The sequence below is a fragment of the Falco punctatus genome (genome assembly GCF_963210335.1).
Source record: "Falco punctatus genome assembly, chromosome: 2".
Taxonomy (NCBI): Eukaryota; Metazoa; Chordata; class Aves; order Falconiformes; family Falconidae; genus Falco; species Falco punctatus.
The window spans coordinates 82,837,569-82,909,657 of record NC_137581.1 but is presented as its reverse complement, the minus strand read 5'-3'; the positions used below and the strand labels follow the sequence as shown (position 1 = coordinate 82,909,657).

At 42.9% G+C, this 72,089-nt stretch overlaps 1 long non-coding RNA gene across 3 annotated transcripts; it reads right to left on the bottom strand.

Annotated features, from left to right (window-relative positions):
* Positions 1 to 22,382: 22,382 nt before the first annotated feature.
* On the bottom strand, positions 22,383 to 67,055 carry LOC308058487. 3 transcript variants are annotated; one of them, XR_013925845.1, is made up of 6 exons: positions 51,951 to 67,055; positions 35,752 to 51,549; positions 27,429 to 27,483; positions 26,696 to 26,982; positions 25,680 to 26,011; positions 22,383 to 22,760 (listed from the first exon to the last, which is right to left on the bottom strand). It is a non-coding gene; the product is annotated as an uncharacterized lncRNA (long non-coding RNA). The 3 variants fall into 3 exon arrangements; XR_013925844.1 differs by having other exon boundaries at positions 25,680 to 26,982; XR_013925846.1 differs by lacking the exons at positions 26,696 to 26,982; positions 27,429 to 27,483.
* Between the last annotated feature and the right edge of the window lie 5,034 nt (positions 67,056 to 72,089).

Genomic DNA, 72,089 nt, shown 5'->3' with positions numbered 1-72,089 from the left:
TACCCCAAGGATGTGACACTGCTGCTGGTTGCTGTGGAAGCTAGACTTGCACTAAATCAACATCTCCAGGTTTCCCATATGCCGTGTGCTATCCAGCCTGACTTTCTGTTCAGATATGGTGAGGCTGACATGTCCTGTGGCTTCTGCTTGTGCAAGGTTTTATTCTAGAAGACATCAAAGCCGGTTACCACCTTCTCATCATGGCCCTTTGTGGGATACAAATGGGAAACCCAACTTGTCATCAGATGTGCTTTGGAGACTGATCTTGAGTAAGCACTGGACAGGAATACAGAGATATCGTCGAGCCAACACTGTTGAGAATGTAAACAAAATTGAATGGAAGTGAGTATGATGTAGAGCTTGTGTCCTTGAAAGCTAATTTAGGCTCTCTTGGTTCTGGTTTAGTTTTAAACATTTCTGGTGGGATGAGGGAGACAAGCATCTGCAATATAAAAGATAAGGGCTGGAGCCTGACTAATATTGGTGTTTTGAAGGAAGAATTTTCACAGCCCATCTGAAAGTGATTTATCCCTACTTGGAGATACTCCCAAGCACAGACCCGTTCCAGAAATGAGCAGCCCCAAAAACAATAGGCCTCAAACTGGAGTGAAGAGTGGGACAAGTGCTAAGGATATTCTGAAATAATCACTCCAATCAGCAGGTGAATAACAAAAATTGCCAGTTAATAAAAGGCATCAGGAACTGCAATTCTGACCGTACTCTTAAAAATAAATAACAATAAAAGGGAGTTAAAAAGAGGTAAACAGCATTTGAGTGCTAGGCAGAAGGCCTGGCACACTCCAAAACATTGTAAAGCACCTTTCAGTCCCAAGGGAGATTGCAGGTTTGAACATGTGAAGAACTTAACTGCTCGGTAAGAAATTATCAGGTGCCTGCTGATCCATGGCAACTGTCCCTGCTAATTTACATGGTGGCATATGTGGGATAATTTGAGATCTCTGCAGCCTCTGTGGAAGACAAGAGAGAGGTCTACGTCAACATGAATGACCTCACGTTTGTTGCAGCCTAAGAGTGGTTGTGAAGACAATTGTCTTCTGCAAGTTGACTGGTGGCAACTGGTTCTCCTGTGGTTTCTTCTTGCTGTGGCTGAGCATGGATGAGTGTGTCGTTGCCTGTATATTGGCCATATAGGCTTTTCTTACTGTGATGTAATTCTTTCCTCCCTCCTCAGGTAACCAAGTTAGGGAGCCCAGTGTTGCTCCCCAATAACAGGACTGTTTCTGTACAGATGGTGAAGGGATAAGCAGATTGTCCTGTGGTGAAAAGTGATTTGGGGACCTTCTAATAAATAACCACCATGGTTTTGACACTACTATGGCATCTTTCTAAAATGTAGGTCTCATGTGGCCACATTTATCTTCTAAGGCCCTGTACCCTAAGGTCTGTAGGCCCCGAACACATTTTTTTATTGAAAATAAGGCAGTGAAGAACATTTGTTATAAAAATGCGATCTGCACAAAACTAACATGAATTTAGATTTCATTACAAACATGGAACCTGGCAAAGGTTAATTGAAACATTTGCTGAGGGCCAATCTAAAGTTTGATGAAATCAAAGGGGGACTTTAAACTGACTTTAATGGTCTTGAGGTCAGGTTGTAAGGCAAATTGGACAAGTTTCAAGGTCCCTAGGTCAATGGATTTATTTTTTTTTTTAAATCAAAACCATGCCATGCTATTAGTTTAGAAAGACATTTCAGCCATCAGCCATAGAAATCATTTGGTACCAGTTCAACAGGAACCAGATCAGGTCATGCTGTCCACAACGCCTGGCTCCTTGGGTGTTAAATCACCCTGGTGGAAAATGCCTGCCTCGCTGGCAAGGGGTAAGGGAGAAGCCAGGCATCAGGCACTGCTGGGTCTGAGAGTCCCAGGCCTTACCTGGGGTGACCCATGGCACGGCACTCTCAGGACACAGTCCTCACCAATGGACCTCTCCTCAGCAGAAGGCAGCAGCCTGAAGACCTACAGGGCACAATGCAAAGCCAGTCATCTCTTCCCCTGCGTATTTGCTTGCGGGAATGGGTGGGTGGGTTGTTTATCTTGTGGGGAGGAGACTTTTCCTTTTGACCCTTGGGAAAAAAGGAATTGCACTGTGTATGTTTACTGAAAGTCCGATGTGTTCCCTGAGACATGGAGATAGGGCACATCCTTATAAATCAGGATGGAGAAAAAATAGAAACAGAAAAGAAATGGGCTGGGAGAGCTGCATGACAGTGTGCGTGCATGTGTGCACCCAGCCAGCAAGGGGAATGACACTGACACTGTTTCAAAGGAAGGTCATCGTGTAGACCATAAATCTCCAACAGTTAGAATTTGCTTCTATCGTCATCATTAACTCTTTTTTACAAGAAGTTCAGCAACTATCAGAAAAATTTGAAATTATTATTGATTTATGTGGCCCTGCAGCTGTTCACGGCTAGTGATTTAAAGTTTGATGCGGCTAAACACAGCACGAGCAGCCTGAGCCTGCCTGTGGGGGTCCTGTCCTTAGGAGGGTTGCCAGTGCCTGCAGCGATCGTGTGAGTAAGGGCCGGGGTGCGCAGGAGAATGGTACAGGCACATGCAATATGGGTGCCCAGGGGCAGCACCGCTGTGAGTGTTCTCTTTGCCTGGGCACAGCCAGGCACCAGCAGCAGGCAGAGGAGGAGGAGGAGGACAGCCTTCTGGGATGGAGCAGACCTTTGCCACGGACTTGCACCCTGGCCTTTACTTTTGGGTGCTCTGGGGGAAACAGACTGCTGCTTTGAGGTGGTGGAGCCATTCTTACATCTGCAGCTGGTCTAGTTTTGCTACTTGGTTTCTTCCAGTTAGCTTCGGGCCCATGAGGTTTTGCTGAGCACCAGGCATGGTTCATGAGTCAAGTTCTCCAAGACTCTTTCGCTCAGAGAAGAGGGGGAGGGGAAAGTTTTCTCTAATTGATCACAACTAATGTAATTAGTACTTTGCAGGTTTTCTATCCATGTACTTTTGAGACCTTCATTAATCTTAACACCCATTGTCATTCTAATTACTTTCAGTGAGCCTACAGCAAAGAACAGATGTCATTCTCTTCTGTGACTGCTGCATGAAAATATTAGAAAGACACAAACTGACCAGATGAATGTTTAGTTAAATTCCAGTTCTGCCATTAACTTGCATGGCGGCCACGGCAAGTCATTTCATTTTACTCTGGGCTGTTTTTTTATTCATATAGAAAATGGAAATAGCAAACTGATCCATATTAAAGGTCTACTCCAGTCCCAACTAAGATAATAGAAACTTGGCTTTGCTTAGCTTTGCTTGGCTTGGTAAATCTTTTTGGAAACGTAAGCCTTACTGTTTTGAAAAAAACCCACCATTAATCACTGGGAAAATCTATTGCGTTGTTTAAATAAGCAAAATCAACTGAGGAAAATAACTGCAGCCTTCTCAACAATTGAGAAGCAAATTCTGTAGGCCCATGTTTATAACACGCAGGGCATCCTGATCTCAACACGCTTTCCACCACTGCCTCTGCTTCCACTGGAGCACTAGGCTGCTTCCTTTAGAAAGTCCAAGTCCACCAGAGGTCAGAGAGGACCTTTATTTATAAGCAGTTTAGTTTGCGGTCCAAGAGCTCCTTCCCAAGCAGTTGGACACTTTTTATCAGCCCTTGCTTGCTAACTAGAAGGATTAACGACCACTTTCCAATTCCATCTTCTGCTACCAACGACCAGCTGTCACGCTTGACTGCCTGCGTTTCCAAGACCAAGGGGCTAGGGACATCTAATGGCAACTGCATGCATAGCAGATCATCATCTCCCCCTGGAGCCGGCTGTCCTGTAAGGTAGGGCTTCCAATATTTAACTCTTACAGTACCTCAGAAGCGTATCTGTGCAAGACCAGCGAAATGACAACGGCCGTGTTGGCATATGACATCCCGGCATCCTACTAGAAGAAAAAATAAGTGACGCAGATGACTCTGAGGCAGAAAATGGACAGTGGTCAGTGTATGCATTCAAAATTTGTTCAGGTGCCTGAATGTTGCTGAGCCATCTTGGCTCTGTTCTCCTCTTCCTTGATGAGTGGAAGAAGGATTTAGGACAGGAGAGTTGCATGAATGAGTTACTACAGTATTCTTGACAGCATCCTCACACTGGAAAAACATCACGCTGAAAAAACCATATGATCTTCCATGGAAGAGGAGGGGAATAAAAGAACAAATCCCTGGAGATTAAGGAAGGGAAAATAGACTGGATCGAATGGACAAATGCCCTTTGTTCTGCCTCCAGGGTGCCCTGTGCCCTAAGCGAAATGGGGCCATGACATGAAAACTGCAAATTCCTGAGCGTATGCTCAGAATATGTAGTATTTCCTAACTGTCTCTGCTGAATGGAGAGAAATAGATGCTGTTGAGCAATTCATGTGAAATGCACAATAACAAATATACCTTCAAGAAGGTGCTCAGCAGCTGGGTGGTTTACTGCCCTGCCTGGGAAGATCCCTCAGGGGTGACACAGCTGATGACTCAGGCAGCATGAGAGATTCAGCACGGGATTGAGGGGAGAGTCTTCGCTTAGCAAAGCCAGTGACTTATATACTGGCGTAATCTATATGTCCAGAAACCTCCTTTTTGTGCAGCCCCCACCCCCCCTTCAAAACAGGCTAGATAAATAAGCAGAGATCAGACAGGGACGCAATTCTGCAGTGCTGAAGGCCCCTACCTTTTACAAAGGAGTCCCTGTTATTTCTATAGACCTAAGTCCTGACGTGCAGTGGGCATGTGAAATGCCTGGGGATTCCAGGCATGCTCCAAGTGCTCATGTCTTCTCTGGAGATGGCCCCTTGCTAGCAGAGGTGGGACAGGAGCTGGAACAAGGCACTGCAGAGTCTGGGCCTGATCGTGATACTGGTCCCTTTTGCTGCAACATTCTTTTTCATTAAGACCAGAACAGCAATGCTCCATGTATTCCCCAAGGGTGGTGTGAGACTCAGCATTGACAGGCGAGTCATGGGGGACCTCACTCAGCACTAGAAATTATCCCCATCTGTCCCTTCCCCTCCCAGGGTCATTCATCTCAGAAACTTCATTGTGGACAGAGACAACTCAACTCCTTCCATGAAACAGCCAAAGACTTAAACTGACTGCCACAGTGGAAAGCTGTGGGCAGTTACTTCATAACTGCTGTACCAGGAGTCACTGAGGATGGCCTGTCAGCCTCCCAAGTGATTAGTGTCCTGTATGATATGCAACTGAAAGGTGGAGAAGCAAAGTGCAGGAGCAGCTGTAGAGTACACTACAATTAAAAAACCCCAAAGCAATGAAAAAAACACCCCAAATCCTGAAGCTTCTTAACTACAACTAAGGCCTCCATAATCCCTGTCTGGCAGAAGTATCCAGCCATGCCTTCCACCAAGGGTGGCTAAGGGGGTGCCCAGGGAGCAGAGCAGGAGGGCAGTCTCTCTGCTTGGTGGAAGGTTGCCCTCAGCCCTTCCTTACCAGCTGTGCTCCTCTGACTGTTGTGAGGTACTGTCCTTTCCCTCCCTGTGTGTCTAGTGGTGGTATCTTTGCTTGCTGAGAAGTACTGTACGTGCAGTTTCCTCCACAGAAGGTATTTAAGAAAGTTGTAACTGTCACAACTAGCCGTGACAGTTAAATAACTGCTGCCTAGCACATCTGTATCAGCAGTGGAGTTACAGCCCAGCTCTTCCTGACACCTAACACAGAGTCTGTTCCTCTAAGGCTGGTCAGAAGATAAGTGACAAAACAGTAGTGTGACAAAACACAAGAACATATTTGGTTTTAATTTTATCATTTGCAATGATAAAACATTGGCTACATTCTGTTTCTGATACCCAGTTGTATGCTATCTGCAGGGAGTTTCATGGCTTGTCCAAGGCCCATTTAATTCAGTGGCTTTGTGTCAACTTCATTGAGTGCTGTATCCTACTTGGGCTGTAAATGCGTCCTTTAATAGGTACAGCTGTAAAAACATACCTAGCTACTTCTCTGTAGGCCTGTTTTTTTCTGTAAAAAAAAGTGTATTTGCAGAACAATGGAGTTTCAGATCAAAGGAAGCCATTTTCCATTTCAAGTTGAATTTGAGAAATAGTTATGACCTAATTAAAAAGAATGAAGAGGGAATGTTGAAATTTTGACATATTCAAGCCATCTTGTTATTTTTTTGGGAGTAGCCTTTGATCCATGGTGGTTCAAGGGATAAAGCACAATCCAAGAGGCGGGACACTTAGGTATACAAGCCTTATCTGCATATTTTGGAATAAAAATTATAACCAGGCTCTTCTCCATGCCAGGTGCAGCTCCTACCCACCAAGCAGTCCAGAGGGATGGGCTCTCCATGTCCTGACAGAGCTATTGCACTCAGCAGAGCCACTTGAATATCCATTTTAACTGAAGAAAGAAAAGGACTTTATAAGTCAGTAATTAGGACACTCACTTGTTGGTCCGAGTGCTGGAGAGCTCTAACATGGACTCAGTACTCTGTAGGCTGATATGGATAGTGCTCATGGGGTTTGAATCAGAAACAGTCAGATGAATGGCTTTCTGCAGTGCGGATGATCAGACTAAGCTGAAGAGAGAAGGACAGCTTTTCCTCTATAGTTTTATGAGCAGTGCCTAAGCTGATGTCTAAGACTCGTGATCTAGTCTTTTGTTTTTAATCTCCATTCTTATTTAAAACACCCCAAAGAAATCTTTTGTTTGCTCAAAAAATGACTAGGTCAATCCTGAGTATTTTTCCTTCGATTTTTGAGCTCTGACGCTGCACTGAAAAAGTGACTTTTATTGCAAGCTGAGTCCCACATTTTTCTGCTCGAAGAGGTTTTCACTGTGCTTCAATGCTAAGCTGTCAAATTCCATGGGACCCTACCACCCTCTGCTTACCTCCTGTTGATTCTGAAGCTGGGAAGTGCTGTATGAAACTGATAGCCTGACTGGGTGTTAGCTTGGGTCTTGAGGCAATTCAAGGGTAAAATAATCTAATGCAACAATATGTCAGAACTCAGCATTCAAGGTATCATCATTCTTGACTAATTGCCAGTGCCATGGAACTAGGCTTCTGTTGATCACAGCCAAGGAGAAGGCTGACATGGTGTATCTCAATACACACAACTACCTAATCTGTAGCTTGCAGTAGACTTATTGACCATAAAGAAGATTTCAGAAAGGAAAAACAAGGCAGCATCCATGAAAAAGGATAGATAATAGCTGATTCAACCAGGCTTCATTAGTGGAGAAAGATGGCTAGCTGTGGGATGAAAAGCAACTCTGATATTTTCTTGAGCCAGAGTCCTTTTGATCTTAAGCATGTCTTGAAATTTTGGGTTGCTTTCTTAATCATAAAATTATTTTTAAAAAATCCTTTTTAGAAAAGGCTGTCCCAGTCTGTTCTGTACTTCCTGCACCTGGACACCGGGTGACAAAGGTGTTACAGCTTTCAGGAAATAGCGCATTTGTCAGCGTGGAGCCCCCAGCTGAACAAAGGGCTGGATTCATGAATGCAATATCAACCATGGAAATGTTCCACCCCTGTCCCTCCCCGGCTTCTGACTCAATCTGTTGAAACAAAAAATGAATTGTCATTGGATTTTGCAGCCTTTGAGGTTCTGCAGCAGATCAATACATCTTGGACATGCTGACGGACCCTCATTTGAATGAAGCTGTGCAAGAAGTGCAAGAATTTGAGCTTAGATTGTGTGCTACTCTTTTGGGTTTTGTTTCTAGTAAGGAGAAGTAATACAAAGCTGCTACCAAAGAAGAGATGAGAGGCAGTCTCTACAGCAAGGAAAAGTAAATGTGCAGTGAATTACAGTCAGATCTGACTTCACTCCCACACAGCAGCACCACTTCAAAATTTCCCTCGCCCTGGAGGAGCAGGGTACCCTTTTGACAGGAACCTGGTGTTCGTTAATGGTGTTTGCTCTGCCTGACATGACATTTAAAAGCTCTAGACCAGTACCACATTTATTCAGTGTTGTCATATTCAGCAAAACCTTTAAGCAGTTATTCAGCTTGAAGCACCTAAGTAGTCCCACTGTCAACAACAGGACTTCTCAAATGCTTAAATTTCTGCATGTGTTGAAGGACCTTGCTGAATCAGGGCTTCAAAGCCTAATAGTCTGCTGAACCAGAGTGATCATTCCAGTCTTTATCCCCAAAACCTTACAAACACCCCTGGCATGCAATGTACAAAACTAGTTTTAGTTAATTGGATAAAACTGTATATGTACACTCCATGACCTCTGAGAGTTTTGAAAACTAATTATGCCGGTGTCACCCTGCATACCTAGTTCTATGATTCGTCACACCTACCCATAAGGAATGTGGCACTGGCATCAGATATGCTCTGTGATTTGTCCTAAAGGCTGGCACATCCCTAGCTCTGGGTGGGTTTCCTCCACAGCTGTCACAGAGCGCGGTGTTAGCTACCTGTGATAACCGATGAGCAGACAGATGCCTTTTGTGCTGCCATTTTTAATGTGTTTCTCTACATACCCCTTTCAAAGACTAATAATTTCCGCCAGGCAGGAATACTGTCAGCCTGCCATCAGATAAGTTCTCAGGCAGAGAACTGTACCCCGCATTGCCTATTTTATCTAATAAAGATTTTTCCATCTCTGGTCTACTGCTTATAATTTAGCCTTCATAAATTGACTTACCAACACAGTTGGCTGGACAGAAAAAAAGTAAGATGCTGACGTATCTTCAGACTCCTTTCAGCTGACATAATCCACCCATTGTCAAAACAGGTAAGTAGAAGGGAAAACATTTAGTAATCAGAAACTGATTTTCACTTTACCATCCTCCTGCCTTTCTGGTACTGTGACAAGAAGTAAAGCTTTGGTCATTCACATGCTGCCATAGGACAACATTTTGAGGCTAGAGCTGAAATGAAGTTTGAGATTAACCTTTTTGTTTTTTCAGGAGGGGAGTAGCTACTCAACTTACGTAGCCAAAAACTTCAAACAAAACCAAGGCTGTGAATAGCACAGGTAGCATCAGAAGTATTGTATCTGTTTCCTCACAGGTAAGAATAGCCTTTTAAGGGTGTATATTCCCCTTTCCCTTTGCTCCTTTTTTCAGCTAAGTTTGGTGACACATGGCTTGGTCCCTACTCTCAACGGAGACACCAGTGCCCTGCCAAGCAGGCTGCAGCAGCTTCTGCGCATGCTACGTCCACGGACATGCATGGAGGCCTCCCACTGCACAGCTGGCAGGATAAAACAGTCCCTAGATATCTGAAGAGTAGACAGTGAACATCCCTTGCAGATGATATCAGCAGCAAGTATCAGGAGGTAACTGGGCATTTCTGAAACTCCCAGGGGCCCCGGTCCACCGGGTGCAGGCAGGGAGGGCAGGAGCAGAGCTTTTATCTGTGTGTTTGGCAGCCTGGTGCCCACATGAAGTTTGTGTTTTCCACGTTGCCTTCGTTCAAAGGAGCATTAATATGTGTGTTACTAATGAGATAAAGTGGCTGACTGCCTGCTATGCTGGTTTAGGGAACAAGCACAACTTTTACTGCTCTGGGTCCCCTAGTGCTGAGCTAAGAGGACATCTGCCTCGACCCACACAGCCCCACGGAGAGGTTTGCTCCTCTTCTGCCTGTTGTCCTCACCTGCCAGTGCACCTGAGGCAAGTGGTGCTTTCCCTCTGCCACACCATTATGTACCACAGCCCAAATTCTGCAGACACTTAGGCATACACAAGAGACCCCACAGAGGAAAGCCAGCAGGTTCCTGGGAATGAAGGTGTTCAGGAACACATCTGCATGACTGACACCCAGAGTCCTTGTAATCTGGGAAAAACAAGCAATGGCTTCTAGCTGTCCAATAAAAGCACACTAGACCCTCACCCTGCTATATGTGTTAATCACGCTTTGATAATTGTCTCTAAAATTAAGTTTAATAGCAACTGAAATGTTTTAAGAGTTTCCTTGGCAGCAGAGTTTACAGAAGGTGCTACCTAGGCATGCTGGAAAATAAAATAAAATTATACTATCTAACCTCTGGGAGAAATAACAGCTTGGATTTGTTAATTTTGGACAACATCTAAATTCTTCTGCTGGCACATTTTTAAACTACAGTCCTTAAATGCATCTCCTCATACTTTTACAGCAGCGATAAGCAAATTGGCTAAAGAATGGTAATGCCCCTTTTGGATCCTAGTATATCTTTTGGGTCTCATTTGTTTAGTTTAATGAAAAACTAAAGTTAGCATAGCCATATTCCAGTCCCAGTAAGAATAGCCTGTGTTGGGATAATAAACTAATCGTGGCAGGGGCAGGCAGAGTGCCTCCACCGCAGGGCAGAACCAGCAGCCACTCAACAGCCCTCAGCAATGTGCAACTCTTCCCAGCTTCTCCACATTTAGGATAAAACAAACATGCAAACAAGGCAGAGCCCAGTCCTGAGGACCTCCCCAGGTGGCCTGAGGGGTGCCAGATCACAGAACAGGTGTGCAGGCTGGTACCTGAGAGACCAGCACATGCACAGATAGCTGTTCCCACTTCATAACTCTTGCCACGCTGGAAAGCCAAAGGCTGAATAAATACCATTGTACAGAAATTTGTAGCCACTGAAAAAACAGCTTTTAACACTAAAATTCGAGGGGTTAAATTGATAACTGAGTTGGAATTTCTTCAGCACGTAAAACAGGCAGCAGAGAAAGTAGAGGCGTTCAGATGGAAGTAAACAAATATTTTTTGTTTCTTAATCATAGCATGTTCACCAGGTGTTTGACAACTGGATCGAGCCTTTAAAGTCATAACATGTTACCTGAAGATGTGGCTTGATTACAGCCTAGACATGAATGTATATCAGTTTTCCAGAGGCCAATTACATTATTTCATGTAGCTGTTCCATGAAGAGTGAAATTATTCCAGTGTGTATTGATCATTTTGGTTTTCAAAAGCTGTGTCTTAGTCCGATGACAGTAGCTTTCAGAGGTACAAATGCTCTCTGCAGAGAGTGCCCCTCAACTTGGGGTACAGCTAAAATCCTGAAAGCTGTGCTGATTTAATTACAACTATTCAAAGAGAATGAAATATTTTATTTAGAATTCCCTGAGATGGAAAAGAAGGGGGTAATGGAAATTCTTTTATCATCCCAACTGCAGGGGTTGTGACTGAGAGTACACTCTCATTTGCTGTCTATACAGCTGTAATTAAATCACTCCAGCTTTCAGAGTTTTAGCCATACCCCTAAGCCGGGGAAAAAAATTCACAGTGAAAGAGATGAGATAACACTACATGAAAACAGTCAAAACAAATAACTAGATGCAGTGGCAAGAGTTTACTTTCTTCCAGAGAATTCAAGAGCCAAGCAGGACACAAGGCATGCTGCACTGTGCCAGTACTGCTGGCAAGGATCCGGCTGCACCTTACAGTCACCCACAGCAACACTACCTAGAGGATCATGGTGCTACTGATGTGTCCCACTAGCCACTTCTGCTGGCTAATGTAACAGAAGCCCAATCCAATCCATGACCAAAATTTAAGAATAAGGGTTTGGAAAAGCTCCATCTTCCCAGGGATTCTAGAAATCTTTCTTGCTGAGTGCCCCAAAGAACATAAGCTCATTTTAATTGGAAAAAAACCCACCCCCCCCAAAACCCCCCACTCCACAATGACAGGAAATCAGCACACTAGTTATGGAAATTAAAAAAAATAAAATAGAGTGAAGCTCAACCTCAGAGCAGGGCTTTGTTATAAATGGATAAACTGATCAAGTCCTCTATGTGTTTGGAGACAGATACATTGCAGCTGTTACCTGCTGTGATCCCGGCCAAAAGCGCAGCCAGGCTGCAGGGGAATTGGGTGAGGTTTTGGGCAGGATGGCAATGATAGAGGGGGCATGAGAGGTGGCTGCCTCCTGATGCAGCAGCACCCAGCCAAGCAGGCTTTGTGCATCCCAGAGGGCAGTGACATACCCAGGTTAGGATGTCAGAACAGGCAAGTGCAGGGTTGTGGCCCCACTGCAATGAATCATCAGCCCAGCTCCTGCCCCACCAGGTAGGCTCAGCTTTGGGTGTGAGTACAGCTTGTTTCTCAGCCTGTGAGCCTTGGGCACCCTCAGTTTCCCAGCCTTACACAGCGGCAGGCTGCTGCAGCTTTGGTCCTTAGTGGATGATCAAGGCTTGAGGGCAGAAAACGCTGTTGTTGCTGCCACCATCCCATAAAAGCACCAAATATGATGTCTCAGCATGTGGCAAAGCAGAGTGAACAGATGATGTGGGTGTTCAGAGACAGGGGGAACATCCTTAGGGATACAGAGTATGGATAGCAGTGAAATTGGTTCCATGGGCCAAGGACAAGTGGAAGACAAGAGCAGTTAGCCTAGGAAAGGATCTGACTCAGGACGCTGAGACATTTTGCCTTGCTTGAGGCTAACCAGTGTTTGGTAAATAGGTTGAACCCTGCCCTCCCACCTCATCCTGTGCACCTCCATGATTGCAGGTACCATGCAATCCTGCACATGTCCTGTTACTGCTTTGCAGTAAATCCATCAATAGACTTAGGCAAGGAGAAAAGCACTCAAACACAATCTGTGATAATAACAGAGAGAGTAAATGGTCCCAGCATTATCGCATCCTTAAAGCTCCACTTGGGGAGCTCCTCCCTGGGCATTCATGTTTACTGTAAATTGTTAGGGGCTGACTCTTTCAACACAAGGAGAAACACCATATAAAGCTACTGCATCATGTATAAGATATAGGATATAGCAGGGTTATGAAGCATAGGTATATGATAATAAATATCCACAGCATGTGGCCTCAGGGGTAAAGGTAGCCCTACCTATCTCTCTTTACAGGGCAACATCTTAGCTGTAGTGTCTGGCCCCTGTTAGAACTGGACATACCTCTGAATCCTGGGTAGCATTGGCTTGCAGCATTTCAGATGCTTGATCCTGCCATTCTTGAGCAAATCTCCCGTTCAACTGCATGGGCATTTTGCCCAATTCTCTGCTGCTTGGTTGGACCTTTTGGAGGTCAGGTTAAGAAACAGCGGGGAAGAAAGTGAGTGTAGCACTCTGTACCTGCTAACACACCAGACCATCTCAGTTCTACAGCCGAGCGGAGCTCAATATCTCCTTTTCAGGACAAATATCAGTCAAATCCCTGTGATAGATCATATAATTATTAATTCTGTTCTCAGGCGATACACATCAGAAGATGGAAGTCTTCTGAATGCAAGGTGGTAAGATAACACTTCAGGGAAAAAACCAACACCAACACACCTATACTCACACCCCCACACCCCCCATTTAAGTTCCCAGTTCACTAAAATTTCAGAGGTAAACAATAAAAGTTACAGCAAAAAGATTCAGGTCACTGTAAAGACCAAAAGATGCCTCACTGTAGATGAGATGATGGCCTGTTGTACAGAAACCAAATACAAACTGACCTGGACAAAGACTGATTAAAAAGTGTTGCATCTGTTTGCATCCTCTGTAACTAGTTTGGCTTGTAACTGTTGGAGCTGAAACTGGAAATTGATTTCTCTCTGTACAAAAATCTCCCAGCTATTCAGAGGTTCAGCTTGCTGGCTGAGATTACCCATTCTCAGAAGATAAGTGATTTTTAAGGAGTTCTCCAGAGACATGTCACTCGGGAGACTTTCTCCTGGTTAACTATTCTCCAGCTAAACCAAAAAGCACAACACTTTTCTCACCATCATGAAAGTGGTCTAATGACCTGTTTCCAACTTGGTTTCTGAAGTCTCAGTGAACTTTAACAGAAACTTGTCATGAAGGCGTAGGACTAGTCATATGCTGCAGTCTGGGAGGTGGTGAGAATTCAGAGATACGTGATAGGAAGAAATCCCCTGCCGAGCGTGTTTGCTGAGGATCAATTTCTAACCATGCTATGGCAAAAGCAGCCAAAGATATCAGGGGAAGGAAGAAAACTCCTCCGTGAACTTGTGTGCAGACGCTTTCACAAAAGCCCTTGCAGAGCTTGTGTTTTCCACCAATGTTCTGGCAAATGCAGTGGTATCACTTGTGCAAATGCTGGTGAAAAACAACTATAGGCATATCTTAAGGTTTTCTCTGAATGAATGTTCACAAATAATGCTTTGGAGAGCTCTTGGCTGGAACAAAACCTATCTAGTCAGAATTTCCAGCACAGCTAGGGACACTAGACTAAAACAGCAGATGAGTTGGAAAAAATACACCCTATGTACAGAAATGTCATGGGGACCTTCCATGACCCTCCCAGTGATAACACAGCAGAAATGACTAAGCACATAAAACCGTAAACTTCCGCACTGGGAACTGTCTCTCCTCGAGCTCTTAAAAGTTTGTGCGTAGGATATTGCTGTAAACTGGGCAGCACCAGTGCCTTCATTGATCAGGCAGGATGTATCCACTTCATACTGCACTGCGGGCTTTCCATTTGTGTACTCTTTCCTACGTTTCAGCTGAATTTTCATTTTAAGCAAATTTCAGCATAATCGCTGTATTTGCTTAAACCTGCACATGTGCGACAAAGCTGTTCCTAGCCCATCTGCTCTGGCAGCCTCTGTCCTGTAAAATGGACACTCGTCTGAGGTGTTGGAAGCAGAAGGAGGGATCCCCTGTCACATGTGCAACTGAGGGCAGAGGCACTAGGGAACTGTTATCACCAGACACTAAGAGGCACGTGATTCAGGGCCAAAGTTTTACACTCCTCACACATGCATATGTATTTTACCTCATTATTGGCTTCAGCTGTACTTATTATTACCAATTTGTGTCCTGATGCTATTTTTCTAGGCAGCCTCAGTGGGAGACACTTGTGTGCAGAGCAATATTTGCATTTCTGCAAGCCTTTACGGCTATACATATTGTTAATACGCACATAAACAGGATGCCATTCATATTTAAACAGTGCTTTTGGAGTCGGATGGCATCACAGCTGAGGGAATGGAAATGCTCTGATTTGTATCACTTATTTCAGTGGAGGCTGCTTCCTTCACATATTCTGACTTCTGCAGAGCTGCTGTAATAAGGTAGTTATATTCACATAGGATGAGACACTAGGCGTTTAATAACCCCCGCTTCCTCCCCCAGAAGCCTAATAAGCTTGCTTTGCCAGTTGATCTTTACAGTCACTCGCCCCTCCGTTTTTTCCAGACTACTGTGCTTCCTTTATACTTCAGCTCTTTTCTTCAATTTCATTTGCATATATTCAAGGCCCTAAAGAAAAACAGCTCTGCATTAAAAGACTATTACAGAAATATATGCTATTTAAGTAACAATAGAACGTGTTTTTCATTGGGAGGGAAAAAAAAAAAAGGATATTTTAGTTCCAAATAAGATTTAAAAGGATGTCACATGATGTTCAGTGTACTTTGGCTCACAGAATTTGTCCTGCAGTTTGTTGCAGCTTCTGCTTTAGTCAGTTCATCTCTTTTGCAGAAATAGGTTTGTAACAAGACTCTGTGTGTTCAGACATGCCACCTCCCTCTTCGTCCGAGGCTTTTCCCAAGTGCAGATGACCAGATGCTTCACTGCACTGCACCCTCTACTGCGATTTGCTAAGGGGGTGTAAAGCAGTGCCGCTTGTGCTGGGCAGCATTTCACACAGCCTTCAGCAGGCTGCAGGGAGCCCAGCTCAGCAGGGCTCATCCAGGCATCACTTCCAAAAGCTTTTAATTCCTAGGAGTCACGGCTGTGTCAGGCGGGAAGCTTTTCCACTGCCTTTATGAGATAAAGTGCCAAAAGGGGATGCATTTGCAAAAACATCAGGTGAAAAAATTCATGTTAAACAAATCCCCACCAACTTCGTGGGTGTTTATGTTATGTGCCTGGGGGTTTGTCTCATCACCCCCGACAGGTTTAATGGCCAGGGCTGAAGCAGTTCTTGTCCCGCTGTCTGCCATGGCCTTTGGCTGGCAGTCACCGTCACTCAGGAGAACTTGGTGACTGGGCTGGGTGTCCTCTCCACAACTTTCTCAAGGCACAGTCCTGCAACTGGATTAAACTGACCTAAAACCACATTGCTTCACAAAGGGATGGTCCTGCCTTCCTCCAACCTGGCTGCATGCTCCTGGTGCCCCCATGCTGGTGCTGCTGATCCTGCAGCCACACAGGGAGTGGGAGCCAGGCGCCGACAGAGCTGAAAGCTCACCCAGCAAAAGGAGAAAAAGATCCTTTTTCACCAGGTCAACAAGATGAGCTGTCCCACCCTGCAATGAGGTGGCAGGAGCACATGGCTGGGAGAAGTGGGATCTCTCCCTTGCAGTAGTCCATTCCTCATAGTTCAGCTAAGCTGATGGCAAAGTCACATTTTGAGTTTACTGCTTGAGCGCTAATTTAAGCTGCTGTCAGCTTTTGGTTCTCCTTGGCATCTGGGGCTGGCTGGCAGTGCTGCAGCCACAGAGACTCACCAGTGCCTCTGCTAGGGGACTAGACACTCCACCAGAGAGAGAGAAGGGCAGAGGATGGCAGCAGTACCTGCACCTGCTGCAAATCCATCTTCTTGCTTCCTTCTTTGGGAGGGCTGTTTTTAACTGGATCATCTCAGTGACCCAACATGTCGAAGTGCAGCTTCACAAACAGTTGCATCAGTGCAAACAAGGTGGAAGCAAGCTGGAAGAACATGGGGACAGGGGAGTAAGTCCCTTGGGCCAGCCTCGCCACGGAGCCACCATGCTGTGAGGGCCACCACCACCAACATAGGGCTCTGGAAAGGTTCAGGAGGGAAGAGGCTTCCCTCTTGCATTTGAGTGTATGAATGTGTTACCCATTCCCTTCAAGGAGCTTTGCCCTTGCCTAGGCTTTGTGAAGGACTAAGCAGAATGCATGAAACATCCTAATGTCTTCCCCGGTGGCAGAAGAACTAATACTCTAAGAGGAAGGACAGTTTGGCTGTATTTTCAGCATATATTTTTTTGCCAGTGAGTGAGGAGGTGGCCGCTTTATAAGTGTGAAAACAAGAGGCAAATGACAACAGACTATTGCTTCCATCCCTGTGTTTTAGAAAGCAGCAGACAAACCAGGCGGTTTTTGAAGGCAGGACAAAAGGTCCTCCAAACAGAAATCCGCAGGGTCATGACTCTTCAGTGCTATTCTCATGAGAGAACAGAGAGGATTAAAAAAAGAAATCCTAAAACCTCAGTGACATATTTACCAATTTTAGATGTGAAATAAAAACAACTAATTTCTCCACCTTTATCCGAGGATTTCCATCGCCTATTTTTACTGGGCATCCAGGGCAGACTCACAGATAACTGCACTTGATCATTCCACCAGGAAGCTCATTCAGACTGCAACTTGGACTATTGGTTTTTAATTTTAATGCAGTTTTTCATTGTGATAGCTCTTCCATCTGACACAGAATTGCCACGTTGCAAATTGAATACAATAAAATTGCTAATCAGCCCATTAGAATATGTTGATGGTATAACATCTATTAGTTATTGAATAATGTCTTCCTCCAATGTATTTTGAATTAAGTCTGCATGATAACAAAATTAATCCAGATAAGTATACCTACCCATAAATGCAACATGTACATGCACGTGCAGACAATCCCATACAAATACCAGGGAAAGAAAGTGTGTCTTCAAGTAGTGAAATAAAGAATTAAAACAAAGAAATTATCCACGAAGTAAGACAGGCTAGAGCAGTTTGCTCTGATCATGTGTCTTTCATGGGAACACAAGACCTATTACAGTCTCCAATCTCACATCACACAGAATTTCTTTGACTTCAGGGGCTTCTTATCCCGGGAATACTTCCCACATTTTACTTTCCCAACAGTTAAACCAAACCACTCTCCTGCACTGACATCTTCTTACCCCATTTTCTCGTGCTTTTTCTAAGCTCTTGCCTGACAGTTTCTTAGGTCCTTAATTCTGATATGCAGAGGCTACAATTTTTCTTAGCACCCCAAGAAGAAAAGCCCTTAGTTCTTTTAAGGTCTCATTCAATTTCTCTACCCCAGTGCAAGTCTTCCCTTGCTTTACTATTGCAAAGACGCAAAACGTGAACTTCTTTTCTTGGCTTCCCTTCCTTGGGGAAAGATAATTTCCTACACCGGCAATTTCCCCTGTCAGCATCCTCTGGTGCTACATCCTGCGTGGCTGAGAGCTGCCACCCCAAGAATGCCTTTGTGTGAAGCTGAAAATAGATAGAAAGTAGCAGTGAATCCAAAATTTATCTTCCTTGTTTAGTATGCTCTGTTAAAAGCTCCTAATCATTATAAAGGAAGAATTGTTGAAGCTGTTAAGGGGAAATTTGTCCCTGTCCCCAAACATATGTTCTTTATATTCAGCAGAATCAACCTTTATGGTAATCTTCTAAAAGAAACACAGCAGTCCTATTGTAAAGCCCTATAATTTGGAGGAGTTTATTTTCTGATAGGAATCTTGGGATTTTAAATGGGTCAAAATCCAGAATTAGCCAGTAATGCATAATAAGAATATAATATTATAGAAACTTTCTCATAAAATAGTACAGCCTGCTATAAGAGCAACTGTGGTCAGAATCTTACTGACAGTTTGATTTTCATATATTTGAAATGATAGTCCAGGTGGATTTGTAACCTTGGGCATTTGAGAAAAATGTCACTAGGCATCTCTGCATCTTTATGTACCTAAATACCTTCAAGGATCAGGTTCTCAATGTGCCTAAAGCCCATACAAACCAGCATCTGTGTCACTTAAGGCACATGTCTGAGAGTAATCTACTTGCAAGAATCATTAGGACTCTTACCATACGCAGATAAGAAAAGGAACAATACACTTGAAATGTGCAAAGATGATTCAGTTCAATCTGAGGAGAGTTGCTTTGTATTCCCCGTCAGTTTAACAATCGTTTCATCTTTCAAGGAAATTATAACTGTGATTCATTTGGACAAAGTTACCAACTTCTCTTTTTATCTAAGTCCTATTATTGGTGCTTGTCACAGCCATTCAAGGACCTCCTGGGAACCAAAATGGACAATTGCATCCTCCTCTCTCTGCCAGCAAGAGACTAGGTATCATTAACAATGCTTACATTAATAGCAAATTTTGGAGGGAGTAAATGTGCCCCTGCAGGACACCACGGATGAAGAGACAGGATACACATTTCAGTTCAAAGTCCTGTCTGTGAGTGGAGGTCTGTGACATTTTCCCATTCAAAATTAGACATTCATAAGTTCACTGCAGCAAGGTGCACATTATTGTTTTGGTCTATGGAATCAATAGCTGTGAGAGAGGGAGTGTGAGGTGGCTCTTTGAAAAAGGGAGTGTTTTTCACAATGGAAAGATCCATAATGTGTAATAAGTGGCTGTAGGTGGTTCCCTGCCCTTGCTCTTTTTTGTGCCGTATAGGTCTCAGGGTTCTGAAAGGAACTGGAACACAGGGTGAGGTCTTTTATCAAACTTTGTGTTACTGTGGATAATGTGGCATCCATATTTTGCCATATTATGTGAGCAGAGGAGACTTGTAGAAGCGAAATAGCTTGAGCTTTGTCTAGGTGAGGTCAAAGTGGGGCTGGAAAGCAGAGGGGAAGCCTGGCTTGTGGCCAGCTGCAGCCCACCAAACCTTTGTGTGCTGCCAGGCAAACGGATTTCACATCTACAGCCGAAAGCCAGCTGATCTTGGAGGCTGTAGTGATTTTGCCTGGCAGCAGCAGGCAAGGGGCTACACTGGGCTGAGTGTCCTGGCACTCCAGGGTTGGAGCAATAAGCTAGTTTGAGCAGAATGCAGCCTGCACCCCTGGAGTTACCACAGCTCAGGACACCCTGCAGCAGCGTGTTCCTGCTCCTCGCTGCTCCTCCATCATTCTGGGTGCATTTTACCTGGCAATGAGAAACCATTGCAGGGCCTGCTTCATGGGTGCCATGCCACTGAGGCTTAGAGGACACTGCTCTCAGGGGATGGAGGGTGTCGGAGATGTACAGCTTGACACTCCCTTCTCAGGGGGGGTACGAGGGGGCTGAATTATCTAGCGGCCAGGGCTTTTCCTGCAAGTTGCAGCCCATGTCAGACTGAGGCAGTGCTCACCCCCAGGCTGAACTCTGATCCAGAATAAACAGAAAAATTCTGAATTTATGCTGTTGCCAGCTGTGTCAGATGGAAGTACTTACTGCACTGCAAATAACTTTTGTTATATGATGCCCCACTGCAATGCTCCATCCACTAAAGAAACAAAGCTCTGAGAACCACTGGACTTCGGGCAAATGCCAGGGTTATCCCTGCACCTCTTATAAAAGATTTACGTCCAGTCTGGAGTAGGATGGTGGCATCAAAAAACCCCACCATTGCTATGAGACTGAAGGTAGCAGTGGCAGTATTTAATGCCTTATCTCACTTAGGTATGGTCAAAGTTGCTATATTCATTCCTTTCTAAAGTGGACCAGACTGGTATAAGTACATCTATGTACTTATAGATGTTCAAGACATTATCTTGAAACTTAGCAGGACTTTCCAGAGGGAATTTTTTTGTTGTTGTTGCTAGTTAGTCTTACATTTTGCCTCCTTAGAATTAACTCCACAGTTCCTGTTTCACCCTGTTGTGGTTTAACCCCAGCCAGAAACTAAGTACCATGTTGCCTCTTGCTCACTCCCCACCAACCCCACCCTGAGGGATGGGGAGGAGAACTGGAAAGGAATGTAAAACTCGATGGTTGAGATAAGAACATTGTAATAAATAAAATAAAAGTAGGAGACACGCACCCCAAACCAATAATGGTAATAACAACAATAATAACAATTATAATGAAAAGGAGGGAGAAGGGGAGAGGACTAAAATCCAAAGGAAAGGGAGAAAAAGACAAGTGATGCACAATACGGTGGCTCACCACCTGTTGACTCATGACCAGGCAGTCCTGGAGCAGTGGTCAGTGGACCCTGGACAACCCCCCCCCCCCCCCCCCCCCCCCCCGGTTTATATACTGAGCATGACTTTCTATAGTATGGAATGACCTTTTGGCTAGCTCAGGTCAGCTGTCCTGGCTCTGCTCTCTCCCAGTTTCTTGTTCCCCTCCAGCCTTCTTGCTGGCAAGGCCTGAGGAACTGAAAAGTCCTTGACTTAGTATAAACATTACCTAGCAACAGCTAACAACATCTGTTATCAACATTATTCTCACACCAAATCCAAAACACAGCGCTGCACCAGCTACTAAGAAAAAAATTAACTCTATCCCAGCTGAAACAAGGACACATCCTAAAATATATTATATTTTGATCTTGGTTCCTTTCACAAGAACCAATGAATTCTTATTAGCATCTTCAGAAGAAGCTGAGAGTGATCTCAGCCAAGATAAGTCTAAGGAGGGAGTGCAGGAATGTACACCGCTGTAAGGAACAGCCCCATCCCTTCTTGCTCCATCCAGCTTCTAGATGCTAGAAAGCATCTAGCACAGCCTGCTGCTGCTGCAAGCAAGCAAGCTGGCTGGACATTAGAAATACTGGTGAAATCCTGGCAAATTATGTCAGGCTCTCTTTTTAAGTAAACTCACAATGAATGCTTTGAGCACGTACCTGAAAAAAACTGATTGCCAGGCTTCAGAATCTGGAATAGCAACAATACATCTAGTTTGTGACTAGTTGAGCAGCAGCAAACCCCTGCCCGCACGCCCCACTTGTTTGTCACCTCAGTGGTACCAGCAGGAAGCACCTACTAGTAAACCAGTGCTTTTCTAGTGCCTCTGTTATCCTTCCCTATAGCATCTTGCCCCACGCCGCATTCACCTCTTTCCAGTGGTATTTACATATGTCAGAAGTGTGTTGTTGGTTATTTTGTCACCTTTCTAGCTGTCACTTTGTTGAAATTTACATTTCTCTCTTGTCTCCTAAGTCAGAGCTCAGTCTCACTGACCTTCAGCAGATACCACTGCAATTATAGCCTTTTTCTCCTGACCCTCTTTACGCACATTTTATTGCAGACTAGCAATGTTTACCCTTTCTTTAGCAGCTGAACAAGCTGATGAGCTCCAAGTGTAAAAACAGGGGGTCTTCTCAGTGTACCTCAGTGAGTGGGGGTCCTGGAGGTAATAAGAAGAATGTAGCGTAAGGCTTTGGCCCCTCTGAAGAAAAAGCTAATTTAAAACCAGTGCTTTTCATGTTGTCAAAGAAAATCAGTAACAGGCAAGAAATAATCCTCTTATATAACAGGTCAAATAATAGTATGTCATCAAGGTGCTTTTAACTTCATTAAAATTTGTCCCTTGATAGGTGACATTTTAATTATGTGACCAGGTAATAAAATAATACATGCCTGAAAACTTATGTCCAGCCCACACATAATTAATGGTCCTAAATTAACCCTGGATGATAGGGTAGAACTTAATCTTAGATAGAAAATGATCTACTGGACATTTTTCACATGCCTGTTTTGGAGTTTTGAACTGACAGTTCAATTTGGCAAAGTAAGTGACATAGTGACATTAATCTAGCCCATAAGATAAACAATAAAGGTAACAAATGCTTTTTAATCTACACCGTAATGGTGCCATAATCCAACAAAATGTCAGGAATGTGAGGATTAGACTTCTACATTGCTTTAGCATAAGTGTTTCCCCAAGGGTCTTGGCAAGATCTTGAGCTGGGAGGTGGGTTCCCAAATGGTGTATGGAGAGAAGCCTGGGTGTTGGCTGGAGAGGGCTTTGTTTCACTTCCACCAAGCCTGCTGCAGCACTGACTGGACAGCTTTCCAGCCCCATAGGAGAAAAGGTGCAAGATTTCCTCAAGGAGGTAGCAAACACCATTTTAATCTTGGGTACTTGGATGAAAGTTGGCCGGAAGAGCATGTTTCAAAGGTCTGGATTTCAGTATAAGCTTGCTGCTGATCTGTGAAAAAACAAATCTGAAGTGTTTTTTTCAAGCATTGCTATGAAACAGAGATGTAGTTGGTATAGGTTTAGGCGTGAAAAGGGTGATTGATCTAAAGGCAGTGTACTTTGACTTATGCATCAAATATTTGAATATGCCTGTCTGATAGGAAAGTGATCTTAGATAACATGAATTTTTATATAGTGACCTTTAGAAATAAATGATTTAAGAAATAAAACCAATCTGTGCCAGAAAATCTTAATCTGTGAACCTTAAGTCTGCTTGCCTTTAGTGCTATTTGTTGGACTAAAATCCCTGAAAAAAAGAATAAACTATGTTGGTCAGAAAACTTGGTGCAAGTCATAAACTCCAAAGGCATAGCTCCAGGATTCAACCACTGTGTCCTAAACAACACAAGTCTCATCTAATGTATAAATGTCTCCAAAGCATTTATTGCTGTAGTATCTGGGCCGATCACATAGATTTTGGGATACAGTGGGATCTGTCCAGAAGAGATGATCAATTTCCCACGCAGCTGCTGTGCTGCCCTTTGGCTTCACCATTACATTTAAAAGAATGGAAGTAACTCTGACCACAAGCATGTAATTCACAAATGTGGTGTCCTGATGTGACTTTAATGCTGACATTCAGGTAGGATTTATTGGGGTTTAGATTTGCTTTGCTGCAGTTCCCCAAACATTTTCTGAGAGTAGAACCTCTGGCTATGCTGCTCCATTCATGTCCTGCTGCTCCCAAACATCAAATTTGGGTATCAGCAACTCCAGCAGTAAAAATGAACTGGAAAGACAAAGGTATGCTGTTTCAAAGATGCCCACGTGTATCTATCACTTCTATCCTGGAGAATGGGAAGCTATTGGGGAGCTTTGATGGTCTACGGGGAGACAGACCAGACAGGGATGGGACTGACCTAGCCTGGCCTGGAGGTTGTTCTATTTTATGCCTGAAGGGAGTATAAAAATCCCCATGCCACCCAGGAACCAGCGGAATCTGCACCTTCCACCTTCCCCAACCCCTGGTATTTCCACTAATGGCCTGTCTCTGATACTGGGTGTAAGCAAATGCAATGTCCAAATGCTGAAAGATATGGAAGTTACCCTCAAAATGCACTGTTCACCCCTAACTGCCAATCTGCAGGTACAAGAAGACAAGGGTAAGTTTACATGTTAGAGAGACGGGTGCCCAAGTGCCCAAATGCCACTCTGGTGGTGGTGTTCCTTCAAAAATAAAGCAAGCAAGCAGTGACCATCAGAATGTTTCTGAAGTGCAAAGCATGTAAGAGAAATTGTTATTTATTGATAGTGCGCTGGAAACTCCCTGGGAAGCATATCTGCCAGCAGTGATATCTGCATGTCAATCTAACTCCCTTTCTCTATTCTGTAGCAAAACAAGAGCTGCATTATTGCTCTTGCTGCTGTGATCTCCTCTCAGGCTGCTCTAATACATCTCTCCTTTTGGGATAAACCCCCTAGCATGCCATCTGTCTTAAGTTCCAGTTCCTCCTCAGTGCCCACCACTGCTTCCCACACACAGCCTGAACCAGAGGCTCCTTAGTACCCTGCCCAAGCCTGCACTGATAAACCATGGGCTGAGGGAGGTTTTGGAGGTCACTGACACTTCTGTTGGCCCAGAGGACCTAAGTGAAGCGGCTGAGATAGCAAGGGACACTGATGCAGCATGTCCACGTCATCCCTTGTGGGCTCAAGCTTTGCAAGTGTGTTTCCTCTTCCCTGTGCAGAGCTTGCCCGGCCAGGACAGTGTGCTCATGAATGCTGGCATGGGATGCATCAGGAGAGCATCAGGCAATGGCAGGACCTGGTGTTTACTTCCCACCATTTGCCCTCTGCTGGGTTTGAGGCTGCTGCCCAGCGGTGAGCTAATGAGACCACTCCGACCTCAGAGGACTGGCAGAAAAAGATTTCATTACAGAGAGTGGCTGCGGAGCACTGGCATGCTTGGCAGGACAAAGGAACGTGGTACTGTCTCCAGAACCATTTGGATGCCCAACAGCTGAAGCAACCAAGGTTATGGGGTAGCATCTTGTCAAAACCCTTACAGGAGGGCAGGTAGAGTAGGATTTTCTGTGTTTCCAAACAGCATCATTTAGGTGGTGGGAGGCCAACTTGGTGTCCAGCTTATTCCCTGGGCCTGAAGTTTTTTACTAGACAGCCTCTTCCAGGTGCTGTGATCCAGACACTGGTTTTGGATGCATTTTCCCAAATCAGGTTTCACACTTGGCTCTTGCCAGATATTAACTAGCAATCTGTTGTGCTCCCGTGGCCAATGGACAGTGCAGGGGAAAAGGAGTTTTTATCTGAGTCTGTGTGATGAGAGCTGGATGCTGTGGAAAAGGAGCAGCCTTCATGGAAAACACGCTCAGGGAACCTCCAACGTACAAAAGCCAGAAGGTAGCTCCCAGCACACTGGATGCAGGTAAGGAATGGAATGGAGTGGGAAGTATGAGCCTGGGCCAGTGCGATACGACATCAGAGAACAGTGATAACTGGAAATGCTGCCCAGGTTTGGGTAGCAGGATCCTGTGGGTGAGGAGCACAATGCAAATGAAAGTGTGTTTGATCTGGTTTCCTTTCAGGCTGCAGCTCTTTGTAAAAATCTGCCTATACTGGGGCTGTTTGGCAGGGTGTCCTGCAGGGAGCCAGCACCGCATCACACACTCTGCATTGGCAGGACGTAGCCAGGCAGACGGCACAGTTACCAATTAATAGCAGACAGCAATATTTAAACTAATCATTAAGGGGATCAGCATAAAACAAAACTCTTATTAAAATTAACAACATAGTCACTAAAACTGATGCTGTTTCAAGCTATTCATTATAGCTAACAACAGAATCTAGCCAACAGCACTTGATCAGGGCTGGTGCTGGTTTTAGTTTTATGTCTTCTGGAGACAGGGCTTACCTGATTTCAATGCTCCGTGGACACATCGACGTAACCAACTGGAGTTGACGCCAAGTGGGAAGGACTCTAGTTCATTTTGCTGCCTCCCATTATGGTTCCAAAACCACACATGCACACCACATCTTTACCAGCCATGAGGTTCGTGCCAGTGCAGTCTATGGTGCAACGCACCACACAAATTCAGAGCGCTAACAGCTGGCAGATCTCCTGTCTACTCTGCAAGTGGAGCGTCCTGGGTGGCACGGCACTGCATGACTCCAGCCTTGGGTCCAATAGGTGGGAAATGGCCCTGAGCTATTCACTGCTGTGATCGAGTGAATGCCTTAGTGCAACTGCAAGAGACAAAGTAAAGACACAAAGAGTATTTATAGCAAGAACCCTTCCAGCACACTAAATTGCTAAGGTAGATGCCTGTTGCAAATAACTTTTGAACATTTTGACAAGGTATGAAAGTCTTTAAAGTTAATCAGCCTCCAAACTGTGCTTGCAAAGGGGCAGGCAGACAGGGCTGTATTAATGTTCCCACTGAAGGGAAGGCTGCAGTATGAATTTGCACCTCCTCTGAGAGAAGTGAATCCACACATGACAGGATCCTCCAAATGAAGCTGCCCTGAGTGATCAAATTATCACAGCATAAGAAATATTTGACCCCTAAAATAGGGGGTTCCTGCCCCTCAGCTGATGTGATACAAATCTGTGATGCATCCTCTCCTGGTCCACTGCAAATACACAGTAAAACATTTGCTTGAAATGCTTTTATACTTCACCCTGCATTTGAAATGGTCTAGAAGTGCATGCAGCATTGTTTACCATGTCTCTTAAGGGGAAAAACTGCTCAAATGTGATTTCCAAGAGACTGAGTTGGTACAACAGCAGATGCTAAACTGGCAAAGAAAACTGCCATCAGACTTTTCCTTCAGCTTTTTATCTGTCTGCCTATATCCTTCATTAGACCTCCCACTCTCCCTCCTGTATCCCTTTGAACTCTCCACTTTTTAATCCTAACAAGGTCACACTTTTGCTTGGTGGCTTCAGATCCAGCACTCTTCCTGCCAAACTCCAGCCAGCTAATTGTTCAACTCCTTAATGTTTTCAAGGTCGAAGGACGTGGCACCTCCCCCTGACCTCCAGGGCACTTTCAATCTCTTATGAGCTGAAGCGAGCAGCCACCTCGGTCTAAAACCTCCTCATCAGCTGCACTGCAGTAGCATCAGAAGGACCCAGGGAGGATCAAGCCCCCCTTGCGCTCCGATCTGCATAAACAGCCAGTGAGAGACAGGTCCTGTCCTCCTGAGGTTATGGGCTGAAAGGGAAAGCAGGCAGAGTGAAGGCGAGTGGGATACACGTAAGCGGAGTAATCATGATGATGCTAGTCACATTGCTTGTTAGTCTCTCTTTTTTTTTTTCCCTCCCCCCTGATATGAAAATAAAATAAGTTGGCTTGTTTCTGGGAGTGTTGTAAATTAGTATTTGCAAAAGTGATCATCTGTTTCCATCCAGCTTGGTTCTGTGCCAGTGCTGCTCCAGGCTGCGCTTCCTGAGGAGGTCCTGTGGCTCTTCAGGAATAGCACAGCACGGAAGCACCAGAAGATGAAGGAAAAACACTTGTTTGCCCACCCACCCCATCAGAGACGGCTGCAGTCTAGTAATAAGCCCGCCACCAGCAAGCTGAATGCCATGTAGCCCAATGTGTCCTGTCAGCCACCAGCTTAGGGCTGGAGAGACGGGAGGGACTGTCCCCTCGCTTACCCTCATTACAACACAAAAGGGAGGGAACATCCCAGCTGGTTCACAGAGCGTACACCTGCCAGGGGAGAAGGAAAGTTTTGAGAACTAGAAAAATTGCCCTGAAGTAGGGTACAATATCGCTTCAGACTAACCCTAAGGAGAATAATTTATTCTGCTCTTCCTTGGGCAGCGGAAGCGCACCAGCATCACAGAACTGCAAGGACAAAGGACAACCTGTCCTGTCCTGATGCAAAAAAGTCCTACCTTAAAAGTGAGGCTTCAGAACAATGTGTGAGAGTTTGATTTGCATCCAGAGTGGAATCGTGCTTGCCAGCCATCAGGCTGATGTGATTTGAAGCAGCTGAGATATTAAATGCACTAAACCAGAATGTATAATAGCCATGCTGGCAGACCTTTAATTATTGTCGTGCTTGTGGGCACTGATATCATTCAAATTAAAAGCTTTCCCCACTACTTGCATTTTTTTAATACGTTGATGTACTCTGCACTGATGGATTGTCCTCTCTTGTCCTTCTCTCACAAAATGTTTGGCACAATTTGTTCCAGTGCAGAAATAAAAATTACTGGCACTCACCTGCTGTATTTCTGGTGCTCTTTTTGTTTTGTTTTAAAGCATCGACCCCCTAACTAGAAGAAAAGTTTGGTGAGTTTGGAGGGGTAGTGTTAATTCCTCAGTCACCAATCCTTTCTCAGAAAAAGCAGGAATGCTCATTATTAATAGCAAGACTGAAGTGCTGGTGCAAGCTTCCCCAGAGCAGTGCCTTTGACAGTGCTGGCTGGTGACACGGAGAAGTTTCCTTGCTGTGTGCTGCACAGATGCCCTGATTTTCCTCTCTCAGCTGGTCCAAACAGAGGTATTTTCAGCTAGTGCAGTGCTCAGATACAGCAGCAGAAAGCTTAAGCAGCTCCTCCGAAACTGAAGCAGCTTCTCTGTTTGCACCATTGTCACTGATACCAGAATGTAGTTCCTTGTCTAGTGCCGTGATAAGGCTGCTCACTTGCTCAGTGTAATTCTGGAACAAGTGGAACTGTTTTAAGCAGAATAAGCACAGTAGCAGCACAAAATACGTATCAGAAAAGTTGTCCATGCCCTCTCCTGAGATGGAGAACTGATAAACTAGGCAGATTAATATTCTTATTTATTACCCTGGATGACAGGCATGGCACATCCTATCTCCATCATATGGAGACTCATTTGTAGGACATGCAGCACTCATGTCTTCCACACAGCTTCCAAATTACAGTCCCTGGTTTGCCACAGCTGGTGCAAAATTTCTTTCAACTCTTGCTACATTCTGTGGTTCTGCTTGCTGTACTTGTTACGCAGCTCGTTTTACCTGTGGGGCAGTGATGGAGCACAGTTAGAAAGGGGCTGAGGCTCAAACCAGGACAGCGCTTGCCCCTACCTCATCTCTCCCTAGCTCTGAGCCTCGGCCTCTCTGCAGACCCCAGAGCAATGCTACTGCTTCACAGGGAAGGTCACGCCTTGTAGCCTGCTTTGGCCATTGGAGACTTGGTCTAATCGCCTGCATGCAGAACCAGGAGGCAGAAAACTCCTGTGTTTATAAACTTGACTGCAGCACTAAATCTTTCACTAGCTTTGAGCAATTCACCTTTCTGCCTTAGTTTCCCCATGTGTAAAAGTGAGATAACGTTTACTTTCCTCCCAGGGATATTGCAAGGATTAATTAGTTAACTGAATTTGCTTGAAAGGTGAAAAGCGTTTTACACACGTTAAGTATTGTTGTTTCTCTGGGACAAAACCCCCTCCCTCCGCTTTATACAAGTGATTTTAAAAGCTTAAAACCAGAGAAAAGAAAAGCTGAGGATACTGTCTAACTCAAAACCAGCAGGATGTGGGAATGCTGATGAAGGGAGATCATCCTAAGATGGAAAGGGCTGCAAACATGAAACCTTTCAGACCTTTGGAAGCCAGATGAGGTGAAAATGAGCAGCATTTTAGTGAACAAGTGGACAAGATCTCTTCCTTGGTTCTTGGCTCAAGCCCAATGGAGTCAGCAGCCAGCTGTCCTGACTGTCTGGTGGCCTCTGAATCCAGTCAATCTGGCAGCAGGCATGGCATGGACCTTACTGGAAAACATACTATCCCAGTTGGGCTTCCAGAAGAGCAAACAAGTTCACACTGCAAGTTCACCATGGCAAGGTGAGGAAATCTGCACTTTCCCTGCCCAGGCTAGGTCCAGCCTTTGGAATTAAATGCTGGATCACACAGCTATTCCTCCTGCTTCTCACCAGCATTAAATTAAATGAATTCAAAAGTAAATATCCAGGACACAAAAGGAGCTACTGCCACTGAGAAGACAAGAATCTGCCTAGGAGTTTAGGATGAACAGCAGCACTAGCTCACAAAAAGAAAAAAGGAAGGAAGTAAATGAAAAGCAACAGCTCTCCTAAGGTGCCATTTAAAGTGGTAAACAGGACGACCCCAATTACACTAGTTACCCTTGGAAGTGCTGTTCTGCAGCTTCTCAAGACGCTATAGCTTAGGCATAAAGGCAGCATTAACAGGGTGTCCACAGTGACAACAGCCAGTCTCTTCTGCATGTATTAAAGTCCCTGGGAGGCATCATTACCCTCAGGTTCGCCTCCTCACCAGAGTGTGGTCTTTCCAGATGTGCTGAAGGAGTACCCCATGTGTATACTTTCTATCACACAGCAGGAAAGGTCAGGCATAATTAGGCTGAGCTGCCTACTTATTTTGCCTACAGTAAAATGGGGGGGAGTTTACGCAAGCTGTTTTCTTACCAGACCTGTCAGTCAAGAAGAGATTTAAAGTTTATCAGTGAGATGCTAAAGAGTACTTGCTCACTGACACAACTGGGTCCAAAAGATGATGTCTGCTTATAGCCTGAGTGATGTGAGAGCTAGCAAAGGCGAGGCTATATAATCAACAACTGGCAAAAGAGGAGGTGTGGGTGTTGCAGTACCGTTCTGTAAATGGCACAGCCCCTTGCATAGCTGCCACTCAGCTTGCTCGTGTCTGCCCCATCTCCCTTCTCTCCTTTCCTGTATTTGTACCCAATGTGCCGAGATGTATTTGCACCTAAATTGATACACACATTTTGGCTGTAAATGCACTTAGTGGTCCTCTATCTTCTCATTCTTATACCAGTATAAGACAGGAGTAATCCTAAAGGAAATTCATAAGGGCAAAACCAGTGAAAAACAAGTGGAATCGAAAGGAGGTCCAATTTATAGAGGCTAAAAGCTGATTTTCTTCTGAAATGGAGGCTAACCTAATCAAAACTAAGAAGCTTCCAGATTTCAGGACTTCTACGAAAGAAATTTTTTAGACATAAAGAACTGATCATTCCTGGCTGTCACAGGCAGTGCAGACGATGAAAGCAATGGATGTATCGATTGGCTCCAGCTGAGGATATGGCCAGGTGGAATTAACATTGTTCTAAAGAGCAGCACTGCATGAGTTTACAAGCAGAGAAAATTCCACTTGACAGGTCTTGGTGTAACCTTCCAAGGTAAGTGTGGGCCTGAGATACGTTCTGTATTGACAGATAAGAAAGGCAGACTGCGAGGCATCTGCACAACGTTCTCTCCAGTCCGGATTAGCCTAACAAATGTGTTTGTGGACTCCTGTTTCACTGGTATTAGCAAACAGTTCTTACTATTGCTTAGCATGAGAGAAGGGGGAGAAGTTAAGAAAAAACCCCAAAACATAGTATTAAGACACTGCTGGAGCCTGAGGTCAGTATTGCCTGCTGTTCAGAGTTGCTGCTTCTGTTTGAAGGACCCTTTGCCTCTCTTCCTTTATCACATTTTCAATTAGCTTTCCATACACATCTGCTCCTGACCTTAAAATAATCTCCCCTCCACCCCCAAAGGAAAACGATTTTGTAAAGAAATTGCTTCCAGAATCACAGTTCTTTCCTCAACCTTCAGTGGCTTTGGTAGGCAGTCTCGTACATTCCAGCTTACTCCAGAAAGAATCTGTGCCTTGCTGAGCATCACATTTTGTGGCCAAGATTTTGAAGAAAGCAAATGGGACCAAAACTTCCAGCACCAAGCCCATATTTAGGTATGTGTGTTGAGCGCCCTTTTTTTTCAGCAGTGCATAGCGTGTTGTAGCTCTAGCTGACTTCTTTTCCTTCTGCTACTCTTTTTCACACAAAGTCCCAACATGACCATGGTGTTTTGATACAATGGCAGGAGTATTTACTGCCTGGTAGACTCAGATCTGTATTTCTGAATCCTGTGATGGTACTTTCTGGAAAGGCTGAAGGGTAGAAAAGTGAATATCCCTGGATCTCATGGCCATTTAGCACAAACAGAAAGCCACAGCTGAACCAGAATTTTCCATGGCATTGAAAAATTTGCTTTGCTCCCTCCAGAGACATTTTCATTCACTCCTATTTTTGGCCTATGTGCTAATTACATTCACTGAAATTCTCAAAAATGGGCTGTACAGGGGACTCACGTAACGCAAAGGGCTCTTGCTTGTGTAGAGGAGTATTTCACCAAGTAACAGTTGGGTCTTGGTTAGTCCTAGTGTAGATAGTTGAGGTTTTAGTCTTGTTTACTGGATTTTTGTCACTTTGGTTTGTTCATCACCTACTCTGGTGCCTGGGTGTCCTTGGTGGCTGCTGGGGAACACCTTCTGCCCCTGCATTGTCCCACCAAGAAAGCCAGAGCTGCTGGAGGCAGCAAGGAACATGCAGCCAAGAGGGAGCTCCTCAATACGGGCACAGAGGGAGACAACTCAGAAAGAAAGGCTGGGAAGATGGAAAATATGGATTTAGGTTATCTAAAGGAAAGAGGTACCACAAAACACTGACAGCAGAAGACACACTGGGCTACAGAAATTCATCCCTGCCATAACTTTTATTTCAGTTGGTTACCCAAGAGCTGGATTTGGTGTGCCTGGCAGAAATTGTTTGGCTTAGCCAGTAACGTTAATTGGGAAAAGTGAGCAGTATTACTTTAATTGCACAAAAGAGAGGGAGGACAGATCCCATTTCAAATTTCAGAGTAAAGCTTTTTTTAAGGGGGGGATAAATATTAATACCAAGGCTGTGCTGATGAGCTTTAGGGGGGTTGCTAAGCAACACAGCCCTTTGTCTATAGCCCAGGCAATGCCTGGGAAGGGACCGTGTAGGAATAACATTCATATGGCTTCTATAGAAATGTATTTTTGTAGCTTTTCAAAAATAAACAGAAACCCAAATCTGTCTCCTTGACTTTTTTCTTTTTTTCACATGAAAGACTATCTGCTGAAAATGTAGTTAGAGCTGCAATCTGCGAGCACCTATTTCGAAGATATTGTGAGCCTGATAGCAAAGTCGGGGCAACATGCACGTGTTTTTAACACATCAATATTCACTTAATGTATCTCTAAAGAGCGTAGTTTATTTTAAACTCTCAAATTCATATCTGTGTACTAATTTGCTGTTTATGGCACCAATCATTACATTTTTGTCCATTATATTTTGTTTTTTCCAGGTCACCTTTAGGAATTTCATAAATACATCCCAGTCTAGCATATAAATGAAATAGCTAATAACATGCCATTACATAACTGGTAGAATAAATCCACACATTCCAGATATTAAAATCATGTATGTGTTGGTCTAAGCCTTGTAGTAAAATTCAGCTTTACAATCGTTCAAATTCAATATGTTCATTTTTACTTAAATCTTAGAACCTAGGAGTACAGGGCAAAGGAACAGCTTTTGATTTGAGACTCACAGAGAGAAAATTATATTTTATTAAGTTAGTGAAAATGCTGACTGCAGAGAAATTTTAAATAATTTATTTTTGAAAAAATGAAAGTACTCTTGTGTTCTGATATGACAGAAAAGCTAAAGCTTTGCTGTTTATATAAGGGAGCAGAGGTGAAAAGTGGTAAACTCAGTGAACTGCTAACAGTCGGTGCCTTTCTTCTATCATTTGTCCTGGAATTGCCTCCTCAAAGTGCATACAAAACACATTTTAAACTACTAAAGACATACTATTGCAGAAAAATAGAAGGTGGACCAGAAAAACCCACTGTGCTGGCAGACAGGCTGTGGATTTGATATTTACTCCATATAGTACATGTCATCCTGAGATCCTCTACACATGCACAGAGGGTCTGGAGCAAGATGTTCCTACCCAGAGCAATAGGCTTGGGAAAACAATGCTGCTCTACTTTTACCTGCACTTTGTGAAGAAATGATGACCTTGAAAGAAAGGGAGCTCATGCCATTAGTTACAATTGCCTGTCCCAAGGAGCCAGCAGGGGAGCTTACCAAAAGCCCAACTGGAGCCAGTGACAGATCCCAGCTTCTTCCCTTACATCCTGGGTCCCCAAACTCCCAGGCATCCATGCTGCCTTGAAGGAGACAGGGACCAAAGAGACAACCGGGAGCTGTTACTTTGCTGGCCATTGAGTGCTCCAGCTCCTTCCTTATCTACAGGTCAAGTTCTGGTCTATATCACAGCTGTACACTTGCCCCTAAGGATTCTCCTGTGGTGTAGGCAAAGCAAGCAGCTCCTCTAGGCTTATTAGGGTGGCATGCAAAGAATACTCTTCCTTTCCAAAACCACAGAGGCTTGTAAGATCCTGGTGCATTTACAAGTGAAAGATGACAGCAACAGAGCAAGAGGTGCAAACCTCAAAAAAAAAAAAAAAAGGTAAAGAGAAGTTGTTACTTCTTAGTTACTAAAACACACAGTGAAATACTGGAAAAGAAACCATTTCTCTGTTGATGTGGAATCTACATGAGATCCAAAGGCAACCATAAGGAGGATCTTCAGAGGATCATTGCCCATGTTGTCAGCACAACAGCTAATTTCACTAAACTCAAGGTGAGTCCACCATCAAACATGTGGAAACTGCTGGGCATATTAGCGCTGGTTGTTTTGGGTCTTGTTTTTAAATGAAAAGTTTTTCTTTACAACAAGATTATCTCCTCTGCATATGGGTCCACAGTGCAAGTGTAATATCCAAAAATTAAACAAGATACTACTGGACTCCCAACAGGGTGATGGATAGTGTATATCTGTGCTTGCAGAAAATTTGGACTGCAGACCAGTACCAAACTTCTGATTTCTCAGAGTCCACCAGACACTGTTTTTTACGAACACTCTATGTAAAAACATGGTAACATGGATGTAGTTGTGCATGGCCTCATAAACAGCAACAGTCTGTCTACCTCAGTTTGGGGGACCATGGACATATATCAAAGCTGCTGGTATCTGAGACAGATTCTCTTAAGATGTACGTCCAATACCTGTCTTATGTGAATTCAGCAGCTTCCTTCCTGCATATGTAACTTTTTTGGCTTCACTTTCCTCCTTTCCCAGCTCCCTCATCTGCTGTAGACTGCAGAAGTATCAGAGAAGTCATATGAACTTTTGAAACCCACAAGAGTGTTTTTAAATGCATTGGGCGGGTAGATGTGGGAGACTGGATCACAATGCAGGTAATAATGTGCAGGCTGCTCCTGAAGAATAGCATTCCCAGAGGCCTGATGGCCTGCAGCCTCTCCACAGAAGCAGCAGAAGGCACTGGACAGGGAACACTTTGTCTGTCTGCAACACAGAGCACCCAACAGCGAGCCAGACCCAGGCTGTCTGAGCCTGGCTTGGAACCTCTGCCGAAAAAGACAGCAAGCCATGCTGTTTTCCTATATCAGCCTACAAATAGAAAAAAAATGATTATTTGATCTGAGGATTGTCTGCTCAGACAGGCAAGCAATCGGCTTGGACAGTGCAACACTGGGAGAACAAATTTTCCAATTCCTTGTCAGAAAGAGGTAGACCTGGCATCTGTCTTTTGCTTTTACTTGCAGGTATCTGCGTCACTCAGTCTTCTACCCCAGCGTGGGACTTTGGAGATGGTTTAGAGCATGTCTGTGAATACTTTTTCCAGCACCCGTCTGTGTGTAACTAGCCTCCTCTGAATGCTTTTTGACATGCATTCAGATCAATCCAGTCAGTCTCTGGTCTGGGAGTGAGTCATCTCCACTGTTTTGTTCTTCTGAGGTGTACTGCTGTTTAGCTCAGGGACAAGGGGCACGCCTGCAAATACCACATTGGAGATGAAATAAATAGGCTCTGAGCAAACCCACAGAACTTACTAGGACCCATTCATACAAGGATGGGTACAGGTCCAGCTAGAGCCTACCTCCTTATATATAAGAGTGATGGAGAATTTTTTTTTTATTTTTGCAGTGTGTGTGGCTACTATAAAATTAGAGCTCTTCCATAGCAACGCTATGGAATTTCATATAATGGTAAGTTATATGCAGAATCTGTGCATGACAAAATTAGACTATGCACATATAAGGTTTTGAATTCAGCTTACCTGAGGCAGAAGGGACTGCATTTTACAGTGGAGCTCAGGATGTGTTGTGTCCATCACCTGCAATGCACAACTCAAAATTGTAATAAATAAATGATAGGTGAAGAGCCAAAATATAGTGGTTTTTTTCCCAACAAAGATGTATCATGTCCTTTTCTTCTACCTATGTATTACCTGCTCTACAAACAACTCAGTCTTGATCATATCTATTCATTCCCTCTCTTGCAGCAAAGACACTTGTTAAGTGTCTTCCTTTTGACTTGCCTCAAAGGAATTTTCTGCTAATGTAATGCTTCCAAGCCTGTCCAAAATCAAAGCAGATGGATGGTGTAAGTGGGACTCCTGCTCAGCAACCCCTGTCTAGAACATAATACTCAGCTACCCCTGCTAAGTGAGTTCCTACTAGTTAACATGAAGAACTGTCCATGTTCTAAAATCCACTCAGGCAAAAGTATAAAACAACCTGCAAATGGGCTGCTGGGGGTGAAAAAGCTAAAGCGAATAGACCTTGGAGTGAAGAGGTGAGCCATTTTGTCTGTATCCTGCTAGCCTCTGACATCACTTAACTGATGAGGAATCCTTTTCCAGTACATTTGATCAATGTTAAGAGGGAGAACTAAAGGTTTTTGGATGCAAATACAGCAGATTTTCACAATAAAAGCACATTTATTACCTTCCATTCTTGTCTAAAATACCTAGAGCAGATGCAGAATATTGTTGATTCATACTACCCGCTTAAGCAATAACAACTGAGTCACAGGGCATTTCCTAGGGATTAATGAGTAGCTGGGAGAGTTGATGGCCCAAAGCAAACTGGAGGGCCATTAACCCCAGCCAGCCATTAATTCCCTGGGAAATGCCCTATGCCTCAACTGTTATTTGCTGCTGTGACCTCCATCCTCTTCTTTATACCGTTATACAGAGGAAAAAAAAGATGTTGAGCAGGGATGATGCTAGATGCTGCTCCTGCCAGAGATGAGTATTTCTCAGCCCAGGGAATTCCTGGCCAGGCCAGGAGACACTAGCAGCACATTGTGCTCAGCTGTGCTCATGTGCTGCAGCTGTCAATCAAGAAATAGTTTTCTAGAATTTTGCTGGAAAAGTGCTTGTCTGTCCAAAATGCACAGATAGCAATGAAGTAAATTCTGTTTTGAAAGATAAGGTATGAGCCACCAGGAGTGCAATGGTCAGTGCTCTAAGAGCTGGGCAAGGACCACAGAGCCCACCACATTGAAGTGCAACAAGCTTTACAGAAGAACACCCTTAGAATTAGTTCTTCTTTCTCCTGTGCATGTCCCCTATGTCTAGAGTCTCAGAAAGAGCAAGGAGATGGGGACATCTTCCTGCTCTAAAGCCAAATGCAGCAGCAATGGTAGTAGAAGAGATGCATAGCATCTTACTTGCTGCATGATACAGAATACGTGCCACGCTAGGTAATACTAGCTGGAAGACAATTGCTCCTATAGGGCATGTAATGCCATGGGTCACATGCTAACCTGCTGCACGTGTTCATTCACAACAGAGCAGTTTCTGCCCTCCCCTTTAAGCCCCACCGTTCTCCTGGGACACCACCCTGGCACAGCAAAATCCTTAGGTTGAAAACCTCTTAGAGCAGCTGTGGCTGGTTCCCTTCCCCTCTAAGTGCTTGAGCTCAAAATACCCTCCTCCATCTGGAGAATGAGGTTTCCAGGTCATTTTAATGCAGTTTGCTGTGTTTGAGAGCACAAACTTTGTGCCAATTCACAACCTCCCTAACTTGAATTAAATTAGTAGGGCTACGCAGAACACAAGCCACTGCCTTCCCTACCCTCCTTGGTAGTGGACATAGCTGACAAAAAACCCCAATCACTTAAAAACTAAACAACATTACATGAAATAAAGACTTCAAAGATAAACATATTTAAATGAAATGTGAAATTAAAACAAATCATATCAAGGCTTAAAATTATATCATTTATTTAAATAACATTCAGCAACATATTGTTACTGCTGAAGTTCTAGACAGGTGAACTAGGTGGGTTACCTGGGACAAGCATTTGCTGAAGCAGAAAACCAGATTTGGAAGCAGTAGGCTTTTGCACATACAGAATATTTAAGTACTTTATTTTATTCAGTCAATTCTATTCAACCAGTGCATTTCAAGTTGAGAAACCCTAGAGAAGTTTTAAAAAAAAAAAAAAAAAGGGACGACTTGTTTTTTCCTTCTCCAATCTATGAATAAAAATAAGTTCTGCAATAGCTTGGCTATGACTTACTTCAGTGACTGATAACTTACTTCCAGTTATTTACTTGTAAACTTAGAAAAAAATGTCTGTTTTTTAAATTTTCTCATGAGATATCACTTAAGGTAGTTTATTTAAGTAACAAAAAGAGTATTAGGCTATTCTGGGAAATTTTGATTGAATTCTAGTTTTCATGCAAACATAGGTTCATAAAACCAAGAAAACAAATCTGGAAATAAATGAACCATCTTTCATTTTCCAATTAAAAATATGACAAAACTAAGAATCTGATAAAGTGATTCTTAATTTATCATCATAATGCATTGCAACAGGCTGCCCAGGGAAGTGGTTGAGTCACCATCCCCGGAGGTATTTAAAAGACATGTAGATGTGGCACTTAGGGACATGGTTTAGTTGTAGAATTGGCAATGTTAGTTTAATGGTTGGACTCAATGATATTAAGGGTCTTTTCCAACCTAAATGGCTCTATGATTCTATTATAAATGTGCATAGATAAATACCTTTTGTTAACAAGAAGAAAGACCTCACTCACTGAGTACTTCCTCTTTTTATAAATCAAGGTGTTCTAATGGTTACCAACCCATGAAAACTAACTTTTCTTTTAAAAAATAACTAGCATAACTGACAACTGCAAAAAGAGATAAAATCTATTATTTAAACCAAGATTTCCTGCTTGGAGATTTAAATCTCAATTTAAACCAGTTCGCTGTGGGTGTTGGAGTTGGCTTACAGCCTTCAAATAATTGTAGGGAAGAAAGAAAACTGCTGAGACACATGCTATAAATATTTGCTGGTATCTGAAACTGCAGCGATGTCTTTACATTCCGAACCTCTGGGTTATCAGCATTAAAATACTGGGTAATGCCCCTGAATTGCACTGAAGTAAGTGACTGAAGGCTAAGGAAAGCCACAGCAATTGGTACTTGACTATTTTAACATTGACCTAAAATGGTGAGCATAGCTTTAGAACACTGTTTAACAATCAATCTATTGGTCAGTTACTTTCCACATTAATCTTTTAGTATAGGACAGATCCTGTGATCCCAAAGTTTCATGGGCAGCAGGTAACCTCCAAATCATGGCACCAGCATACATTAGAATTGCTTCAGGACATCAAATAGAAAAGAAGCGAAGCAGAACCGTACACCATAAAAGAAAAGTATGGTTACAGGCACAGGCAGCTAGAGAAACCTGCAAAATGACAGTTCATAAAGCATACCTATATAAAGACTGAAAACCGGCACTGGTAAAGTAAGGTGGTGTAATCTGTGCCTTTCCATTTTCTTCAGTTCCTGGTGAGCTGACTCCAAAGAACAGTATTTTCTTCTCTCTTGGCTATGCCAGCAGTCTCTAAATCCACACAGACAGAAACACACCTACAGCTGGTGTACATGCTCAGAAAGAGCTTCTCAGTTTATCCAGTTGCTTGAGAGCTTAGCCTGAATGCTTTGGATGGTTGGTGCTACACCCTACATCTGTATTTGTCGGCTTTTTAAAAGCATCACGTCTTACTGTGGTTCCCAAACAAATCTTTGTCAGTGGTCTAAAAAAGTCAAATGTTGACTTTTCTATCTGCTACAGGCACTTTCAAATCCAATTCAAGAATGGCTGGTATCCATTTAACTTAAGACAGCAATCATGTAGATTAAAAAATTTATTACTATGAGTTGTTTCAAAAACAATTTAAGGGTTCATCTGCACTTACTTTCAAGTGGTGTAAGACCAGATGGAATTTACCAGCTGCATGGGTTTAAAAGAGATACAACATCAATGCTATCTGGTGTAATGCTTAATCTCAGTCTTGTGATGGTGAAAGTCTTCACAATGCTTTCCCTTGCTTCCCAGCTTCCCCCAGTTAATGTAAGAGACCTGCAAAGCAGTACATTCTCCTAACTGGAGACATAGTTGTGTTGGTATTCAGATGTGGTTTGTTCTGGTAGAAATGCTCCCTTGCGGGACAAGGGAACACTCTGCCACTTCAGTATTTACATGTAACTACATATATAATGGTATTTTTTACAGATATGACAACACTGGTGAGAAGTCACCCTCACAACTGGCATCGTTACTTGTGTGCAACTTTTAAGCTCTGACAAGGGCAAAGAATGACCAGATCCAGTCAAATACTAATTTAAACTAAAAAGTCAAATCAGTAGTTTCAGTGGGAGAGAAAGATTTAGGTACTTCTGAGCAAAGCCCTTCCAATGAAGCAGCCCTTTCCTCCTCTTCCTCCTCCAGGTCTCCTGATCACTTACAAAAAGAAACTAGTTGTGTATGATGCTCGAAGTGCCGTTTGTGAGCAAGCAGTCAGTAACAGTTAAGGAATATGGTATCTGCCAGAGAGCACTCCATCTCACAACACTAAATCTGCTTTTCTCAAAATTAGATGGCAATCTGACTGTGGCTGGACCGAATGTTAGGTATACAGTAACATTTGTATTACCTCATTCACCGTGGAAGGAGAGATAAACTCTTTCATCCTTGCCTTTACATTGAAGCTTTGACAACTGTGGTACAGAAGCGACAGCTTCTTTGTGTGTGTAAAGAAATGGAATAATTGTTGATACACAGCTTAATCAAGAAAAGAGCAATCTTTCTTTTTAAAGATTCTGCACTGCTTGCAGACATTTTATCAGTCCTACAAAACCATTCTCTGCTGTAACTAAATATTATCCATTTTACAAATGGGCATGCTGTGATATAGGAAGAGACTCCGTCACACAGCCACTGGTAACAGATGACACTTCAGTTTTGACACATGGGTATTATCATAACCATTAGACAAGGCTACCATCTTAGGAATGCAGAGGTACATTTGCAAAGGGTTTGGAAAATACAGCACTCATTTGACGTCACAGCTGAAGTCAATTGGATTTCCTTAAGGTCAATAAACCCCAGAGCATCTCATAGGCTGCAGCCCATATTCATTGCTCTGGAGCTCCTCAGAAAGGCAGGTGGACTGTGCGTGAGAAATGGATCTTCCCACTTTTCAGGTTTGCAGGAGGACTCAGTGGAATGGACAAACATGTTACTATTTGATGGGATCCACTTGGCTGGAAAAGACTTCTTTCCCCAAGGCTTCTCTTTACAGCAATCTGCCTTGGCTGTGAAGGTCTGGAGGAAGCTTTGGAGCTTATCTATGCTGCTGCTTGACTGCAGCACAGTGAAGTAGGCTTTCCAAGCCTTAGAGAAACATGCTGATCAGAAGTCCTTTACCAGGCACTCAGAGCCCAGGTGACAGTGCTAACCCTCTGGGCCACCTCTACACTTTACCTGTTACGAAATTTCAATCCTTCATCACTTGTGATGAAATAGAAACCAGAGGGTGGACACACAATGAACATTTTTGAGAGCCCTCCTTATATGATAGTTTACCCTGTGATGGCTTAAATACAGACCAGAATGAATGCTCAAATCAAAGCACAAACTTCTTTGGCCTCAGGGTAAGAAAAGCATTTCAAACGTTGCTGGCCTCAAGGTACAAACCCAAATATTTGCTAAAAAACAGAGAGTTGGCTTCTCTAAGGCAATGCCTTATTGCTGCTTCTCTGGAAGGCTTTCTCTGCTTCCCACCCTTCAGGAAGAACATAGGCAAGGACTAGGACCACAGCCTCTACCTCCTGTTCCCTCTGCTCCTGTAGAATGATCACCTCAGCTCCACAGCTGTCAGCCAACACTGAGAAGCAAAAGGAATGCAAGATGAGAGAAAAACTATCCTAGGTAGCTTACATTGCTCTCATGCACTTAGGTCACTACACAGACCTCAAGGAAACACTGATTTCATCACACCTATCACAGGATCAGGAAGCTTGCTGACACTATAGCTTCTCTGTGCCTGGCACAGCACCCCCTCTTACTTGGTGAGAGGGAATGTGGCTTGCAAGGTGTTAAGAATGTAAGAATGTGATTAAACAATCACCACCACCTCTTTAGCTCCTAGTCCAGTTAAAACAAGGGATGGACAGGATTAGGCAAGACACAGATTCGGGAGTGGTTTGTTGGTTTTTTTGTGTCATCTTTTAGAACTTACTCTAGCCTTTGCTCAAGTTAACCTCTCCCTATCCCCCTACATATTGTACAATCTACCTGCTGGGAACTTACCCTACCAGTGCAGTGTCAAGTCTTCTTCTTGGCACCTTGGCATGGTTTTAGGCTCAAGCTTAGCAGCAGACTGCCCGTTAACTCATGATTTAACGCTGTTCCCTCATGGTTGGCAGCAAAGTCAGGGAGTCAGGGAGCAAAGGAAACCCTTGCCACAGTTTGTTGACCATTTCCTTCAGCCTCAGTGCCAATGCAAGCAGCCCCTGCACCTTGCTGCATGCCCCTATACCATGCTACATCTTGACTGTGCTAGAACAGCTACTCACGGGGCCATGCTAGGAACCAGACTGAAGAATGGTTATGAGTTAAAAATAACCAATGCAACAAAAAAACCAGCGATTTTTGACTTAGAATGGTTCCCTGACCCAGCCGAGCCACCACACATCAAACTGTTACAGCTTGGCCAGGCTACACCTTTCACATGGTAACCTGAGATGTGATGTGGATTTTGTATTCCATCAGAGACCGAGGCACTGCAAGGAGGTGCAGATGGTCCTGCCAAAAGCCAAGCAGTTAACAGAATCTGAGCATCTGATACCTAAGACGTGTCCCATGGGCGCCACAGCTTGCCAGACAGACTGAAATTAATGTCACAGTGAACTAAGTGGCAACGGGTCCTCCTCCTTCACCAAGTGCAAACCAAGCATTTCAGATCAGGAATATCCAAACTTTTTGAGAGGAATTTTTGAAATTAAACATTACAAATTGAAATATTTTAGGACATTCCATCTCATAGAGAAATCAATTTCAGTTCAGTTTTCAACCTGAGTCCAAATGAAAAGATTTTAAACATCTGAATAAAATTGAGCAAAAAGTCTTATTTTCAGTGAAGCAAGGATTATATTTATACCATGTATAAATTATATCAAAGACAAGTAGGGTTTGCACAATATACAATGCACAAAGAGGACAAAAATACAAGGATCAAACAGGTATCATTTTTACACAAATCTCCTGTAAATGAAATAAAATACCATAGCAAAATATAATAACTTTAACAATTGCTATACAATATATCATCATGCCATATTGTCATACAATGTACACATAACAATTTAAAAATTGCACATATGCATATAAAATATTCACGACCTGCTCCTCTGATACTTAAGTATAATTCTAGTATTATTTTAATCATAAACATTCTGAAGTAGCTTTAGGGGAAGACTCCAGAATATGAGAAATGTTGAAGCAATAACTTAATTTCAAGAAAAGTGTATGTAAAGGGATTGGTTGTCAGTGGAAGGTAAAAAAGGCTTTTGTTAATTTGGCCTTTTAAAAATGCTTTTTAAACAAACAAATACATTTGACTGTTGTTGCCAGTGACAGAAAGTCCCAAATATATTATAAAAAACCAGAAATATCTCCACCAAAAGAAAGACTTTCTTCTTTCTGTAACATATCTTGCCATTGTCTTGATCAAAAGTCTACTACTCACAGATATAAATGGTTTGTATCGCAATTATTAATGCTATATAAGGATTTCTAATAATAAATCCATATGACTATATAGATACAGTTGCTACGCCATGAACATACACTGAACAGTCAACAGAGTATTGGGGGAGAAGCCACCAAAAAAAGAAGTTACAGCAGGTGAGAAGAAGTTGAGAAGAATTTCTGGATGAATTATGGATTTACAGAAAATAGGACTGAGGAAAAGTCCAGGAGGCAAAACTACAAACATCTCTGACTTTTTTTTATTCTCTCTTTTAAGACCTACTTCCCTAAGTAATCTACCATTAACGCTTCCTTACCATGAGGCTGGGAGGAAGTCTCTGCTGCGGTTTCAAACCCTTACATCCTGTCTGCCCCAGCCCAGAGCTGGTGAACAAACTGTTCTTTTTTCCTCTTTGCAACAGACTTTACCACGAGATTCAGGGAGCAATTTAAAGCTGAAAAGGAGGAAGTTATCACGGAGCTTTAAAAGGTTACATGGGACAAAGCTTTGGGAGCAGAATAGCTGAATGTTATTTATCCAAAATAAACAAAATTACCTTGGATGAAAAGCACTGTGAGTTACTGAAGGAATGAGTCGGGGAAATAGCAAAGAATCAGAAAGAAGTAAGATCCAAGATTTCATGAAACAACTTAAAAATGGATTATGTGAGGCAGGTGAAGCAAGTATTTCCTGAGCAAGAACAGGGACACAATGGCATGCTGAAACCTTTGCTAGAAGTGAGCTGTCCTTTTTAATATTAATGATTTCTTTTTTTCTCTTTGGTGTGCTTGGAATAAAATGACCTGGGATACATGCACAGCATCTGCTTCCCCGCGTTGTGCTCAGATGCAATGGGAGAGTAAACAATTAACCAAACTCGATACAAACGAGAGGCAAACATTTACCTTTACAAAAACCCTGTCTGCAGGCCTGGGCTTGGAAATCTCTGCATTTACTAGATATATGGAAATGACTCATTTTTATGGTAACTACTCAGTGATGTTCACTGGACAGTTTCTTACCCAAAACACATGTGCCCAGAAAAATGCTTTTTTATCAAAAAAACCTGCTTTAGCAGAGCCTGCAATAGGTAGGACTGCAATAAATAAATTAATGGTATACAGTCCTAGTAATAAATACTGGCTTATGAAAAAGATGCCACACATCTTATCTCTCAAGCTCTCTGAATTATGTATTTCTTTGTAACATTCAGGGAACTCCTGGGAACTGATCCTTACATGGGGAGGGCAATGTGAGGAACCCACGTGGCACAGCTTTTTCACTCAGGGTCTTTTGCACTGGGAGGATAATCCTTGCAAACTCTCGAGCTCAGAGCCTATAACCAATTGCTTGCCACTGTTATTACTACCTTTTTGTGATCTGCTCTGAGAAAACACTGATTCCTGCAGCACAACTCCAGTGGTGCCCAAGTTCACCTATATACAGGACCACGGAGTCAAATGCAGAGACCAAATCCTGTCCAGGGCTCAGGACTGAGATTTTGAGTTGTCCGTTCTTCCCCTCCCAGCAACATTTAATTCTCACAGAAGCTGCATAAACTGAACTTGAGGAAACTACACCTCCACATTTGCCTGGATTTCCTCCTCTCTTCCTCCCTGTGGGTGTCACAAAAAGCTTAAAATAGCTTGTGACTTGCGGCACTTTTCCTGTATCTATTGCAGATATTTGAAAAGGGTAGAGGGAGGGAGGTTAAGATCTGAGGTAGTATTTATAAGCCTAGGGAAATCATTATAACGGTGCTAATCTAGCTCAGGACCAGCCACCTCTTGGACCCAGAGGTCAGAATTTTAATTCCACAGCGTCTCCTGATTTTGCTGTTTCAGAAATGCATATCATGTTAAGAAATTAGGAAGCTGTGTCTCCTTTTGTCTCAAGGGATTTGGCTTTGTTCACCATTCTGGCAGCCCTCTCTGTCCTTCAAATTAAAAACCCCTCTCATACCTGTCACTATTTTTAGTGTGTGTTTTTGAAGGAAGAACTCTGTCTACATTGAACAGATCCCCAAAGACAATCTCCAGTGCAGACACATAGTGACATATGAAAATGAATGTAATGCTCTGAACGCTGTGCCTCTGCTTCATAGGCCAATTCTGCCAATCTACTACAATTTGTGATTCACAAAAGTAGACCTTGTCCTTAGACACAGAACTCTAATTCCTCTCTTCCCTGTGCCAACCGACTGAAACACTAATTCTTAAGGAACATAATATTGCCCATTTGCTGACATAAAAGGCTCCTGGTATGAAAAAAGCAGCTTTTCCTCTACTGCCCTGTGGTGGGAAGCAGACTTGCACAGCAAGGTGATGTATTATTAGAACCAGAGAAATTCACGAAATTCCTTCATGAGATTGAAATAAATTCTGTTTCGTTTGTAACTGTGTTTGCTATTTTTGTTAAACTGCCCCCTCTCAGGTCCTATCCCAAGAAGAAATCCTGTCAAGAAGGATTAATTTTGGCCAATTCTCCTTCAAAGAGTCACAATCAATAATCTCTCTTGTAGAAGGCAACCTTCGGGAACACAGTAAAGGATGTTAATGGTAGTTCCTATGGACATCTCACTTTCTCTAAAGGCAACAAATGAAATATTAAAAACTAAGTAGCATTTAAACGAGTCACTCACCACGAAGTCTGTCTCAAAGCACACAGACTAATCAAAACCAGAGCAACACAAGGGACCCTAGCTTTATGAAAATAATCTTTTCTCCTGTATCATCAATTTCATAAAAGGCCTTCAAAATCCATAAGACTAACACTGTTTCTCACTTACAGAGAGAGAAAAAAAAAAGTGTGTGAGCATTTCAGGCTTTTTAAAGGCAGTAATGTAGCAAATTGTAGCCTTGTATAACTCCATTTAAGTAAGCCAAGTTAAATACATATGGCCTACAAGGTTGCGGGGTGGGAATTTGGTAGGCTCTAGAAAGTCAGAAACATTACAATCTCCTTACTATCACCTGTAAGTGGGATATCACACCACATTTTTTCAGCACTAAGTGGCTTATCAATAGACTCTCAAAGAAGAGCTTCAGATTTTGTTACACACCCTGAGAACCTTTACTTTGAAACAATGCATGCTGTTTATCAGTCAGCACCATAAGCATGTATACAAATATATATCTGTGTTTTTGTTGAGAAAGCATAAACTGAAACATCCCATAATACCTTTCCTGCCAATATCCGCCTATGACATTATTATGCACTTTGTGCAAAATTGGGTAGGTCTGTGATCTGTCAGGTATTAGAAGTAATAGTTGGGGTTGTCTGCCTCTGCAGCTGTGAACAATGACAGAAGGAGGTGCTGGTGATGCTGGCTCTCAGTAATTAGGCCATACATAAGACATGCTGCAGCAAACTGCCTTTTGCTCTCCTCATTCTCTCCTCATTCCCTCCTCACGCCAGAGAGAAAACACTGAGCTTCACTGCATCAGTAGCAGGCCTGTCTCCTCATTTCAGGAGTGAAGGCAAGATCTTACCTGTCACAGTTGGTGCAGCATTGGCAGCCACACAACGAAGATCAACCAGAGCCAAATCGTGTCTTTTACTAGACAGTGAGGCACCACAGATCCTCCTCCCTTTTACCTCAAACAGATGGTAATGACTTTTCCTTCTCTCTGTTACCCTTTGCTCCTGGTTGCCCTGCACGAGTTTCTCTGCATATGACCTCTGTATTGTCCACGCTGCGTTCAGCTCACTAAAACTGCAGGCAGAAAAGCAAAGAACTACCCAAACAACCAAAAGGGATAGCAGCCTCCAGCAAGAGTCCCTCCCATGCAGCACATCAAGTGCATCAAGCGCTGGAGAGCCAGTGCTGCACCGCATTTGTCAGCCAGAACAGGACTTTAAATACTCCAGATAGCTTCACTGAGACTACAGCTAGCTACAATTTCATTATAATGAGTAAAATATATATATATATATATATATAAATAAATATATATATCTCCTGCAGTCCCATAGTTGTGAAAATCGTTCCTATGCAACTATACTCTGGCATCTCCATTTAGCTGGGCTTCTAGCCTTTTCATTGTGAGGAGAACTGAAAACCTGTAAGCTGAATGCAAACTGAGACAGCATCACTGCCAGAACCTGCAGGAAACCATCAGCCTGCAAGGCCTGACCTGTCCTTCTCCCCTTCCTGGAGTCTACAGGACCACAGCTGTTGGTGGCTGCCCCCAAGTGCGGCCGCGAGCACGGTGTGCTCTCCCAGCCTCTGCTTGCCCCGTGTGGGTCTGTGTCACAGGCAAACCATGGGAGATGTGCAGAGCACTGCAGGCAGCCCAGAGGCAGCCTGCCTGGGATATGTCCACCAGGGTAACAGGCCTCCAACACCTGGGGATACAGTGCTGCAGGGCATCCTCCCACCCCTCCAGAGGCTATATTTCCAGCTTAACCCTCCGCACTGACAGGTAGATCTGACCAGGTGAGCTTGCACAGGGTCCCTTTCAAGAGGCAGAAAAGATATACACAGTGAGTCCAGAGGCCATGCAGTATGCACCTTGCCCAGTTTGGCACCGAGCTCGCCACCCTGATAGAGCTTGCTGCTGGGAGGCACTGGGGCCTGCCAGGTCCTTCCCATAGCTCCCTCCTCGTATCTACTTGTGGGCACTAATTGCTTTGCAGCGTGTGCACTGCAAGGCTGTGTAGCCTCAAGCAAGAAAGCCGGAGTCCACTTTGTCACAAATATCAAGAGCAACCAAAAGCTTGGGATAGCAAATTTCCTTGCCTTGAGGTTAGTGCAGCAGCTCTGTACCACCTGGAGAGCAGCGTTGTCCTAAAGACAGCTATGAGCTTCCCACTTCCCCAGCATATATGAGGAACATGTGGAGAACATTGACAAGCCCAAACCTGAAAGTCAGGGACATGCATTGCTGAGAACAGGTACACATTCTCCCTTCTCAAGGCATGGGGCTCTTCAGATGGGCACAGAGAATGAATCCTCGTGTTCTCCACTGTTTCTGAAGGAGGGAAAGGGAAGCTTCGCCCCATTCCAGCAAGCAAATTAATTTACTGGACTCCTATGTCACCTGTTGGAATTGGGAAAAATTATTTTCCTAGGACACCTGACTGCAGAACTTACATTCCTTTTAAGCCTAAGCATGAAAATGTCTACTAATGTTCAAAGCAGAACTAACCAGAAACAAATTCTTAGACATCAGCTTCTCACTGACAAACTGTGGACCAAAAATTATTCACAGGAATCCTTCTGTTGGGACGTTTTCAACAGAAACACTTCATATTTGACTGGAGTGGAAGCAGACCTCATACTTTCCATCCAACTAATTAAACAGGCCAAGAACATATCAACCATATCAAGAGCATGGGCACAAGGTTGCTTTTTTAAAAATAATTTTAAATAAACTCATCGCTAGTAAGGATATGGAAACAGATTCTATTATCACAAACATCAGAAGGAAATGCAAAATCAACACACAGCAAATACTCTAGTATAGCTTTCCAGGTCCAGTCTGAATGAGGTTGGAGACGATACCAAATGGGCTGTGTCCCTCAAGTATTTGTACATGCATTCAAACAGTAAAGCAAGCAAGGAATCTGACGACTATATATTCTTTGCTGATACTAGACAAGCTGATCAATCGTGGTGAAAACTCATTCATAATCAGACATTTGAGATTGCTGCAAAGATGCGCAGGGCTCTTTAAGCATGTGCTGACCTTACCTGCATACCTAGCATTACGCACATTCTTAATTTTAAGCATGGGAATAATTAATTTAATATGAAATATTTCTGTGAGTATTTGCAGGACTGGATCCTAACTCTGAGCTGGTCTTCACAAAGATATTCAGGAAAATTAATCCAAATTAACTAAAGGCTTAATTTAAAGCAGATTAGTTAAAGCATATTTAACCCTGTAAAGACTTTTCAAAATTAAAGTAGTCTTAATTCAGCTTTGTATAAAGCTTAATCCATTTTCAATTTACACTTTAAGTGAATTTGGACTAATTAAGTTGAATCTCCTATGTAAATGAGCCTGAGGTCCTAATTCAGAACTGTGTCCAAGCACAGGTATAAAACTATCCCTATTCATAAAAACATATCCTTGAAATCAGCTGTTTTCAATAAGATGCACAAAGGTTCTTAAATATTTTCTCTTAACTATTTTGTATTCTTAAACTATTTGAGAATTATAGTTTGATGCTAAGAAAAAATCATAGCCCAAAGGGCTAAAAGGCAGATAACTGTATTTTATTTACTGTTCTCTAGATGATACCAGTTTCTCCAGTGTGTGTACAAGAAATCTTCAATCATTGTTTTCTGTTAGGAAATCTCTGATTGACACAGAATTAAAAACTGGTTCTTCAGGCTGGAATTATTTTTTCCTTAGAAGGTGAAAAGAAGATTAACCCTTCGTTTTCTGGGAAGACTTCTTAATGGAGTGTTGTTTTCTCAACTCAAACTGGTAAAGCACCCTATCTGTTAATTTCAGCAATTGCATTTATCTAGGATTTTACATCTCAGATTTTGCAACTCTTCTTTTAAATCTCACCTCCATGGAAGCATACTCAAAGTGTTTGAATCTGTATTATTTTCTTGCTGGATATGCAGCAAGAAACTGAGAAAAAACCAAGCTTTATAACAAGGTTTGAATAAGTATTTCTGAATAAGTTTGAAGAGAGGTAAAACTAGCAGTGTAGCATCAAAGGTATGTTAAGTGACAAGTTTTCTGCTGGCTACATAAGGTGAACTAAGAAAAAAACTACCTCCAGAATAAAATTTGCCAACTAAATTAGACATGGAGCCATAAGAGCTATTTACAGAGTCATGGAGTCTCAGCAGACATCCCACATCTGCTTACTTTAAGTGGGTTGGAGAAGTCAGCTCACACATGTTACAGCTCAGCTCCTGATCCATTCAACTTACTGTCCAAATACAAATTCCTTCAGCTCTCCCTGGTACTTCAATAGTCTTACTCACCCAGTGCAACAAAGCACAGGACAGCAATCTCCAAGATGCTAAGGACCAGAGAAGTTACAATGTGCTGTATCCTAACACACAGAACCAATACAATATTTCCTTCTTCTCTCACTGAGACAGTACAGCTTCTGGAAACAAGCTGGCACAGATAGGGCTGACTCACGTATCTTCACCTGATCTTCCTCTACTAGAATGGGTATGGGTGGAAGCAGATTATGTCTGCACCACCACGTACTCACAGTCCACCCAATGCAGTGATACAGTTATGAGTGATGCCCACCTGATGACCACAACAAAACTGAGATTTGACAGCTCTCTACATCAAATTCACCAAGTGCCTGTATTTTGGTTAGTCTTCCCCAGAAAGAAGAGTCCAAACAGACAATTTTGTCATCTTTTTCTAACTCATGAAAGAGAGAATTTTATCCTATGTAGGTTCCTCAAACATGTTTATCACTGTTAGCTGAGCACCATCCAGAAAAAAGGAAGAGGAGCTATTGCAAAGAAATCCAAGGTTGATTACTACCATCCTGCTCACTGACTGATTAATTCCTGCTGCCAGGAACAGCAACTTGTTTGGCCCTCCTTTCTTTTACCATCTTTCCTTCCATTGTTCCTCTACTGTCTGGTGAAGTTACAACTTCCACCCTTCCCACTTCGATAAAAAAGGCAAATAGAAAAGATATTCACCAGAATATACACATGGTTGCCTTCAATAGTGCTTTGTGGAATGGCTGTGCTCATGAACGTGGCAGTCAGCAGCGTAATGTGGAGGGAGCACTGCTTGTAAATGGAACTTCTTTCTGATTTCACTATCGTTTCCAGAATTTCCATGGCTCACTTTTAGTTGAAGAGATGTTTCTGCCACATGGAGCTAAAAGAGCTTTTTAGATGTGTTTGAAGGCTGTTAGCCACCATCATGTGCCAGCCCTTCTCTCCTTGTGTTCTGTAGCTACTTCACATCAAGCACCAGCGGTCTCTGCACTTGCTGCTCTCCTCTTGATCCAAAAGCTTTTCCTATTCTTCAGTTTGCAGATGTGGTCTGGATGAGGACCAGTACCTAGCTGAGGTGTGTACAGTAAAATAATCGCTCCAGACACATTAAGCTGGCACCCAGATAATAAGCACATCTACTTCACTGCAAAACATGGTCAGGATTTGTAGCCATGAAATGGACTTGATAGCCTTTAAATTCTGTTTTACTGTGCTGGCTTACAGAGATGGCTTGGAGCCGATGTGGCAGCTCATTAACACTCAGTTAACACTTCTCTATATAGCACAGCATTGACTTTTACATTTTCTTATTTTCAGGGGAGCAATGCATGTGGAATTAAAGGGAGGGGTAATAGCTTAAGACACAAAATATTATGAACAAATCAGTTTTAAAAACATAGAAATAAAAAAGCTACAATATACTGAAAGTACCATTTGTGAGTATAGAGTCCAGGAGAAGCATTACTTTTACCTTGCCAAGTTTCCGATGCATATGATTCATTCTGAGAGTCCCAGCTTCAGGTACCAGAGACAGACATCTACAGAGGAGCAGTTTGTTATCTGAGGAAGCATGCATCTAAATCAGCTTCTGTTTTCAACCTTATAGTGGCATCTGTTTTATTTAAAAAACCTATAACTCAGTTTTAACTGTTAGGCTGCAAAACTGGGGAGAGTGCAACTCTCTTTCATGGTGTAGCCTTCAGCCAGAATGATCTTTTCTCACACTAAAGCAGTAAAAGAGGAAGTGAAAATGTCAGGCTGCGCTTGATTGCCAGAAAACTGCCTGTTTCCCATAAGAAAAGAGTAATTCCCATGTGAAATGCAGGTCTTGTCTACTAGTTGTCTCAGACCTCAGACAGCACAGTGAGTGTGCAGGAGGTTAACAGGCAGATTATCTTCCAGCCTTCCCCACTGCAACATCTGTCTGTGTTAAAGAGCAGCCTTGCACAGCACGTGCTGAAATCCCACTGAGGTTGCTCTCCATCCACATGAACCCCAGCCTAGCAGCCACCAGGGATCTAACAAAGGATCGGCAAGCAACAACCTGCAAAGTGACCAAAGCTAACCAGGGAGGAAGCGGGCATGCTGAAGGTGGCCAGCAGATACAATGACAGCCTACAGCTCCCCAGGGTAACCCCCTCTCCCTGCCTCAATGACTTTTATCAGACAGCCTCTCCTGGAGTGCTCAGCAGAAACAAAAGCTGCTTCTCTCCGCACAGGGCTTTGCCAGGCAACATTTCCACTCTTCCCCCATCCAGGTTGAGCCTGCCAGGAGAGAGCTGAACTTTTCTGGCAGAAGGAGGTACCCTCACACTCCCCAACACCTGCAGGAGGTCATGAGTCTTTTAAAGGTCTGTTTCTTGCTAATCCAGGCACCCTGTGGACACCAGGGGCCTGAGTGAGCTGCACAACAGGATGCCCCGCAGAGCTACCGAACTAGTTTTAAGAGAGCCAGCGCGGTAGCAGGGGAAGCGTAGCTACATTACTGCACGGCTCCACCTGGCCCAATTAGCCCCACTGGAAACCACTTTGGGTGTCTTTGTGTGGCCTTGCATTGTGCCAAGTAAACAAATACATACCACACATTTGCAAAGACAGCCTTTACAGCTACACCAGAAATGTTCATGCACAGATTGAATCATTAAGCAGATTTCAGCTGGATGGCTGTGCATGAACTCTGGCGTTTCGCACATGGAGGATGGCAGGCAGCAACTGAAGAAGCAGCTCCTGGCCTCTGACGGGGGCTCATCTCACAATGAACCAGTCCCACCTGTGGAAGCTAAAGGGCATTGATCTTTCTTTTGGAAATGTGATTGACAATGGAGATGGAAAGCAGTAGAAAAAGCAGTGAAAGATGATAAATTCAGACAGAATTATCTTTTTGGTTAGTGACCAAGAGGAATGCCTCTGTGTAATGCAATGAATTCCTCTTTGGTGGAGGGGCAGATGGGACAAAGCCCAGCCTGATGCAACCTGGGGTTTTGCTTGTATTTGCAAATGAAGTAACTATAAAGAGGACTTTTAATGACCTCTACTCTTCCTTTCTCCCTGGGTAGCCCTAAAAACATTCAGCTGCAGGCATCTTTCTAGTTGATCAGTCAGTGCTGGGTATCTTGAGCACTTTCTTCCCAGGTATTTGATAAACTGTAATTCATCATAATACCACCTTTGGTTTTATTTTTTTCAGATCTACCACTAATCCAGTGGGGTATATTCCATCCTCGAAAAGCAGTAAAATCCTTCATATTTTTAACCAATAAATATTAAATGACACCTTATTTTTTAATATTACATCACTTATATATTCAAAAACTGATTTCAAGTATTGATCCAGATGTAAGTTAGAAATTTAACATCTCCATATTCTACATTCTCCTCTAATTCTCACCTTATCAGCTGGACATTGGAGGCTCAGAGTTTCCAGCAGGAAGAAAAAACATTTTACTTCCCCCAACCATAGAAAAAGCGAAGTAATTTCACAGAACATTTTACTTGAAAAATCCAGCTTTGCATCTCCTTTCACACTCCAGAACACCCCAGATCAGAAACAGAAAATACTTAGGGCCTCATAAGTTGGCAAAATATGACTCTGTTACAGCAAAATAAAAAAGCGCACCTTGCCACAGGAAGGATCTCCCCCATTTAATACTGTGTCCCTGGCCAGACTCCTTTTCATAAATAGCTGAATTATCTTATATGATACCTCATCACCCCTGTCTCCCTCTCACAAAGAAGTTATAAGCAACTTAGGCTATGTAGAATGGAAAATTGCAACCCCAACTGTTAAAGTTTGGTTAAAAGGTCTGAAAAATGTTACAGTGGGAGGTGTCAAGTGAGCTTAAGTCAGAGAGTTACTACCTGCTTCACCTGTAATGTCTTCATTATTGGAGCCTTGGAAATTACAGTGATAGCTGCTACTAAAACACCTCAGACTAATATCCCTACATTAATCTCTTTTTGTGATATTGGAAAAATGCCTGTAAGCTAATAAGTGCTCAGCACATGGGAGGATCAGATTTGATATAAGTGAACTATTTTTTCTGGGGCTTTGGCAATTAGCTACATACATAAGAAGCAGAAAATAGGACAAAACCAGCGAAGTAATATGAAAGCATGTGATTTATTAAAAGACTTACAGCTGAAGAATATGAATGCCCCCTTTTTGTCTCTATATGTGATGTACCAGCCCCTCTTGCATAGCTCTTTGAAGGCAGAGAATCCAGAAGTAACAGCTGAATTCTCAAATCAAAAGGCCAATGAGCTGGAATATTCCCCTCAAAAGAGATGATGGTGGCTTTATTGAAATTACTTTCCAAGAAGTGGCTGGCTCCCAGAGCATGGTGGGGGAGCCAGCCATCTCTTGGAACAGATTTGACATAAATGAGGAATAATCCAAGGCTGTGTCCATGCCAGACAGGCCTCTTGTCATCAGCCTATGCACTGCTGGGATGTTTAGCCTCAGGACCCCTGACTCCAGGAACATGGGCTTCCCCCTTGGCCAGTGGCTTCACTTTGGCTCATTCAGAATAAGGAATCAACAGTAGCACAACCAGGATTTTCAAGAAGGTATGTGGTGGGGCATAATGAAAGGGAGCCTGAGCCTTAGGGAAGAGACTACGAGACAGCATTGCTCACTAATGCTGCTAGCAACAAAGCTCTTCCATAGCATCTCCTCTGCTGGGAATGAGCATGATTACCAGCCAAGCTTACATTCCAGTAGGCTGCAGGGGTATTTGAGCAAAAATGCCATCAGATACCCTGAATGGAAGATCACCTTGCTCTTGCCAGTCTGCCCAATGTAGGTGAGCTGCTATATTTACAGATGCCTTAGTATACAGAAAAATGAAATAACTACAAGTAACTGCAAAAGCACCCCACATTTACCCAGTATAAATAAACTTGTAATACATCTTGCACACAAACTGTTTGGGTTCTTTAGCATTCAGTACTGTGGTTCAAGACCTCATAGAACAAAAGAACACAGCACTTAAAGAACCTTGTTTGTTTCACTATACAGTACCTACAATACAAACTTTGCATCCAAATCTAGCAGTAAGTCTTTATTGCTTTCCATTGTGCAAATTGCCAAGTTGCACATCAACAGTTACCGTAGCATCAGAGAAAGTTGCACATAAGAGGTGGAATTATTTGCAAACTAAGATGAAGTGTTGATGATTGTGTCCTCTCATACAATAAAAGGATATTTCACTGAGCTTCAGGATGTAGAGTAACAGCATGATCCCTCCTGTGATCTTGCTCAGGGAAAGGTCACTTAGCTAGAGAAATTATATTTACTTTTGCAGCATTCAGCTACATAAGCTACCAGCTGGGAAAAAAGTGTCGCTTCTACACCCCCAACGTGAATTGAAGTTATGAAGGGTTAAAAATGAGAAATGGTGGAAGATGGTTCAATCAACTGATCTGTGCCCACTGTTCCAAAAAGAAAGCCCAAATGTTCCCAAAGTAGGGAGGATTCTCCAAAGCATTTAAAGCCATTCTCTATTTCATAGATGAAAAGGTGCGTACACATCCACGTTACCATGGAGAAAACTACATCTTTTTTCTCCCCTACTTGTGCATTTCAGGCTTTGAACTTTAGATTAATACAGGTCATTTTTTACCTTCACCTACCCTTCACCACAACACAGATGTTCCTGAAACAGAAAAGTAAAACCATTTACTAGTGGACCCATAGGGTTAGATTAAAACGCCAAACATTACACTAAAACTATCAAACCTTTGGCATATTTAAGCCAGCACTGCATTTTTCATGGTACCTATTTTTCTAGCACATTTGGACCAAATTCTGAAGCTGAGCACTCCGGCCAGATTCTGATACTTTTCACAATGAGTAGTGATTTTCCCTTGAAGAGCCCCAGACTCATAGAATTTGTATGAAGAGAGACAGGAATGTGACACTTTCTAGCATTCAAAATCTGGATTAAAGTTCTTATTTTAGAGGTTTGGTCTAGCCCACAATCCAACTCATTTGGCAGCACTTTTTCTCCTAATTGAGATATATAGTTCAGCACAAATGAAACACACAGTTAAAGAAGACACTAAAAAGCCTTTTTCCAACAGTTAATTGAAATTAATTTTAAATTAGTAGAAGTCTGATTATAGAATGATGTCATTTGCATGGACTAACTTCATTCTAACATTAGGCTAAGTCAAAAGAACAAAGCTAACGAAGGTGAGAAGAGTAGCAGTGTTTTTAGCTGAAATTAATACTTTCAGCACTGTATGTTAAAATAGGCAATAATCTCCAAATCTTTACTTTGATACGTGCTTTATTTCCATATACACACTAGTGGCAGGACATCAATTAATTAGTAAAATTAAAAGAAAGATCTCTAAGGCAATATTAGTATTTAAAAATTCAAACATCATTGTTCCTTACGCTGTCGTCTTTAATCTTAAGTTTTGCTTTTGGAAACTGAACCTAACTTCTCCAACTCATATATTGCTCGGAGCTCCCTGATGCTAATCTGACTGCTATTCTATAAGGGTTCCAAAAAAGTGAGAACACTTCAAGTATAAAAACAGTACAGAAAGGAGACTATGCAAAATGGTATTTTCTCATTCCTTATGCACCAAAACAGCAAGGGATCTTCATGGCTGCAGTGCACACTGTGATTCCCCAGCTGCTCCCAAGGGAGCTCTCAAAGAACACCACGAATGCATCCCTGCCCCACTGCCCACAGAAGCCAGGGCTTATGTAGGGCTCCGGGAGGGAGCTTCTGTATCTCCCCTTCACACATAGTCAAGGCATCACCAGGGTGCTCATTCAGAGCCAGAATTTAACACTTGCCCTTGGATCCCATGGTTTAGATGTAGTCTCTCTCTATCCACTTTATAGACAAGAGCAGCTGCTCACCACTGCACCCCCAATCCACTTGAGAAAACTCTGATCTGAGAAAATGAGCTGACTTCTGTCCCAAGTCCTGCTTTATCAGTAAAATTTTCTGTTAATTACATTGGAGCAGAAAAGATCTCATGAATTGTTCAATTTGAGGTCCTTTATTATAGAAACTACATCACAAAATCTCTTTCATAAAATTACCAAGCACAGTCTAATAATAAGCTGCTTGCCACCACCACTCTTTCTGGGACATTTTTCTGAAACCTCACTATTTGGATGACTGGAAACCTACTTCTCTTTTTTAGCTTTAATTTATATACCCTTGGGGATTTTTACTACAAGCAATGATAAGCAAGCCAAAAAGAGCTTACTTTAATTCTTGAAACCAGCATGAGCGAAGAAGGAAAGTCATTAGGAGAAGGTAGCTCTTGGGAAGTAAGCAAGTTAGGATTTGAACGTATAAGAGAAAATAAGCATCCGCTGTTTCCATATTCACCAATGAATGGTCTTAACTGAATTTTCTGGACCTGCATAAACTTTCATCTGGTTTGGTTTTATTACCAGGAACAGGGTTCTATTATTTAGAACTGAGGGAAGCTGTACCTCCACCTCTCCTCTCAGCACCTAGCCAAACACCCACACTTCAGATTTATGGATACCAAAGAACTGAATGATGTTTATGAGGACCATTATAGAAAAATTTAGATATAATCCAGCCTAGAAAATGTTCTGCTTAAAAATGTTGATTATTTATTTACAATAGAAAGGGCCATGTGCTTTCACAGATTAAACCCACCATTTTCTACCCAATTCTAGCTGCAAGCAGGAAAGGATACAGAATCTTGAATTTAAGTTCAATTTCAGAGTTGACAAATGACTCAGCCTGCATGCTCACACCAGTCCCTTATTCTCTTTCTGTCTCCATTTCCTCATCTTTAAAATATGGGTAATAATAAATACTTCTGTATCCCTTGAGTGTATCTTAAGCTTAATTAATTCAATGCTTTACGAAGTGCTTTCTGATGCAGAGATGGGAGTGCTACACATATCCAAAGGATTCTATTTTAGACCATTTGTAAATAAATAAAACTGTACTTTTTAGATCTTATTTTTAATACAGAATAGGAATGACCTGGCCTCAAGTGATCTTCTCTCATGGAAAAGGCATTGGAAGCCAGGTCTGCAGCCAGCATTTTCTCCCAGGTCAGTAGTCCTCCCTTGCCTGGGGAATGTGAGAACGTGGCTGCAGGCCAGGCCCCTCATGCACAGAGGGAGGGAATTGGAGCACAAGGACTCTGGCCAGCACTTGCCAACCAAAGCTGCACTTTTCTCATAGAAAGCTAATGGGAAAATGCATGTGCACGCCAACAGGTCTTGCTCAACTGAGAGCTCTGCAGCTGTCCTGCTAGGAAACAAACGTGAAACAGGGGCAGCAAATTATATGAGAGCTCAGGGGCCCCTTGTACCTTCAAGGGAGGGGAAGCAGAGGTCAGAAACTTTGGCCGGTCTGGTACTTCACTAGGACTACAGCTCCGCAAATCAGATTGCTTAAGGTAGAACACGATTTCTGGAGCTGATGCTCCACTGCAAAGCCAAAGATGAGAAGCCCAAGATGGGACGCCCAAGATGGGACCAAGTTTTTCAACCAGGGTTAAAGTGGTTATATTTATTTAGCTGCAAATGTGTGTGGAGTAGGGAAGGAACAAGAATTATCGGTCTACTAATTCTTAGTCAGGAAGGGTCTATCACTCTCTAAACCTAAAGTAACCAGGGCAACTAGGATGCTTGCTGGTTTTGCTCCTACACGTTACAGTGAAAATTAATCAGAAGGTGGCTTCTGGCTAGCCATGATGTTTCTTTAAAATGAAAGAATGGTTTCTCATGGACAAAACATGGCCAAGCGGTTAAGCAGCACGTTTAGACTCAGGAAGCCCAGGGTCCACTCCTTCTCCTACTGGAGGCATAGGATCGGTACTTGTATTTTCTGCAAAGCTCATCACTGGGAATGGAAAGTGCCTCACACTATTTTAAGTCACCCCATCTCTATGTCTCAGTCCCCCATGTATAAAATGGGAGACAATAGCAAAGAAGTCTCTCAGGGACTGTGAGATGCTCGGATGCTAAAGAAAGAGAGGCCATATGTGTTCCTAAAATAAGTAACAGCATGGATAGGGCTATTTTGGGACGACAGAGCTGTGCTAGCTTTGCATGCAACTGCCTCCACCACAGCAGAAACGAAATCTATAGGAGTTTAAAAAACCATGTATACACATATACACATGCCTGTATGTTACGTTTCTAAGGTAAATGATTTTGGGTTTTCCACGGCTCAGGTGATAGTATTCAGAAATTCTGGCAGCTACTGAGCTCCACTTTAAGTGGCATAGATAAAGCTATGAGCTAGTGTCAGGTAGCGCAAGAGTTATGGTGTTACCGGTTGGTATAGTTTTAAGGGTGATGGCCAGGGAAAGGGACAGTGGTTTGGTGGTTGCCTGGGGCACCTGGTGTACCCTGGCCACCCACACAGGCAGGGAGAGTAAGGTGAACACCAGTGCCATGTGCCGCACCAGAGTGGTGCAGTGAAGAGCCAGTGATGGTGGTAATGCTGTCTCATTTCAGCAGGCTTCTGGCTGAGGCTCTAAATACCAGAGTTAATCACCTAACATGCCTAGTGGTGGCTCATGCCCTTCTGCAGGTCTAACTTTTTACACCTACCTCTGAATGATAAAAGATAAAGGCTTTGAAATATATAGGTATAAAATGAAGAGCATGTGGGGCACACATACAGCTTATGGCTGTTTGCCATCATGGAGGTTTCACAAACTTGGTTTTCCTTGTCAGGTACAGCAATGCCCCAGACTGTGCCATAATCCAAGTAGCAGGGAGAAAAGACAACAGACAGGATCACTTGAACTTGTAAACAGACTTTCAGCAACTGGAGATGAGAGCAGGTCACAACAGTTGCTGAATGCATGTCTGGCACCCAGGTACCTCATCACCCAGAAATAGTTTAGGTATTTATTTAGATATGGACTTAGAAATTTGGCTTGTGTTCAACATAGAGATTTAAGTCTGATTTGATCAAGTATCTCAGAGTTTCACCTTACAAACTGGTCTTTTGTATGTGTGTATTAACACATACAGTCATATGATACATTTCTTGTTGTTTAAATTAGAAATGTTACAGTGATGTTCACCGACTTTTAAATCCCTGAACAGATGCAAAAAACAGAGGACTGTGAAAATTTCATGTTGAAAATTAGCCATGTTTCCCCAAATCTCAAAAACACTCACATTTGTGTTAAATTGGTTTACATATAATAATTTATTTGCTCTTATTTATGGGAAGTTCTAAGGCTTCTTTACCAGCAAATAAAGCGTATAGGTACGTGTACATGCAAGATAAATTATTAGACCAAATTGCTACAATCAACATAATTTTGACTCAGGGCTCAGCTCTGAAAGGTGCTGAGCACCACAGCCAGATGCACTTGAAGTGAAGGGAATGAACGTGTTCACAGAGATCAGTGTAATATAACATTAAAGATAGAGACAATTGGAATGACTTGCTACATTGGGCATAATTGCAAGGTTTTGGTAACAGAAGAGGCTGCAGGGGTGACCTGTGTAGAAGAAGATGAGGGACTGCCCTGTGCTGGTCACAGCTGTTTCCAGCTGGCTCTGCAATGGGCAACACTAACCCACCTGTACATCAAGATTGAACCAAAGAGAAGAGCATATGGTGCCTCAGCAAAAACAGATTTGAGAAAGGTGGTAGCCACCAAACAAGAAGAGATGCCAGAGAAGGAGGGATGCCAGAGTAGGCACAGAACAGGAAGAGATGGCCAAGCAGGGGCAAGAGAGACACCAGAGCAGGAGAGACGCTGGAGAAAAAGGAGGCCAAGAGGAGCCCGATTCAGGGCAAAGTAGGGGCACAGCAAGAAGAAAGGCTTGAGCAGGGGTGCAGAGTCTCTGGAGCAGGTATGCCTCTGAGGGGACTGTGACCTGTGGAGGAACCTCATCAGAGCTTTTGATTAAGAAACAAGGAGCAGTAAAAGAAAAGGAAAAACCGTGCACTGACTGCCTTCTCCTGTGACAACCATCGTCTTATCAAAGGGATGAAGCATGTGGGGTGAGCAGTGAGGGGACTGTGGATAGGGAAGGGGAGGAAAGCTTTTGTGCAGGGAAGTGGTATTTTCCCTAAGTGTTTGTATTTCTCAATACTGGAATCAGTACTTTAAAGTTTAACTGCAATCAACTAAATTCTGTGAAATTCCCCAACTCAAGACTGCTTTTTTGTCTGCAACACTTGCATAACAAAAGAATCAACCAAAACCTTTATTCCAAACCTGAAATAACTACCTACAGTTTAGAAAAAACGAGAACCTTTGCCCTCAGCTGTCTGTCTCCATGTTTTCACCATACTTACCCCAGATCCAAACAGGCCTGCATTTTATGAATTGGACAATGCCCAATAACTATGGGAATTAAAAGATAATAATGTGCTAAAACACTGACTGCCAGAGTTAGACAGACACAAGGGACAAAAAGAAATGTTTTTTCCTGATTATCCAGCTGCTTTGAATTCAGCTGAAACACAGTCTCTCTCTGAGAAACCAAGTGAAAATGGCTCTCACCGTGCAAAGCCGACCCGCCTGCTCACTCGGGAGGGACTCAGCCAACCCAGGACATGGAAGAAGTGACATGAGCTTTCTGAGGAGGGGGCCAGATTGCTCCCTGTGCCAAGATATGTTGAGCCCAGGAGAAGGGATGGGATGCTAGGGAGCCCATGCTGATTCTCGGATGATGCTGGCCCTCGCCCAGGCTTTTTCATCACAGGGTGCTTGAACTTATGAGAACTGGACAGGGTCCCTGCAGGGCTGGAACTAGATCAGCACCAAGAGACTGGAGTTTCTTTCTCCAGTTTCATTTCCCTTGGCGTGTTGAGGATCCCCCATTGCCAGACTGACCAGCTCAAAAGCGATAAGGAGTTTGAGAATAAGCCCTGATGGTTGTTTAGCACTCACAACAGCTAGATAGACCTTGGAGTTTCCCCGCTTTTTCCACCCTAAACACAGGAGTACTGCAAATGCTAAAGTTAAGGTAAACTCATATTTTCACCACAGCCCCTGAAATTCTTCCCCACATATCCCATTTCTACCAAACAGGTTCAAACATAAGTATTTTGTGGACAGAAGCTAGAAAAGGCCAGGAACTTTGCAGAAAGCTCTTATGGATGATTTATGGGCAGACCATTGCTAATTCACAAAGGGTGTCCAATTTTTAAGTATGATTGCCTTTTCAGTCACTCCACAGAGCTCCAGATAAAACAAGGCTGGGATTAGCACTTTAGGGGATGTATAACCAACAATCAGTAAAGCTGAGGTATGCAGACACTATTTATCTCAATGAAACTCTTTCTACATTATGATGACCTGAATTTAATTACATCGCCTTCATTCATCAGCTGACATGCAGTCTCTCCAGTTAGATTGCCTCTCGGAGCATTGAACTTGCAGTATAACCAAGAAGACATCAGCCCTTAAATCATCTTTTCTAAAACATGGAAACACACAAGCTCTTTTAGGTAACAAGATTTTTTTTTTCTTTAATAGGGCCTCTTGGTTTGGCATGTTGAGTCTAGTATACCCACGTCCTGTAAAACTTTACTGGCTTATTTGTTTTGCGCAAAGTAGCACAACACAGCTGCTCTTTATGGACTGAAACTTTTACCTGGCACTGAAGTGATCCTTGGCTTCATTTTATAAAGCTGTGGAAAACCTCAATCTATGATTATTTTGTTAGCTTTAAAAATTACTTTTGTTTTCACATGCCTTTAGTACTCTAATTGTGCTAGGGAGTTAGCTGCATAATTTCCCTGTGTTGATTTGGAAACTATTCTTTCTGCCATAAGATCCATGTGTGTGTTTGTAGCATGGAAAGTTCCAGTTTGTGATTCAAAAGCTGCCATTCAATTAGATATGGACATTTCAACTTCAGTTTGGCAAAAACACTATACAGTGATTTCCCAACATCACAGATGCTTTATCTGCAAACAAACCCTCCAGATGCTCATGCTGTCACATACATACTGTTGAAGACTGTCCAACAATGCTCCAAGATCCTAAAAGCATTTACAAAATCAAGCTCAACTGCATGCACCAACAGAGAAATCACACTGAAATACGATGAGAGTGAGGACACTGCAATGAAAGCAATGACCACAATGGGCAGGCACCAGCAGGAGCTGAACACCTCTGGACAATAAGCTCAGGGTGCAAATGGACCTCCAAAAGTCCCAGTTGTTTTGTTCTTCATTTTGACAACCAATCCATTATTTGATTTTAAAGACAGGCAAGAACAGGTTCAAAGCATTTCGGGCCTGACTCAAAGCCCCCCTGTAATCAGAAAGAAAATGCTATTGCTGTAGGGGTTGGTGGTATAAGCCTGTGACGTGTATTTGAGAAAACATCAATTAAAAGGTTATAAAACAAAAAATTGTCAAATTTCATGTGGAAAACTTTTTTCTAAAGCTTTATTTTTCATATTAGCTTTAATTTTGCTTGTAGCCCTTTCTGTTTGAAATTTTGCTGCTTGTATCCATGACCTAGACCTTACAGAAGAGAGCATCATTACAGTCAGCTGCAAGGAACATCCATCACAGACAAGCCCCCAGCCTTGCCCAAATACAACTCTGTTTCTTAGGCTCCTCAGAGAAAGACTGCAGCCTCACCCTCATAAGTAAAGAGGAAAAAAGTCCTTGTCATCATGATGACAGTTCACAGCAAGATACAAGGAACAAAAAAAAATATCGTTGCCTGAACCCATCCATAAGGGAACAGGCAGTTTCTGGGGGCTTCTCTGCAAGGAAAACCACCACCACCACGGGATTTTCCCCTACAGCAAGAGAAATCACCCCCAAACTCTCCCCATTGAGACTGCACTTCTGCAAAAGTCATCTCCCAGCGGAGAAATGGAGCAGCCCATTACCCTGCTCAATACCAGCTAGAGGGAGAGAAGATTTTTCACTCATTATTTTCTAAGTTCTGTTTCTGTCAGGGGAAAGGGCTCTGGAACACTGTCTGGGCCATCAGTAGAGGAGGGTGGGGGTTGCTGTGAAAAGGAAGAGATGAACAATCAAAATCAATCAAATCATGTAACAGCAGTGTTTGGAAGAATGTGGGGAATGAAGAGGGGTTTGTCTCAAAATTGCTTTCAATGCAATGTGTTGAGAGATACATAATACCGGATGGAAACACCAGTTCAGTAAAACATTAAGCAGGTACTTAATGTAAAATTAAATATAAAATAAAAATTAACTGAAGGCAAGTGTAATCCACAAACTTCCCATGAGTCTTTTCAGCTACTTCTTTGCCTGGATTTATTGCTTACTTGACCCAAGAAACCACCATTCCCATTTTTCTCTTCTAGGAATGAGCCAAAATCGCTTTTTTCCACCCTTCCCCAGAAAACTACTTTAGTAAAAAAAGAAATATTCTCCACTTTCCTTCTTATGGAGAAGATGTGGGGTTATACCATGGACTTCAACAGATGCTCATAATTACACAAGTGTTTTCCTGAATCAGAGTTTGGAAGAGAAAATGATATATAGCAGTGGAATGCTAATTATAACCCACTGAAGTCACTGGAGAAGGCCTAGCAGTACTATGGCTGAATTTGGCAGGGCATGAGTATATGCCAAAGGTTTGTTTTAAAGGACAAAGTTACCAAATGTCAAAAGGACAGAATTAGTATACTTGTATATATTTTTATCTCAGAATGCTGTGTGCGGATTCTGCAATAATGACTGATAAGATCTCTCAGGTTCATCTGTGCCATCAGTACTCTTTAAAGGCACAGGGTAAACTATCTTCCAAAGCAAGCGTAATAGATTTTGGATCTGAAAAATATTTAGCTCCCAGGACAGTAGCTATATGTGCAGACACAAAGCAGAACTGGGAAGCATGTTAATCTGACCAACTTGATGTTATCCCAAGGGTGGGAAATCTTTTCCTTGTCAAGGGTCAGAGACCCATCTAGCCCCATTACCACTCACCTTACCTAAAAATGAAAAGAATCCCACAACATGAAATTAAGAAACAGGTCACAGCCAGTATTTCCCATCCCTGCCCTAAATGAAACTTTGTGGAGCATGAACCTTATCTTCTTGTCTCTAACTGTAAAGCCTAATGCACATAAATATCACACTGTAAAAAATGCAGTTTTCATAGTGGAACAGTACAGGTTCTGAAATGGCCCACACTTCTGTAAGTACTGTTCTGTTCATAGCCTTGTTTATGGAACATAATGTGCAAAGACTTTCTGCAGACTTAGAACACAAAGAAAAAGAAAGGTTTAAAGATTTAACTACCATATGGATTTCAAAATGAGGCAAGATTTTTTCCCAGTCTTCCTGATGTAATTCCTGATACATTTGCCTGATTTACAAAATAAGAAAAATAATGCTCACTCTTCCTTTCTGCTTCACTAGGCTGCTATGAAGACCATACATATACTACACTGAATATGCAAAATAGTATTTAACTGTGATATTTGATCCCACATTCAGTAATCAGAAAAACATGTTCCTTTAAATTCCATCTAGTTTTACTGAAAAATTATTTGCTTCAGAAAATTTGTTTCTGGCACTTTCAAAAACTGTATTGTGTGATAACTTTGTTTTATTCTCATCATTTATTGGCTCGTTAAGCCATTTCATTTAGTGTTAATGATGCAAACTATCTTGTTTAATGCTTTGATGCTTCCCAACATATTATTGCTTTGGTCTGCAGAATAGGGCACTTTTAATATCTCTATTTTAAAAAAACATAATCATTATTTAATTTTTATTACGTAAGTTTTACAAAAATGCTGTCTCATAACAAGTAATTTGTATATTAACTAATACCACAACAGCCTTTAAAAATCATTGCAGTGTTCCAGAGCATTGGCCTAAGACATCATAGCAAGAATTTTATGAGCTCTTGTGTCTGGGACAAGTACTGTGATTTATCCACACTACAATGTCCCTTTTTAGCAGCCAAACACAGTACAGAGCAATGCAGTGTCACTGCAGCATCACTACACTGGAATGCCTTGTTTATTGTCATGGGAATGTTCTAGGCAGAAGTTTTCCAATGAACGAGACAGCGTAGCATTGGCGGCAGCCTTCACTTGAACAAAGTTCTTTGTTCAATGTCAAGAGAAAGTGACTTTTCTGATTCTAAGAGACTGTTGACAGCAAAAACACAGGCTGGAGCAAGCAGCAGTGGCAAGCTGAGCTGCTTCAGGGGAATACTGCAAAGCTCTTTTGTGACAACTACAAACCTGCTGATGGGGCATCAGAGGGACTGCACTGAGATCTCAGCAACAGAACTGCCAATGAATACAGCCCTCTCTTTGTTACTAGAGGTAAGACCAAGCCCTTGCAACCTTACATGGGAGAAAGAAATGGGGATAGGCTGAAAATCCAGAATATTTGCATGGTGGCACAGAAACATAGCAGGGGTACTTTGCTTTACTCTATGTACTCAGGCTGCAATCTCCCAGCCACTCTTCACAACACCACCACGACCTATATGTTAACTTGAAATTTCTTGTTACTTGAGTAGTTCTTCAACTTTACCAGGTAATTATAAAACCTCTTTGGTACCAGAATTGCTTTGATGTGTGTCAGACCCATTGTTCTGACCTCACTTACTCCTTTCAGGCAGATGTCTCTGGCATCATAAACCGTCAGCCCTGGCTTGGCCCTGCTGCTGACATTTCTACCTTGTTCCTAATGGATGTAGCTGTTCTTCAGGCTTCACTTATGTTTTGAATGGTTTATAAGGAGGTAAATGTTTTTAATGCGCTCCAAGAACAGACAGTATAGAGATTCAAGAAAAAAAAGACTGAATTCTGCAAATTTACAACAGACATTCTCTGCATACATGATTAGTATATGTAAGAATAGTGTACAGTGCCTGTGTAGTAGGGTCTCAAAAAAAGTAAATTTCTATCAGCAAGGTCCTTGTTTTTATAGGTCTTACTGTGGGTTTTTTTTTTTAAGAAATAGAATAAGCAAAATTTATATGACTTTTTGGTGGGGGTTTTTTTGTGGCTTTTTTTTTTTTAAATCCTTGCCCCCACTATTCCAGGTTACAACTTTTCCTTTTCCATTCTAATAGTTCCAGTAATCAAATTGCTTACTTCAAGGCTCTATTTCTTCTTGCACAATTCTCAGCTTTGGTTGTGCCATGAATGAAAGACATTTTTGTCTGACATTTCATAGAGGCTTATGGGAATAATACACTTCATGCACCACCTTTGTATTTCATTTCAAGCCACTAAAAAGCAAACTTCATTCAGCCTCATTGAGGTTATCTGTCTTATCCCAAGTCCACACTGGCTAGGTGAGCTCTTTCACACAACTGCCTTGCATTTTCCATTGCTAAGGCTGCTTCCTTAGTCACAGCTCAGCCCTTTTGACCAGTTTCTCTCTTTCACTTTATGAACAGAAACTTTTGTCTTTTTTAAACACAGGGGACCTGCATAATAGTTATTTTAAATCTGACAGCAGCTCTCCAATAACCCAATGACTGACAGAAAACCACGAGATGGAAATCAGCTGAACAAGTCTATAATCAGTTTGGGAGACCACTAGGGAAAGTACCCAAAGCAAGCACCAAAATTTAAAGAAACTGTTAAATGAGACACAGATATTGCAAGCGTGAAAAGCCTTTCTGTGGCTTACGGCTGAAATGCTGAATCCTTCTTTACCCTCCCAAAGGTATATGTAGCTACACTGTGGTTTCAAATTCCATGAGGTAAGACGCAATGGAAAAAGGGTCATTTTCTCAATAATACATATTGTGTATTACCAAAAGCATTCTCATTATCTCCCTTAAGTTCACAATTTGGTCTTACAGATGTTCACTATTACACTGCCATCCCTTCAGCTCTCAAGCACGCTATCTCCTCCCACAACAACTATCAGTAACAAATGAGACCCAGGACGCAGTGCAACTGAGTACAAGTAGAACTGGCCTGATTTTCCCAAACACTAAGTGACTACTAAAGAAAGCGTGATTAACAGGAGAACGGTCAGCGTGTTTGTATTCAGGTATCTCATTTGGAAGCCTGATTTGAAGGGCACAGAAAAGAAAAATGACTAGTGGATACATAGTCACTTAATTCAGGTATGAATCTGTGCTGGTGCCTAGACAGTCCGACGTTCAGCTAGTGGCTCCTGCCTCACTGCTTGCAGCAGTGTCGACGTGTGTATGGCCACACCACTTACAGAGCTGATCTCACCGAGGAGTGACCCACCCCAGAGGAAGAAAAGGTCCCTCAACTTGAGCTTCAGCACAAGGGAGAGAGCACAAACAAGGGGAGGGAACCAGGAATTTTTCTGGCAACAGCAGCAACCAGATTAAAATGACTGTTTAATCATGGCTCCTGACCTTAGAGGTAAGGCCAAGAGGTGCAACGCTAATGCAACGCTAAACGTGCTAATCAAATGCTATCAGGGCACCGAAACAGGGAGGACTGCACTTCCCCTACTCCCCTCCACGAACTCCTGCCCCCTCCCTTGCCCTAGCTTTGATAATCATCTCACCTCTCAACAAGTCAGTTCAGCTTCCTGAAGTTTAAGAAAACCAACTCCCCACAAGAGCTGGGTCAGAATAAATGCAGTAAACTGAGAGGAGGCCCACAGCCAATGTGATACAGAGGGGGAGATAACCAGACTTGGGGGAGAACAGAAACATTGCCACACCTTTCAAAAGCAAAAAGCTATAAGCTTAGATCAGCAATCTTCACACTAATAGTTGCAATGATTACCTTCAAATTATAGGACACATCTAAAGCATGCGGACTCTTCAACAGAAGCTTCTATTGAGCTCAAGATGGAGATAACATAAAAGCTTAATGACAACAAATTATATTTTAAGTCTTAACTACTCCATTGTTAACCATTTTAGTAGAAATAGCAAGCTAAGGTGTTTATCTGCTGGTAGTGACTTTTCCCCTGGGTGAACTTCAATTAAATCTCTTCAAGCATAGAATGTCAAATTTAACTCTCTCCCTCTCACCACATCCTAAATCTTCTCAAACTGGAAGAAGAGGTGCATTTCCAGAAAGGCTGAGTAGTCACAACAGGATATTAGGTTTGTGGGGCTGCAAAACATGATAGGTCAGAGCAGAGAGGCCTCATTAACCAAAAGTATAAAAGATCACATTTGTCCTTCTCAGTTGGTGAAGTGATAGCGACAGATTACAGAAGCCAACTCTTATACCTGCTGGCTGTGGAGAAAGTGTAAATTAGCTTTACCCTTCACTGAAATGGAGCCAAAGAACCCTGCCCTCCTGTTACAGCTGTGTATGACATGCAGGTAGTTACTGCTGAGTTGCTTACCTGCTGGCAAGTCACTCCCCAACTTACTGTGTGACAAGTGGCTGACATGCCTACACCTACAAGCTCAGCCTACATTTTGATGTTAATATTAGGCAGCTGTGCCAGAGAAAGGATATGCTCTTGGAACACTTGTGTATATTCTGCATTTAGGACAGGATGGAGGAATGCCATTTCACAGTACCTAACCTAGTCGCCCAATGGCCCAGTGTCTCCTCTGTAGCTGGTTAGCCTCTAGGGTTTCTTGGAAACTGGGGGAAATTGTAGAAACAAAACTGAATATCAAAGTTGCAGGTGGGAGACCAGGTAGAGAAAGAATTGGAATAGGACAGAGGCTTCTGAGGAGAAGATGATTGGCTGTTTCCCTATTGCACATGACCAAGGCCTGTCTCCTGCTTTACCACTTTTCCACTCCAGAGCTCAGAGCCATGATTGAAAGGATGTAGGAAGGATTTAAGGCTTTTCTAGAAGGTGCTCAGAAACTCTAAGAATGGCTGTATATCAAATAAAAACACAGTCTAACTTACTGTTTTAGGTTTTAGATGACAAAGGTACCAGCTTTGGTCTTTAAGAAGAATTAGGAACAGAGATGCTTTAAGTGTTGTCAGCTAACATGTGTGACCAGCAGGTCGAGGGAGGTGATCCTCCTCCTCTGCTCTGCTCTCATGAGACCCCACCTGGAGTACTGCATCCAGTTCTGGGGCCCCCAACATCAGAAGGACATGGATCTGTTGCAGTGAGTCCAGAGGAGGGCCAGGAAGATGCTCAGAGGGCTGGAGCACCTCTCCTATGAAGGCAGGCTGAGAGAGGTGGGGTTGTTCAGCCTGGAGAAGAGAGGGCTCCAGGGACACCTCACACCAGCCTCCCAGTGCCTAAAGGGGCTACAGGAAAGCTGGGGAGGGACTTTGTACAAGGGCATGTAGTGACAGGACAAGGGGAGGTGGCTTTAAACTGGAAGAGGGTAGATTTAGATTAGGTATAAGGAAGAGATCCTTCACTGTGAGCGTGGTGAGACGCTGGCACAGGCTGCCCAGAGCAGCTGTGGGTGCCCCATCCCTGGCAGTGCTCCAGGCCAGGCTGGATGGGGCTGTCAGCAACCTGGTCTGGTGGAAGGTGTCCCTGCCCATGGCAGCGGGGTGGAACTAGATGGTTTTTAAGGTCCCTTCCAAACCATTCTACAATTCTAAGCTTCCATGGTGCAGTTTATGAGACTTTGCAGATTGTAAAATTTAGCCTGGCACTACTGAAGGCAAGTTCTCCCTAATAAGCTAATAAATTGTTGTGGATGACCTCTTGCCTTTTATGAAACCATGTAAGCTCAAACAAGCGGGATAGAATAACTTAAATTCTCCACTGACCTGGAAGGAAACAGTGCATGCCAGTTTCACTGCAGTTCCCACCTAGTTCATTTCCTAGTTCTGACTCAATTTCTGTCATCCACTTCAGTGATGCTCTTAGCCGCTGTTTACTAGAAAGGCTGGGTAGTAGGACAGAAGGGACACCAAATGAAGTGCCCCAGACAGGCTGCATTTCAATTAACTTTTGGTTTGAAGATGAAAACACAAACCTGGCGAGGCTGCAACCGCATTTTTGACCAGCAGATGGTGCCAAAAGTGCCCACGATCTCGGGACGCTCATTCAAAATGCCTTCCAAAGGCCGCTGGCAAATCTTCACTTTGCTTAAGTCCTTACTGCTGGGATTATCAAGAAAACTTGAAGGAAAATGTAATGAACAGATCAACTACAATTCATATGCATCACACACACATATATCTTAATTTCTTTCCATAATTCCAGGGAAATATTTGGTTTCTTTCTCCCAGGCTTTCTTCCTCATTAGTGCTACAACATCAACATTGGGAAGCTGTGTACCTTTAATTATATCAAATACCCTTAAAACCATACTCTCCCCCTAGCTTCAATGCCATTAAAAATAGCACATTAATTTTTTTTATTAAGCTGGCTTAATTAAAAGATAGTGATTAATGTGACTTGGAAACTACTAACATTAAGCAGACTACAGATGACCATCTTCCTCAGAACTGTTACATCAAAATTATATTCTTAGCAGAGTGCAGTGCTGTGTACCAGAACAAAATGTTTGTAAAATACATTTCTAAAAATCCGCTGTGATCACTGAAGGCAGAGAAATCCCTCAGGGGCTGAGAGGGCAGCATAGGCTGAAGTGCAGGCAAGAGAGGCAAGGTCCTCCTCCTCTTTCCACTAACTTGCTGTAAGAGCTCAGGCAAGTCAGTCACTTCATCAACACTCTGTTCCAGCCACTACCACTATTCAGACTGCAAACCTTGCAGGCCGGGGACCGCCTTCAGCAAAACTTGTGTACAGTGGCACTC